At 34.1% G+C, this 72,089-nt stretch overlaps 4 protein-coding genes and 1 long non-coding RNA gene across 5 annotated transcripts in view; all 5 read left to right on the forward strand.

Moving 5' to 3' along the window:
* Positions 1-6,192: 6,192 nt before the first annotated feature.
* On the forward strand, positions 6,193-18,433 carry LOC122276650 (diaminopimelate epimerase, chloroplastic). Its single transcript, XM_043086525.1, has 9 exons — positions 6,193-6,603; positions 6,725-6,892; positions 7,070-7,140; positions 7,354-7,411; positions 8,708-8,887; positions 11,205-11,289; positions 17,466-17,525; positions 17,638-17,711; positions 18,106-18,433. The coding sequence occupies exons 1-9, from the start codon at positions 6,316-6,318 to the stop codon at positions 18,220-18,222; spliced, it is 1,101 nt and encodes a 366-aa protein (XP_042942459.1). The 5' UTR covers positions 6,193-6,315; the 3' UTR covers positions 18,223-18,433.
* Positions 18,434-18,449: 16 nt separating this feature from the next.
* Positions 18,450-19,918, forward strand: LOC122276651. The gene is made up of 2 exons (XR_006228926.1): positions 18,450-18,926; positions 19,104-19,918. It is a non-coding gene; the product is annotated as an uncharacterized LOC122276651 (long non-coding RNA).
* A 3,464-nt stretch (positions 19,919-23,382) lies between these two features.
* Positions 23,383-32,564, forward strand: LOC122277690 (kinesin-like protein KIN-5B). The gene is made up of 24 exons (XM_043087781.1): positions 23,383-23,582; positions 23,976-24,167; positions 24,778-24,907; positions 25,018-25,173; positions 25,258-25,595; positions 25,675-25,813; positions 26,195-26,292; positions 26,388-26,544; positions 26,634-26,703; positions 26,782-26,858; positions 27,107-27,160; positions 27,238-27,318; positions 27,401-27,512; positions 27,611-27,697; positions 27,956-28,131; positions 28,216-28,377; positions 28,463-28,570; positions 28,673-28,831; positions 28,910-28,993; positions 29,087-29,292; positions 31,252-31,353; positions 31,450-31,559; positions 31,629-31,780; positions 32,131-32,564. The coding sequence occupies exons 2-24, from the start codon at positions 23,992-23,994 to the stop codon at positions 32,368-32,370; spliced, it is 3,174 nt and encodes a 1,057-aa protein (XP_042943715.1). The 5' UTR covers positions 23,383-23,582; positions 23,976-23,991; the 3' UTR covers positions 32,371-32,564.
* A 1,835-nt stretch (positions 32,565-34,399) lies between these two features.
* On the forward strand, positions 34,400-35,197 carry LOC122276734 (zinc finger protein ZAT11-like). Its single transcript, XM_043086646.1, has one exon. It carries the CDS (start codon positions 34,534-34,536, stop codon positions 35,059-35,061), a length of 528 nt encoding a protein of 175 aa, XP_042942580.1. The 5' UTR covers positions 34,400-34,533; the 3' UTR covers positions 35,062-35,197.
* Positions 35,198-71,062: 35,865 nt separating this feature from the next.
* The window catches only part of LOC122277064, a 1,227-nt gene continuing 200 nt past the window's right edge, over positions 71,063-72,089 (forward strand). The window contains exons 1-5 of the mRNA XM_043086948.1: positions 71,063-71,075; positions 71,157-71,432; positions 71,554-71,628; positions 71,752-71,826; positions 71,970-72,089. The exon at positions 71,970-72,089 is cut by the window's right edge and continues 200 nt beyond it. Coding sequence (XP_042942882.1) covers positions 71,063-71,075; positions 71,157-71,432; positions 71,554-71,628; positions 71,752-71,826; positions 71,970-72,089 — 559 coding nt within the window. The remainder of the gene's footprint in view (positions 71,076-71,156; positions 71,433-71,553; positions 71,629-71,751; positions 71,827-71,969) is intronic.

The following is a 72,089-nucleotide window of genomic DNA, read 5'->3' on the forward strand; positions in this document are numbered from 1 at the left end:
CAAAATAAAACTAGTTGGTTATGACATAGAAGATTAGGTCATGCCAACATGGAACTTATTTCCAAACTTTCAAAAAATGATCTTGTGAGAGGTTTACCAAAAATAAATTTTCTTAAAGACAAAATTTGTGATGCATGCCAATTTGGTAAACAAACTAAAACTTCTTTTAAAACTAAGAAACATATTTCTACTACTAGACCATTGCAACTGATACACATGGATCTTTTTGGACCAAATAGAGTTGCAAGTCTAGGAGGAAAATATTATGCATTTGTTATTATTAATGATTTCTCTAGATATACTTGGGTCATCTTTTTTTGCTCATAAAGATGAGGCACTTAAGGCCTTTACCATGTTATGTAAGAGAATTCAAAATGAAAAGAGTTATACTATTTCAAGTATCTGAAGTGATAGGGAAAAGAGTTTGTTAATAAAAATATTGAAACATTTTGTGATGAAAATGGTTTTGTGCATAATTTTTCTGCTCCTTGAACTCCTCAACAAAATGGGGTAGTAGAGAGGAAAAATAGATATTTTCAAGAGATGGCAAGAACAATACTCAATGAGAACAACTTGCCTAGTTATTTTTGGGCCGAAGCGGTAAGTACTGCATGTTATGTTATAAATAGAATTATGCTAATGTCGAAGTTAGATAAAACCCCCTATGAGCTTTGGAATGAGAAAAAACCCAACATTTGTTACTTTCATGTATTTGAATGCAAATGTTTTATTTTGAATGACAGGGATAATTTAGGCAAGTTTGATGCAAAATTTGATGAAGGTATCTTTCTCGGGTATTCTACTAATAGTAAAGCTTATAGAATATTCAATAAAAAGACTTTGACTGTACAAGAATTTATGTATGTAATATTTGATGAATCTAATTCTCCACTCTCCAAGAAATCTATTGATGAAGAAACAGGATGTATAAATAACACGGAAAGTCTCAATCTCAACAAAGAGAAAACAATAGAGGAAGTTCAACATGGAGCTATCAGGAAAGATCATCAAAATTTAATACAAGATGCAACCAAACAGTGAAAATTTGTGAAAGATCATCCAGTGGAACAAATTTTGGGAGAACCTTCACGAGGTGTAAGTACTCAATCATCTCTTAGAAATATTTGCAATCATACTGCTCTTCTATCTCAAATTGAACCAAAAAATATTGATGACGCACTTCTTGATAAATCTTGGATTCTAGCTATGCAAGAAGAGTTGAATCAATTTGAAAGAAATGATGTTTGGACACTTGTTCCTAGACCCAAAAATCATACTATTATTGAAACAAAATGGGTTTTTAGAAACAAAAAAGATGAGTCCGGAGTCATTACTAGAAATAAGGCTCGACTTGTAGGCCAAGGTTTTAATCAAGAAGAATGAATCGATTATGATGAGACATATGCACCAGTCCCAAGATTAAAAGCTATTCGAATGCTACTTGCATATGCTTGTTATAAAGATTTCAAACTTTTTCAAATGGATGTTAAAAGTGCTTTCTTAAATGGTTTTATAAATGAAGAGGTATATGTTGAGCAACCTCCAGGTTTTGAAAAGTATATTTCTCCAAATCATGTTTTCAAACTCACAAAAGCACTATATGGACTTAAACAAGCTTCTAGAGCTTGGTACGAGAGACTCATTGGTTTCTTGATTGAAAAAGATTTTTCAAGAGGAAAAATCGACACAACTCTTTTCATTAAATATGAAAATGATGATATTCTTTTGACTCAGATTTATATTGATGATATAATATTCGGTGCTACTAATAAAAATATGTGTCAAGTTTTTGCTAAAACTATGCAGGAAGAATTTGAGATGAGCATGATGGGAGAACTTACATTCTTTCTCGGATTGCAAATTAAGCAAGCAAAAAGTGGGACATTCATCAATCAATCAAAATATATTAAGGAATTACTGAAGAAGTTTGGGATGGAAAATTCTAAGGAAATTGGAACACCAATGAGCCCATCAACTTAACTTGATAAAGATGAATTCGATAAGCCCGTTGACTCGAAGATATATCGAGGTATGATTGGTAGCTTATTATATTTAACAGCCAGTACACCAGATATTATGTTTAGTGTGTGTTTATGTGCACGCTTTCAATTATCTCCAAAACAATCACATTTAATTGCAGTTAAGCGCATTCTTAGATATCTTAGTGGTACAATTAACCTCGAGTTATGGTACCCTAAGCACACATCTTTCGATCTAATCAGCTACACAGATGCAGATTATGCTAGCTGTAAAATAGATCGAAAAAACACTAGTGGAGCATGCCATTTCTTAGGTCATGCACTAGTTTCCTGGTTTAGTAAAAAATAAAATTCTGTTGCATTATCTACTGTTGAGGCAGAATATGTTGTTGCGGATAGTTGTTGTGCTCAAGTTCTCTACATAAAGCAACAACTTGAAGATTTTAAACTCATGTATAATCACATTTCAATCAAATGTGATAATACAAGTGCTATAAATCTTTCAAAGAACCCAATACAACATTCTAGAACTAAGCATATTGAAATAATATATTATTTTTTTCGAGATCATATGCAGAAAGATGATATAGTACTAGAGTTCACAAACACACACGATCAGTTAGCAGATATTTTCACAAAGCATTTATCAGAAGATAGATTATGTATGATCAGAAGAGAAATAGATATGATGCATGCTATGAATATCTCTTAAAAGATAGACCAGAGTCAATAAAAATAGAGATAGATTTTTTAAATACTTTTACATAAACTTGAGATTCTTAGCCTCATGTTTGAAACGCTCATTCTCTTCATACAATATCATGTCATTCTTATCCATGGGAACCGGCAAGCGGAATGAAGAATCTAATAACGATTTCAACTGTTTATTCTTCTGCCAAATAATTCTTTCCCTTGTGTGAGACTCTTGAACAATTCATTGAAGTACAATAATTTGTTCATTGAGCTTTTCAAATTCATAATTTTTGGCTTGTAGCTGCTGAGAAAAAGCAACAATAGAGGAAGAGTAGCGAGTCCCAAGACTCACCAAGTCATAAATAGCATCAGAATCTGACTTATTAATCAGATTATTATTTTCTTACTGCAACATGGCACCAATGACAGCTGCAGAAAGGACAGGAGGTTGAGATGCAGAATGCCTCATGGATGGATCTAGAGAAATGTTAGAAGAATGAATCATTGAGAAAAGAATAGAAGGCTTAAAATGATAATGTTGAAGGAATGCAAATGAGTTATAGAGATAAGAAGAAAACTTGATGCGGATTGAATGAATTTCAGGACTGATTTTATAGAGATAGCATAAAGAACAAGACAAGCTATCATCCAAGTCAAAAAGTAATATATTTTTTCCCGATCAGTGAAAATGACATTTTTTAAAAACTCGGAGCTTTCAATCTCGTTTGTCAACAACATCAGACGATTTTTTCAAATCTCCAGCCGCACTTGTCGGGTCACGGACAGATGAAATTTATTTATTTTTTTAACTATCTACAGTGTCTACTAACGCACCGTTTTCTTCAGGTCCATTTACTTGTTGTAGATCCTTTTTAATGATGCCAAAAGGGGGAGAAGTGTTAGACTAGAACATTAACATTGTTTGAATTACTAAACTTATTATATATGCTTGGAATTATAATTATACTTTTGCTTGAAAAACTAACGCACATTCTCAGGGGGAGCTTAAGTATTAATATAGGTTTAAGGTTCTATCAAGTATTTGTCATCATCAAAAAGGGAGAGATTGTTGAACCCAAGATTTCAAGTTTTGTGTAATTATATATTTACACATGGATTTTGATGATAACAAATGAATTCAAAGAATAAAGAAGTCTCAAGCTCAAGTTGTCTACACAATGGAGTCAAGCACATCAAGAAAACAAGCATGAGCAAGAAGGGAACAAGTTCACATTAAAATTATAGAGTAATGTTGTAAATCTCTTCAAAATTTAAAATTAGGATCAATGCTCAAAATTAATATTTTATCATAAAGCATTAAAATATATTTTCCACATGTGCATGAATATTTTTGAAAATTAAATTTGAAAATTTTGAAAGATGATTGATTGTCATCTTTTACATGTGCATGCCTTGATTAAATGGTTGAATTTTGAAAATATTAAAGATGATTGATTGTCATCTTTCACATGTGCATGTTTTATTTGAATATTTTCAAAAGTGATTGATGTTTTTTTGACTTATGTAAAAGGTAGATGTTTTTGTTTGAAAAATTTGAAAAGTAAAGTATACTCATTTTGTCATATATAAAAAGTAAAAGATTAGCTTTGAATTTTTTTTTTTAAAAGGAAAGTGTGCTCCTTTTGTCATATGCAAAAAGTAAAAGATTAGGTTTGAATTTTTTGAAAAGGAAAGTGTGCTCCTTTTGTCATATGCCAAAAGTAAAAGATTAGGTTTGATTTTTTTGAAAAAGTGAATGATGTTGTCTTTGACATGTGAATTTTTTTAAATTTAAATATGAAGTCTCATATGCCTATAAATAGATCATTTGAGAGTTTCACATTCACAATACCAAGAGCATACAACATTCATTCAAAACTTTCATTCTCTCTTCTCTAAGCATTGAGCCTTAATCCTTGTTCATTTTGATAGATATAGTTCGCTCTGTATTGTTCTTATTTCACTCATTGAGGAGTGTTTTCTGATAACCTACCTACTATCAGCTCTTGTATCAGTAAAAGGGTGTGTATAACCCTTGTGCGTGTAGAAAGTGTTCTACACAGGGAATAGTTAAATCACCACGTGTAAGGTGATTGCAAGTATAGAGGGTGTTCTACACGGATTCTTTATAGCGGTGTTATTCAAAGGTGTAATAGGTTTCTATCTCCACCTGAAGGAGGTTGAATAGTGAATTTGGGGATCCTCAAGGGGTAGCTTGAGGCGAGGACGTAGGCAGTGGGGCCAAACCTCGTTAACATACTGAGTTTGCTTCTCTCTTACCCTTACTCTTTATATTTATTACCGTTTCGTATTTTGTTTATATTTTATATTGTATATTTGATTTATAATTGTTATTTTTTTTAAATACAACTCAATTCACCCCCCTCTTGTGTTAGTCATCTGGGCAACAATGTTCATGAGTCAGTTGTAGTAAAAAATGTAGTGAGGCTTGTGAGATATTCATTGGCTAAATTTGCTAGATGTGAAAATTTTAACATTTTTGTTCTTACCGTATGTCTTTTTTTTTTTTTTTTTTATAGGAAATGCTTCATTGCATTCATTCATAAGCGAAGTTACAACTGTGACTTATTAATACAGGAGAACCAGACTATAAGTCAACTAACGCAACTGCTCAGGAGCTTCCCCGTCAACAAATTTTTTTGTGACGGACATTGTCTAAACTTCTACACCTTCTCTCCTAACAGCAGTTAAAAGAGAAAGCACTCTGTCAAAACAGAGCTAAACGACCTTTCTTCCAAAGAAGAAAATGTTGTATGTAAAAATATGACTAAGTGAGTGGAACTATTTGAGTAGTCATCTTATGAATCATGCCTAAAGTTCCATAGCAGCATACGCATTTCAAGAATCTTGCCAGATGATCACACCATGACTTAACTAATTATTGAAAAAGATACACTATAATTTTGTTGTTAACTCCCTGCTTGGTTTACTAAAACTAAAACTCTTATTATATCTCATCTTAATTAATTATTACAACTTTTTCAAATTCACATACAAAATATAATAAATAATTTAATTTTTTCAAATTTTAATATAAAATTAATATTAAAAAATTATATTATAACAATATTGTATTTATTACTATTCATCTCATCTCATCTCATCTATTTAATCAAATGATGTTTACAATAATTTTAGAACAAATTAGTGTGAATTTGAGTATTTCTTTTATATCTTTTGTCTTTAATCTTTCTAAAAATTAATCTCATTATAAGTATTATATTTTTAATGAAATTAAATTTATTAGTTAATATTTCTATCTTTATGCGCTTATATTATAATTAATTCATGCATATAACTGATTATACCGCTAATTATTATATTAAAAATTATTATAATTAATAACTGGATACCAAATTGGTATAACAGCCATTAGCTATTAACAATGTATTATATTGTATATTGTTGTATTAATTTATATTTTATACAGTCATTGAATATTATTTTGCTCATGGTAGTGACAAACCATCAACATCCAAACAACCCCCTAATGAGAATTAACAGTACCTTCCGGTTTTTCCTGAGGCAGCTCGAAAGTAGCCAGCATCGCTTTACCAAGGGTCCTAGGTCCCGAGAGAGAGGGAGAGAGGGAGACATTCAGAGCACTCGACTCGTCAAAGCAATGACCTTGGCCGCCGCCATCTCTCTGCCTCTCGCTTCCCCTACTGGCCGCTCTCTGGCCTTTACCAATCCACTTCGATCTTCTTCTCCCCCTTCCTCTGTTTTTCCATTGAAATTCCTTGCGAAAGATAGCGCTCGTACATGCCCTTGTTTTCGCATTTCAGCGACTTCGTCCATGAGCGCCCTAGCTCCCGAGAAAGCCTCGCTTCCGACTTCGTTTCTTGACCGAAGAGAGGCTGGCTTCCTTCATTTCGTCAAGTACCACGGCCTCGGCAACGACTTCATCTTGGTAATTTCTCAGTTGTTGGGCTTCAAAAGAAAGAAAAAAGAAGCTCTAATTTGAATCAGAAACTGAACGGCCGTCGTTTTAAATGATATTGATTTTTGGTTTTGTAAGTGAACTGTAATAGGTGGATAATAGGGATTCTTCGGAGCCAAGGATCACTGCGGAACAAGCAGTGAAGTTGTGTGATCGGAACTTTGGGATTGGTGCTGATGGGGTGATATTCGCAATGCCGGGTATTAACGGCACCGATTATACCATGAGGATTTTTAATTCTGATGGTAGCGAGCCAGAGGTAACACTCATTTTTCACAGCACTCAATGTTATGTGCAGAACTTGCTCTGCATTTGTAGGTTTGAATACTCTACATTGAGATGCTTTTCCTAGTAAATTTTTTATGCCTGTGTTCTGTATTCATTGTTCATATGTCACACTTTCGGTGGAATTTTATATGATGTTTTTATTTCCTAGATGTGTGGTAATGGAGTGAGATGCTTTGCCAGATTCATTTCCGAGCTTGAGGATTTGCAGGGAAAGCAAAGGTATAGTTTTGAGTTGATCTTGTATCTGTATTTCTCCTACATAACAATCTTGCCGCACTAGTGCTTAGTAAAGCCACATATCATTGTGTAATTTCTTTTCTTTTCTTCTGTGCGTGTGCATGCGGCTTCTTCATTGTGTAAAGTGTTTCAGTTATTGAATCCATGCCCAGTTTGACTTTGATTAATGATGCCCCTTTCATTATATTACTGCAGCTTCACTGTATACACAGGTGCTGGTCTAATTGTTCCGGAAATTCAAGATGATGGGAAGGTAGATCATTGTGGTCCCTATCTGTTGCAATTTTTCTGATTGCTGTCCTGGGAGGTGCTATTTAGGTGTTAAAAATATGATGCATGCAAAGCTTATGATTAGTCAGGAATATTTTAAATTTACTTCAGCATTAAGCCGGATTCCACATAGCTGGGGGTGGCTCATCATGTTTTGGGGCTTTTTAATATATAGACAATAAGATATATTTTGGTATATAATAACTATTGCTCTTGTATATGTTTCCACTCTCGTGTACTTGGGCTCTTGCCTATCCTTATGATCAATAAAATCTTGTTTACCATTAAAAAAAGGGTACAGAATAATTAAATTTTATCCAAATACCTTATCATAATATAAGATTCATTTGTTATTGTTGACTTGCATCAAGAGCACCATCAACTATAAGGGAAAAAATCTTTACTGTATTTTTTGAATAATTTTAGCTTTTAATTTTTACTGCTAATGTCTCTATCAATTCATTTTGTATGTTATATCCTATATATTAGGTGAAATATGCTATTGCTTTACTGGATTAGATTCCACTACCATTTCATTCAGACTTAAAAACTTTCCATTTTTATCTTGGCAAACATTTCATCATTTCCATGAATGCTAGGTTGTTACAATTCGATGGTAAGGGCCTTGTTCTTGGGGCATGTTCCCCTCAGGTCTAAGGTTATAATCTTGGATGTAAACAATTTCTAGAAGGCACATCCCATCAATGAAAAACTATGATATTTACTTTTTTAAAAAATGCTTTACCTTTTTTATGACCCTTTTTTATTGCTGTTGCAGTTTTCTAATAAAAGTTTTGCCCTCTTTTATCTTAGTTTACCATTTCATGCCTAATTTTTCAGTTTTAAGTTCAGTCCCTCTGTCTTGACGCCCGGTTTGGACACAAAATTCTCCCCAACTCATCTCATCTAATCAATATAACTTTTCTAAATTCCCACACAAAATATAATAAACAATTTAACTTTTTTAAATCCCAAAGCAATAATAATATTCTTACATTATTATATTCAACTTTCAACTTTCATCTCAACTCACTATCCAAACCTCCTTAATCATAGGGCACATATTTCATTGGATTTTTCCTAGGCTTTACTCTTTTTTTCCTTGCTTGGGGGCCTTAAGTAGTGGCCTCAGTTGCCTACCCCTTTGGGTTGCTCCTACTCATAGCATTTATATGACCTTATTTTATATAGAAAATATTCCCACTTATGAACTGATAACCACCTTTATGGTATTTGATGTTTATTTTCAGTTTTTCTAACATTAGTCTTTTCGAGTCAGGTTAAAGTTGATATGGGAGAACCAATACTTAAAGCATCTGATATACCCACAAGATTACCTGCAAATAAAGATCATTCTGTTGTTAAGGCAGAGCTGGATGTAGATGGTGTAACCTGGAATGTGACCTGTGTTAGTATGGGAAATCCTCACTGCGTAATTTTTGGTAGAAAAGGAGGTCAGGTATGAATTGTGGACAGTTAAGAAATACTGTTCTTTTTTGTTCACTTTCAAGTTGGGAGTTTTATGCTATCTTTGCTTTATTTTTGGTATATTGATCGAAATGTAGATAATATATTTTTTGTCACAAGAGTTGAATTAAAGTCCCATGCCAATCTCACACTATCTCTCGTTTTAAGCATTGCATAATCAAGTAATCTGACCACGGTTTTCACCTTTTGGATAAGCTAAAATATATCTAAGCAATTTGGAAAGATTTGACTATGATATGTTGATAAATAAATCAATTAATATTGACTAAGCTGTAACACTCCCTTCCCGTAGGTTAGGAGTGTTAAGTACTTTCATAATTGTGCCTAGTAAAGAGACCCAACTTGATTTAAAAAAAAAAAAAATCTTCTTTTTTTAACGAGTAAAAAATCATCTCATTTATTGAAAGAAATAAACTGAAAAATATACATAAAAACTGTCTTGAAAAAATTTAAATAAAAATTTTTGCATGGCAAGAAAATTTAAAGTTGTTCTTTTGTGTAAAAACACTTTAACTAAGTCTGAAAATCCCTTGAAACATGATCTATGCCTGGCCGTATGCTCATCAGCACTATCTTCTTTACCTGGACATTTTTTTGATTGATTTTTTTACCTGGGCATTTTAAAAACATAAAAGCAAACAAACAACCAAAATGAGTCAAACACTCAATAAGTAGCACATCATACAATAAACATAATAAACATTGGGTTTTCTTGAAAAAACGTGCATACTTAATGCTCGCACATACTAACATAAACATGTAACATGTACTCTACATAACTCATTAAACTTGGCTTTTTGTTTCTTTAATGACCAGCACACCTTAACCCTCATTGTGCAAGGTTGTGCACCGATTCCACTGCCTAAGGCCACAAGGGGGAATTACTTAACTTTTCATAGCATACTATGGTGAACCATGCTTAGGTCCATGGCTTGCACATCCACCCACAACTACATTGGTACCGTGCATCTCTTATTACCATTCTTAAAGCTTCTTTCATAACTTTTTTTTTTTTTTTTTACCATGATGCGTAAAACACACAATAATATTACATTAAAACTCACTTTCATCATATCATAAATTGGTAGGTAAAAAGGGGTTTCAATAAAGGGCCATGCATACATAATACTTTGAAAACATTGTTTACCATACCCATGCTACTTACCTCTTTGCTTCTAGCAATAACAAACGCGTCAATAATCACCTGCTGGAAGTTGCTAAAAGGGATTAGACTTGATGGGTCAAGACAGGTTTTTAGATCTCTTGGAATTGCAGCAACTTTCCTAGGGTTTTCTTTAAAAAAAAAAAAAAAAAAAGTAAGGACCTTGATAAAACAAGGCTGATGGTATTTGCAGCAGTTATCTAGGGTTAGGGATTGGTTTTATGGGAGAATATCATGTGGGGTTACTATAAAACTTTCTAGACTCACAGCAGCCTTTGCTTTTTTGGTTTTCAGGCCATACAGTGCTTTTTATGAGACCTGAAAAACCTACTGAATTCAACTCTCAGTTTGTTTCAAAAACGGGTTCGAAAGAATCCTATTGGCTAGGAGTTATAGGGTAAATATGTTCCTATACTTTGATCTATTTAGGAGTAATAAATGGGGCTGATTTCTATTTCCCCAAATCTGGAACAGCTCAAATCCTATCTCAATAAGTCCTAAAGCAAGCTGCAACACCTATTGGTGTAAGAATTCTTCTAAAACAACCCAAGTGTGGAGTGCCTTCGTCTGAGGGTTTATTGGCACCTAGTCTGGTTCTAACTTATACAAAAAGAGTTGGTTTTCAATTCTAACGAATTTAACAGCCAAAAATCAAATGGGCTTTGGCTAGAAAATACTTGGGCTTATCCATTCATATATGGGCAGCCTAATGGGCTGAACATACTCTATTTTGAATCTATGTCCATAATTTCATATCCAATCCGATCTCCTCAATACTAGATCCTCAAATAATACGGATGAGCTAATGGGCCCAATAAAATAATCTTCCTTCTAGCCTTAACAAAATTGGGCATGTGGTCCAAATTTATAAAATCTTTATCCAAGCCTATATAATTTGGATCTAAATGTTACATAAGCTCTATATGATACGAAAGTCAAGAACTGAATATATGATTATATAATTTCTGTTCTGACATTTGACATTGTCAGATAATAGTTGGGTGTGCTAAATTTTATGGTTCCACTTGATGTAGTCAACCTATTCCTTTGTTGAGATATTGCTTTTTCCCCCATCCATTGCCTCTGCTGATTTTAAATCCTTATCTTTATGCTTTTGATTGAACAGGATTTGCAGGTTGATGAATTGAAGTTAGCTGAAATTGGTCCAAAGTTTGAGCATCATGAGATGTTCCCAGCACGAACTAATACAGGTTAGATTTTGTCAATCCACGGAGATGATTTTGTTTTGTGGCTAGTTTTCCTTCTTTCTTTTTGTTTTCCTCTCTGTTGGTTAAAAATTAATGGATGGATTGGTGTTGGGTAATGGCTGCCAGAAGGCCTGTTAACTTTTCTATGCATCTCAGTTTCAAATTTATGGCCCCATGTTCTCCTAGGACAATAATGCATGGGGTGGTATCTCAATTTCTTAGCTGCTTTGAGATGCACCTGCATTGATACAGAAAATGGTTTTGCTTCATACACCTCAATGAGCTTGCACGGGAAGCTAACACCAAGACACCTCAAAATTTGATTTGAAGTATTATTGTTAGAATTGTTTCCATCGGTCTAGTTATCTTACACAGGACACCTCAAAATATAGATTATATTGTGACTTGTGAAGAAGTGCTAGAATAAATCCTGTTACACACAACATGGTTCATGTAAAACAGACTGTCAATGTTTTTGGACAGGTTTGAAGGCAAGAATAGGACTTTAAACTTTAGGATGGAGTAAAAATTATTAAAATACAAAAATCGCATGACATGTGAAAATACCAAAGTCACACAAGTTGTGCGGCCCCACATGAGTACCCATTAAGTGCGTCTTCCTGAAACATTGTGCGAATCCTGTGATTTGAATGCCAGTCAAGTGGCTCTTCTTGAGAGTTTGTGAGACTTGTCTCGCGATACACACATGACCTTAGCTGGAGCGAACTTGAGATAATTTTGAAATTTTTATTTCTTTTAGAGTTTCATTTTGGTTTGTAGTCTTTATGTTAATCATTTAATCTAAGCCTCATGTTGGCTGAACTTGTTATTTTTCTGATTTAAGTCCATATAATCCTCTTGAGAGAGTTTTCTTTATATTCTCATGATCCAAGGATTGGTTCTTTGAGCTTTATAGAAGAGTTTTGAGATCTTTGTGTTAGTAGAGCTTCTCATTCAGAAAAAAATAAAAATAAAAGATTCAGCTTCTCACTACACCATGCTGCATCAGTGGTGCACCTGGGAAACTACACCAAATCACCTTTTTGATGCAGTTATTTATAATTGTATAGAATTTTGGTGAAATTATTTATATAAGGTAAAATAAAATTCTATTGAGTCAAGTAAATAGGCATAGCCTAGGTATACAAAAAGTATACGAAAGAGAAACCTAGTTACAAGTTAGGAGCTAGAAATGGATACAAGAAAAACATGAAAACTAGCCCCATTGAAGACAATAGCAAATGCCCATAGAAATCAAGTGTGGAAGAAGAAACATCTAAGTTAATTCAAAGAGCGTTTGCGATCTTCAAGTCTCCAACCACTCCTTTCAAGCCAAATGCGCCACACGAGACGTAAAGGAATCATTTTCACACCACAACAATTTGGTGGTTACCCTGGAGGCCTTTCCAACTAGCAAGAAAATCTACCACCCTCCTTAGCATTACCCAGGCAAGTCCTGTCTTGCAAAAAATCTCATCCCATAAAATCTTGCCCACCTCACAATGAAGTAATAAATGATTCACAGTTTCACCATTTTTTTTTAACACATATATCACCAATCCATTATAATAAGCCCATGCTTACTTGAATTGTTCAAGGTTAGGATTTTTGCTAAGGAAGCAGTGCGATCCTATGTTGGTAAAAGAGTTCGTGAGCAAAGTGCAAAGATTCTTAAGTAAAGTTCTTTTTGATCAACGCTGATGGACAACAAAATTAACAAATGATCATCTTTCTCATCAATGCATACCACATCAGTTTACAGGATCTTAAACTTGAGCATCCCATACAACAATGGTGTTTGCCCATAATTTTCTAAATTTTGGTAATTAGTTGATTAGTTGATTCTCATATCACATTAATCTAAAAATTGAGTTAATAGGCTAAATAAATTACTAGTATGCTTTTTAAACCCTTTATTATTGTATTTTGTTGTTTTTTTGTTATCATACATTAATTTTAATAATATTTTTTTTGATAAGTCAAATCTTTTTTTGTAGAGCGCGCACCTGATTGAAGTCAAGCATATATTATTAAAATTACATTTAATTTTAATAATATATGCTTGACTTCAATCAGGTGCGCGCTCTACACCTAGGCTCTAGATGGCATTTGGGCTTAAGTTTGCCTATTGCTTTTACCAACACTAGTCCATCCAGAGAAAGCAACCTTGGGATGCACCCTATTCCTCCATAGGGATCGAACAATGTAACTTCCTATTCTCAGAACTTCTTGTCCACCTAAACATTACCCATAGACGCTCTAAGAAAACAAACACTCCACTGTAAGGAGCCACTAGAGCTGTCCAAAATATCTGTCACCAAGGCCTCTTAATCATAAGCATTCCGGAATAGGGGAGGAAATGCAATCTTGAGGGCCATGTCACCTCACCAAATGTCATGCCAAAATCTGACCCTGGATCCCTCACGAACCACAAATCTGAAAGTGACTTGCAAAAAGAGACGGTTAAAGAGACTCAATTGTATAGAAGCTTGAAACCTAACAATCATATATTTTCTCTTTAGGTGAATTATATCATTGTTAAGTTTTAGGTTAACATTTTATGATTGCTAGGTTTCAAGCTTTTAGGTCAGCTTAATGATATAGTAAAGTGAATTGGTTTTTCAGATCTTGTTTACTTTTAGGAGCCTAGTGCTTTGACCTTTTGGTGCTTGAGTTCTTTGATTCCCTTTTTGTAAATACACAAAAACGCTTGGCACGATTTTTGGATTGTAAGGTGTCCTCCTTGCCTATGAAGTACTTGAGACTTCCTCTGGGCAAAGTTTAAGGCTCAAGCTATTTGGGATGGGGTGGTGGAAAAAATAGAGAGGAAGCTAGCAGGGTGGAAACGGATGTATTTATCAAAAGGGGAGCGCCTCACTCTAATTAAGACTTCTCTAACTAATCTCCCCACATATTTCTTTTCACTCTTTCCTTTGCCTGTAGGTTTGACAACTAGAATTGAGAGATTATTCTAGGCCTTCCTATGGGGCGGTATGGGGGAGGAAATAAAATTTCATTTGATTAATTGGGACAAAGTTTGTTCCCCAATTTTGTATGGCAGCTTAGGAGTCTGCAATTTGAGGACATTCAATAAAGTTTTACTGGGAAAATGGTTATGGAGATTTTACGAGGGGGACACACTTTGGAAGGAAATTATTGTTTCTAGATATGGGAGTGAGTGGGGAGGATGGTGCTCCAATGTAGTGCAGGGGGTATGGTGTGGGTTTATGGAAATTTATTAGACGAGGATGGCAGTGCTTCGAAAGTCATATACAGTTTGTGGTGGGAGAGGGGTCCAGAATCAGGTTTTGGCATGATGTTTGGTGTGGAGAATGTGCTTTGTACTTGGTATTTTCAACACTCTATCATATTGTGGCCAACATTGAGGCTTCTGTGGCAGATATGCGGGTGTTTTCTCATGGTTCTTACCATTGGAATGTCCTTTTTAATAGGGATATTCATGATTGGGAATTGCACGCCATGTCTGATTTTTTAGTTTGCTTTATTCTATGGGAAACACCACGGCTCAGGAGGATAAGGTACGGTGGAGAGCCATTGATAGTAAAAACCATTCAGTCAGGACATACTACAAGATTTTGTTAGGCCAAGGTCATGTTACATATCCATGGAAGAGAATTTGGAGGTCCCCAGTGCCTATTAAAGTAGCCTAGCTTTTTTTGTTTGGACTGCGGCTCTTGGGAAGATCTTGACTACGGATAATTTGAGAAAAAGGGGACTCATTGTGATGGATTGGTGTTATCTGTTTAAAAAGCAAGGAGAATCTGTTGATCACTTACTTTTGCATTGTGAGGTCACAAGGGGGTTTTGCAATGAGATCTTTCGAAGATTGGATATTGCTTGGGTAATGTCCTCGAAAGTTGTGGATTTATCGGCTTGTTGGAAGGAACTTCAAGACTGCCCTCAAGTGGCAGTAATGTGGAAAATGATACCGTTGTATATCATATGGTGCACATGGTCGGAAAGAAATGAGAGATGCTTTGAGGATAGGGAGTGCACGATGGCGGAGCTTCAAAAATGTTTTATGCACACCTTGATGCTTTGGTTCTCAGCTATTGTTCTTGATGGAAACAATGTTCATGATTTTCTTTTCTTAATATATAATTGTATTTAGGTGTTCTTTTGTATGCTTTCTGTATACACGGGCTATGCCTATTTCATTTGAATGAATAAAATTTACTTATAAAAAAAAAAAAACAAAACAAAAACCGGATTTTTTATTCCTTCCACTCTACATGATTGTTTATACAAAAGATGAAACTACCTGTCACAGTGCGACCTTGCAGTCAAAGGGCAGACTTGGTATGAGCATTAGACTCAGACATTTTTTATTCGGTTCTGCACTAAGAGTTTCCTTGATTACATAATACCCAGTTTTGACTGGTGGGCATCTGAAGAGCCCTGCCTTGATGAGGTTCCACTTCATAAAAGATACAAAAGATAATTGTATTGGCTTATTTAGTGATTTGTAAGAAAAAGTAAAGCATCTGCGGAAGTATGTGTAGAAAATAGAAACAATAACAATATGTAGGACAATTGTCTTGCTTCTACACTTCTGGCTGGCAATCGACATCATGTTATTTTCTAGAAAATGATATGATATTTATGATAAATTTTTTGGGTAGTCCACTGTTATTTAAGGCTAGACCTATATGGGATGGGGTGGTGGAGAAAATAGAGAAAAGGTTGGCTGGTTGGAAGCGGGTGTATTGAAAGGGGGTTGTCTTACCCTTATTAAGAGCACCCTTACAAACCTTCCTACGTATTTTTTATCTTTGTTTCTTTTGCCAGTAGGGGTGGGGAATTGGATTGAGAAATTCGTTAGGGCATTCTTTTTTTTTTTTGGCTTGGGGTTGGGGGGGGGGGGGGGGGGGGGAATTCTCTCTAGTTAGATGGAAGACAGTTTGTGCTCCAGTTATACAGGAGGGTTGGGAGTGTGCGACTTAAGAGTTTTTAATAAATCTCTACTGGGAAAATGGTTATGGAGATATTACTAGGAGGGAGGTTCATTGTGAAAGGAAATTATCAACACTAGATATTGAGCTGCTTGGGGTGGTTGGTGCTCCAACAATAGTGAAAGGTGGGGGGGGGGGGGGTATGGTGTGGGTTTATGGAAGTTTATAAGGAGGGGGTGGTCATGTTTTGAAAAACATATTTGATTTTTTGTTGGAGAAGGCAATCGAATCAGTTTTTGGCAGGACGTGTGGTGTGAAGATCATGCAGTGGAAAGAGCTTTTCCGCCTCTTTATCGTATTGATGTTAATAGGGAGGCTTCAGTGGCGGATATGCGGTTATTCTCTCATGGTTCTCATTAGTGGAATATTCTCTTTAATAGGGACTTTCACGATTGGGAATTATCTATTGTATCAGATTTTCTCAGCCTCCTATACTCCATGGGGACTTCTATGGCACAGCGTGATCGTTTGAAGTGGAGGTCTAATAATCACAAGAAATGTACTGTTAAGGCTTACTATAAAATTTTGTCAACACAAGATCATCTTCCATTTCCTTGGAAGAACATTTGGAGGTTTCGTGTGCCTTCCAAAGTAGCCTTTTTTGTATGGAATGCCGCCCTTGGGAAAATCTTGACCACGGATAATTTGAGGAAGAGAGGGTGTGTAAAAAGAATGGAGAATCTGTGGATTACCTCCTACTACACTGTGAGGTTATAAGGGATTTATGGGATGAGATTTTTCAAAGGATTGATGTTGCTTGGGTTATGCCTTCGAGAATAGTGGATTTATTGGGTTGTTGGAGGAAGATGCAAGGTTGTCATCAAGTAGCAGCAATGTAGAAGATGATCCCGCTGTGTATCATGTGATGTATTTGGTTGGAAAGAAATGCACGCTGCTTTGAGGACCAGGAACGCACTATGGTGGAGTTGAAGAACTTTTTTCTCTACACTTTATTGCTTTGGTTTTCTGCTATTGTACTAAATGGGGACAATGTTCATGATTTCCTATATTTAATTCCTCACTTCTAAAATGTTTTTAGGTATTTTTATGTATACTTCCTGTGTACACATGCTATGCCTATTGCATTCAAATTAATAATATTTATCTCTCGAAAAAAAAAAAAAATCTTCAAAGTTATTATTACTGCTACCTCATCATGACATCATTTGATTTGTTAACATGAATACCATTGGACTTGATTGGCAGAATTTGTGCAAGTCTTCTCTCGTTCGCACCTGAAAATGCGTGTCTGGGAACGTGGGGCAGGTTAGTTTTTTCTCCCTTTTATATATCGTGAAATTGACTGTGGCCATGCAATTCACCAAGCCAGCCCATGGTTGTTTGATGGAAAGCTGAATACAATTGCTGTTCATTTTAGGAGCAACGCTAGCATGTGGAACCGGAGCTTGTGCAACCGTTGTTGCAGCAGTTCTTGAAGGTCGTGCTGGAAGGGTAAGAATAGCATTTAACATGAGTGTTCTAGACTGCACACACATGAGAATTGCATAGCTTGTGTATACCCCACAAAAAATCAACTTTTTTGTATCTTTCAATTGCTTGGACAGCGTCATTATCTGGATAATTGTATCATTTCATATTAAGTAATTTTTTTCAAGTGGTTGTCCTATGCTGTTGTAGACACAATCTCTTATTGAACTCTTCATCATGTTTTTCAAAACTTCAGTTTTGAATGCTTTTTCACCATACTTGGTGGGCCTCTTGTTTCATATTCTGCAACTGAAAGGGAATTATTATCTTCTCGTGTTTACCAATCACCACCCACTTTCTCTCTCTTTGCTTTTACTTGTTCTTCCTATGTCTAATCATATGCTTATGTTCAACATAGAACTGCACGGTTGATCTACCTGGAGGGCCATTGGAGATCGAGTGGAGGGAGGAAGACAATCATGTGTACATGACAGGCCCAGCTGAAGTAGCGTTTTATGGATCTGTACCCCTATGATGTGATCTTAATTAAATATTTTCCACCTAGAGCAGACTTGCTGTTTGACAAAATCTTTAGAATTAAAGAGTTTTCCCTCTAGAAGTTGGATTTTACTTTTGCTTTATTTCTAGACTGGTATGAAGAACCTCGAACCCCGCGTGGTAGTGTTCTGTGCCATTGTGTATCGTCAGACTTTATAAGGGATAAGGAAACCTTCTGTAATTTTCTATTTTGTGAGGTAAGAGCACTCACATCCCGTTCTGCATCTCCACCCCATCCTTATAATTTGGGGAAAAATTACCGGTTTGGCTCAAAAATCCTCTCCATCCCGTTCCCCAAAATGGGGATGAAAATTAGGGGTGCTACAGGAGGTCCCCATATTTGAGGACCCACTGTACATCCGCATCGCTCTCTCGCCCCAACCGTTGCCCCTTCCAGCCCGCGTCTTCTTCTCCCCCCCTCTCCCCCTCCCTCGCAACGCAGCACGGCCGGGTGACCCAGATACTATTCCATTTTTCTTCGGATTTTCTCCGCTGCTTGCTTTCGCTTTCCACGGTCTGAAACCTCCCTGTTTGATTTTGCTTTGTGGTTCATGGAGTTTTCCTTCTGAGGTAGGGCCGAAGCTCCTTAAATTCTCACATTTCCTTCTGTTGGGGTTTTTTGTTTGCGGGCTTATCTTTCTGCTAATGCTTAAATCTGACCGAGAACCAGCAAGATCAGAGGTAATGACCATCTGGGTATTTCCGTTTCTTTGATTTTGGTGCTTTTGCTTAGGGTTTTAATTGTTTGTGGTGAGTTCGGATAATGGGTTTTCTGCTGTATATTCTTTTGTTTTGTAACTGTTACTTGTTGGGATAATGAGTTCGGATAATGGTCGTCTCGGTCTTCGTCTTCTACAGTTTCAGTTGCAGATAGATAGAGAGAAGGAAAGGGCAACGGCGCGATCTTGACCGCATATCCTTGGGTTATCTTTCCGATTCGGTTGCAATCGAGGTCTTACGGCCGAGAGCTCTTGATCGAGGTACGTTTCGCGAATATTCATTGGTTGAAGCTCTAAATTTTTTAATAAGAACAAAAACGAAGAGATTAGAAAAAATAGAATCTTGGTTTTTAGAGTTTAGTTCCGTTCTCTTCTTTGTAAATCAACTGATTCAACGCTACTGACTGGCTTGATTGAGTTGGAATTCTTCATTGAATTCTTCATTTGAAATTTAATTCCATTCTTGTACTTCCGTCTTTTTTAGTTTTGGGGATTCAGATTCTATCTCGGAAGTGAGGGTAAGTGAAATTTTCAGTTAAGGTCTGGTATGAATTTCTCAGATGACGGTGCTACAATATTTAGCGATCTTCCTATCCAACTTTGCTTTAATTTATGGTGCTGGTGAAATGGGCTTTGCTCTAATTTTTTCCAACTGTGGTTCCAGTATCATGTCTCGATTTATGGTGAAATGAATCCCTATACACTCCCTGTAAGTGTTTTTTAGGGGGTATGTAAAACAATATCAGTGATAAGTTTTGCAAACTCCTTGGTACAATATCGGGCTTTGTTGCCATCATATCTTGTTTCCTTTACTATGCTTGAAATTGTACCATTCTAAGCCTCAATTATATGTAAATCATGAAATTGTATCATGATAAGACGCAGTAATGCCCGAGATTTGGATTGATTGTAATTTAATTTTTTTATTGTACTTTTGATGATAGTTTCCTGTTATACTTTTGTGCAAGTAAATTGGATGCCATAATTTCAGAAACAATTATAAGTTATGCCAAATTTAATCCACTATTACATGAAAGAAATACGAGGCCACTGTTACCGAGAAAAAAATACGTGAAATTTTATATTCAATACGTGACTTGTTCAAAACCATTAAAAAAACGGATAAAGAATACTAAATAATAAAACATGGCCATCACGTTAGAAAATGCACTAATTAAATAAAAAAAATTATTATTTTTATAATACGAATTTCGGTTTAAAAAATGTTGTATTTGATAGTCAAAACCGTAAAAATTTTTTATAGAAATTGATATTTGAAAAAAAAGATAATAAGACGAAAGAGTTAGTAGTTAAAATTGTAAATGGAAGAGAGAGAAAAAAGTAATAAAAAAAGAATAGAGAAATATTATTTAATAGAATAGAGATAGGGATGGGGAATGGGATGTGGGAGGTTTTTAGAAGATGAATAAAATTTAGGGATAAATTTGAGGAAAGGTGATTTTGAGTTAAATTATAGGGATGAGGATGAGGATCCGGATGAGGATGCTCTAACATGTTCCTTGGAAATGCGTTTTAAATAAATGTATTATATTGTGGGAGATGGTTCCAACTAGCCACATACTGTGCATTTGGAAAGACTAATGAACTTGGCAACATCATGAATTTTTATTTTATTTTATTTTTTCTAAACATTAAGCTTGCACCTTGCACCTTTTGTGTTTCTTATTGAAATTAATTTGACCTCACTATCCCACCAAAAGCTAGATAATATATGATCCGATTCTTCAAATAGAAAATTTTAGTTCAAAACCCCCACCTCATATAAAAATATACTTCAGCATCCTAATCCGAGCCTCGTTGAACCACGCAGCTAGGTATTCTTGATTTGGTGAACAGGTCAAATTATATATAGAGAAAAGAAGCGTTCAAATCCAGCTTTGTTTGACGGAAACAATTTTTTCTTTTCTTTTCTATTTTTTCTCAAATTTCAAATTAAAAAAAAAAAAAAAAGACTAGAAAGGTGAAAAAAATATAAAAGAATAATTAGAAAAAAAAAAAAAAGAATTATAGCTTAAAGGTTAACTTATTTGATTTGGTGCAGAGTTATGTTTGATTGTTGAATCAAATTCAACTTATCTCAAACCAATTATTGACAGGATTTATTATTTTTTAAATATATTATGAAAAAGTTAAATTTATCTCAACCCACTTCATACATTTCAATCTTAAACTCATTTTAATTTAAAAAAGTTAAATCTATCTCAATGAGATTCATTAAATATTATTTTTTATAACTCAATTTAACACATCTCAACATACGAAAGTAGATTAAATTGTAGCAATGAAGTTGACTCTTAGTTTTTTGAACTTTTATTTTACAGGATATGACACTTGACTACTTTCTTCATCTCATCATGCCCCACTGTCCTTGTTCTCAACTTCTCACACACTTTTAATTATACCTATGGAGTGGAGCGTAGTAAGTAATAATATATGGTTAGAGAATGTTTGAACTAAGTTCAGCTTTATTTAAAGAATGGGTCACGTCTCCTTGATTAAACCTTTCCATTTCTCATTTATTGGAGGGCCCCTACTTGTAACACCACACATCCCATTCAGTGTCTTGAATCTTGGATCTTTGATGCCTCTTTCGGTTTTTCATTTTTTATTATTTTCCTTCAAAAACTATAAGAATACCATCTAAGCTAGTCTTAATTTTGAAAATCCACTTAGACCCAACAACAAACTTCCCTAAAAGCAAATCAATCCAATCCCAAGTATGATTCTTAGATAATGTATTAAGTTTCTCTTTCTTTGGAGCCTGCCAAAGAGAGTAGTGGAAGCCTCACGATAAAAGTGAGATTCATGTAAGGCGACTAAGGTATGAAAATAATGAAATTTACGAAGATGTGATGGTTGACATCTTATTTAGCTGAATCTAACTTCTACTACAATTATTGAAAATCTTACACTTTTCATTTGCCATTTGATATTAAAATAAGCGACTTGCTACATTTTTTTATTCTGACTCCTTTTATATCAGATTCTCAAGTCGGTGTATAGAACATATCATTCACATCACATAAATGATAATATTTAAATTTATATCACATAACATAATTTGATTTGAAAGTTAAACTTTAAAATTTAAATCCTATAAATCAAATTTTACAGTTCGAATGATGTGAATGATATACTCTACGTATCGAGTTGGAAATAGAATTCTTGCTTAAATTAACCATCATGATCCGAGCCTCGTCGAGCAGCATTCTTCATTTGGTGCGAAGATAGAACTTGCCATGTATTCTTGATTGGTGCGAAGGTAAAATTATAAGTAAAGAAAAGAAGCATTTAAATCCAGCTTTGTTTGACCATAAATTTTTCTTTTTCTTTTTTATAATTTTTTCTCTCATCTTTTAAATTTAAAAAATATGAAAGGTGAAAAGAATTAAAAATAATAATTAAGAGAGAGAGAGAGAGAGAGAGAGAGAGAGAGAGAGAGAGAGAGAGAGAGTGTAAAAGGGTCTCACTATCATTTTCTAAATTATATTGCAGCAATGATTTTTTTTTTTTTGTACTTAGCAACTTTCTTCGTCTCATCATGCCCATACTTTCCTTGTTATCTCATTCCTTTAATTATATCTATGAAATGCAACATAATAATTAATAATATATGGTTAGAGGACGGTTTAACTAAGTTCATCTTTGTTCAAGTAATGATGACGAATTATTAATAATTAAATTTTCAGATTTCATATTTATTTGTGAGATTGAGGTTTTAATGAAGAGAAGTTTTTGGACATCCCTGCGTCTAATAAGATTTGATTTTGTAATATTTAAAATTTAGAATTTATCTCTCAAATCAAATTATGTTACGTAAGCAGTATATAGTGTCGAGCCTTTAGAATAAAAGTACTTATCTTTTAATATTAAAATATTTATTTTTATTTTTTATTATATGTATGTTTGAGATTGCGGTGAGAAATATAGCTTATAGCTTAAATAAAAAGTTCTATTATTAAAAAATTATTATGTTATATTTGTTTGGAAATAAATTAAAAAATATATTTTTTAAAATAAAAATGATGATTATTTTGATTTTTTAATAATTATGATCATATTCTTAAAAGTTTAAAAATTGTAATTGTCTAAAAATTATATCGGTATTTTTTTCAAACGTATTTTTAATCTTATTTGAAATTAAAAAATATCTTAATATTTAAACCTCAAACTAATTAGTTTTTTTATTAAAAAACTTTTAAAATACCATTTTAATATTTTTTTAAAATTCTTAAAGCAATCCCAAGCGTTTCAAACTTTCAACCAAAATGGCTACAGAGGCTATGCGGCCCATTTGAAAAGTTTGCCCGACGGGCCCACTTTTTGAAAATGCAGAGAATCTTGGCGTGCCTCGGATGGCTATTTCCCCCTCCAAATACCCCAACTAGCCGTTGAGGATTCAAAAGAAACACTTTCTTTTTTAAAACGCCCCAGATTAACGGCACAAAAATAATTTTACGATCTTAGCGAGAGAGAGAGAGAGAGCAGAGAAAAGCAAGAATTGGGAAAGCTCTTTTCGTTTCGCTCTTTCATCAGATTCTCCGTGCAATCTGGGGTTTTGATCAAAATCATTTTTTTTTCCTCGGCGGAACACTCTGTAAGTGGAGTTCCTTCAGTAACTTAGATCTATTTGGAAATTTCTTTCTGTTTGGTTTCTGAGATTGCTAAAATAAATCAAAAGGAAATAAAATCATGTTTTCGAGCCAGAAAAACGAAAAAGAAACCCAAAAACAGGTTCTCAAATGGACCAGGCAAGCAGTTGTCTTAGGCACAGCCACCAAAGGGGAGGGTTAGGGTATTATATTTTGGCGTCACCCATCTATTATTCATATTAAAATGATTCGGTGGTTTTATTCGTGTAATATCTTTTTCGAAGTTCTGTAATCGTAGTGATTTTTTGAACTTTTCTCTGTGAGAGATTGAGATGCTTCACTTTTTTCTATATTAAGTTTTCTGTTTTCTAAGGTAATTTTACTTTCTAATGATTTAGATCCGAATTATTGAAGATGTCACTCACTCCTGATCAATCTAAGAAAGTGGGATCGGGGATGACACCGTCTCCCCATCCTTTTCTTACCCCTCACCCTGAACGGCGGCGTATGGACCCAAGAATGGTAGAATGGAACTCAAACCGTCAGGACAGGGATAAAGAGAGCAATGTTCAAGTTTTGCTAAGATGCAGGTGACTGGTTCAATGTTTTTCGGCTCTCGCCTCTATGCCTGACTATTGGAAAGGGGTCAAATTTTGATGATAGTGTTCTATACCAATTTTAGGCATCTCAATGATGATTATCATTTGCAGGTGTTTCTGTGGATGATTTGAATGGAAGAGAACGAAATTAGTTTTGAAATTTTTGTTTTTAGAATATTGGCATGTCATAGTCTGAAGATTATTAATGACTGATTTCTACAAGGTGAATGATGCTATGAACTAGGATAATTTTGCACATGAAATTTCTTTTTGTTGAAATATGGTTACTAGCATGTGAGACTATCTATTTACTTTTGTGATTCATTGTTTCATTGATGTTCTCTAGCTGCAGGATTGTGCTTAGATTGAGATTTTGGAACTGTGATATAACGTCAAAGAATATATAGTTTGGTTGTGTTTGAAATCGTGTATATTATCTTTCAAGGACTCGATGGCATAGCAAGAAATAAAAGCATTAAACTGGTTAGATAATCTTTGATAAGTTTTCTTGACTATTCTAAATTTTAGTTTAAGATAACTCGAGCATACAAGCATGCATTCTTCACTTAATTTAGAATGATTTCATTTGCTCCAATGCCAGGCCTTTAAGTGATGATGAGCAAAGGTTGAACGTGCCGAGGGTGATATCATGTAATGAACACAAAAGAGAAGTCACTGTTTTGCAAAACGTAGCTAATAAGCAAATAGATAGAGTTTTCACCTTTGACAAGGTATGCTTCTACCTCTATAATGGTTTATGATTGTTTTGCCTCTATGTTTTTGACAGATGATTTCTGTTTATAAATATACACTTCCTTTGCTGTTTTGTAACATATCCTAGGTTTTTGGCCCCAAAGCACAGCAAAGGTCTATATATGACCAGGCAATTTCACCAATTGTTAATGAAGTCCTTGAGGGATTCAACTGCACTGTCTTTGCATATGGGCAGACTGGCACTGGAAAAACATATACAATGGAGGGTGGGATGAGAAACAAGGTACAGATTGGTAATCTAACAACACCATTACATTTTCCAATGTTAACAGAATATCATATCCATTTTTTTTACTGTGATTTACAGGGTGGGGATTTGCCTGCGGAGGCTGGAGTTATTCCAAGGGCAGTTCGTCAAATTTTTGATATGCTGGAGACACAGAATGCTGACTATAGCATGAAGGTGACATTTTTGGAACTGTACAATGAAGAAATAACTGATTTACTGGCTCCCGAAGACAATTCAAGATCAACTGAAGATAGACAAAAGAAACCCATTTCCCTGATGGAGGATGGAAAGGGTTGTGTGGTTATAAGAGGCCTTGAGGAGGTAGCCGTGTACAGTGTGAGTGAAATTTATACTCTCTTGGAACAAGGGGCATCCAAAAGGCGTACTGCAGACACCTTGTTAAACAAGCACAGCAGGTAATTTATTCTTTTGTTATCTCGTCCACCAGGGATAATGGATTTATAACAAACCATAATTTACCCTTTTTTGTTTCAGCCGTTCTCATTCCATCTTTACCATTACTGTCCATGTAAAAGAAGCAACTGTTGGTGATGAGGAGCTAATTAAATGCGGCAAGCTTAATCTTGTTGATTTGGCAGGATCGGAGAATATATCTCGCTCAGGTGCACGAGAGGTATGATAATATTTTACTTGGCAATGAAATCAATTGCTTGTGATATCTAATATTGATAGATAGTCTCCTTTGCAATTATGTAAATCATTAAATCTCTTGCCAGATTAAAACAAGCTTAGAATTTCTGAGTAATCATTTACATTATCTTTCACTAGTATAAATAGCAAGCAACTTTCATAACATTGCTCAAAATATGGCCTACTTTAATAATGGACGTCACAATATGTTTTTCACACACACTTTATTTACTATATATTTTTTTGAAAAAAACAATGGTATGTCCAAAGCTACACAGCATTATATTTTTAGTATCTAAAATTTTCAATTCTACCTTTTGGGTGACCATCAGATTTTGATTAAGTGTTCATGATTTAATTACAGGGTCGGGCAAGAGAAGCAGGGGAGATAAACAAAAGCTTACTCACCCTAGGTCGTGTTATAAATGCACTTGTGGAACATTCTGCTCATATACCTTACAGGTTTGTCTTAATATTTTACGAATTCTTTTTATGTACTGTGTTTCTTATACCTCTTTTCCAATGCATCTTCCATGTTTTCCCAATTTTATTTTCAGGGATAGCAAACTTACCAGGCTGTTAAGAGACTCCTTAGGGGGCAAAACAAAAACTTGCATCATCGCTACAATTTCTCCTTCTGCTCATTGTTTGGAAGAAACTCTAAGCACTTTAGATTACGCCTTCCGTGCCAAAAACATAAAGAACAAGCCTGAGGTCTATAGCACTTATTTTGCCTCCATTTTCTTTTTCTTTTTCTAGACATATTTATGTCTTGGTGCTGATGATGAAGTTCATCTTTTCAGGCCAATCAAAAAATGTCCAAGGCTGTGTTGCTTAAGGAATTGTATTTGGAAATTGAGAGAATGAAACAAGGTCCGAGGATTCGCTGTTTTTATGACTTTCTTGTGCAACAAAAGATTCAAACTCATAGTATCTTTTAAATTGATTCAGATGTTCGAGCAGCAAGGGAAAAGAATGGTGTTTATATTCCGCATGAAAGGTTTGCCCGAGAAGAAGCTGAAAAGAAGGTGGCCATTCAGTTATATATAGATCTTTATTTGAAAACATGTATCGAAACCAATAGGAAGCAACAAGATCCAGTAGATATTCTAAACCTGAATTGATTGGCTCTAAGATATGCAGTCTATATATTATTCTATAATTTGAAATTACAGATTTGGAAGATCCTATGATTCATAGTTGAGGTAACTTGAAGCCTGCATCTGGAAACCATATTCTTTAATCCTATGCAGTTGATTTTTTTGAACACTTGCAGGCGAAGAATGAGAAGATTGAGCAATTGGAGAATGATCTCAACCTCAGCGAAAAAGTATGAGTTGCGTGCTCTTTGATTAATTACATCATTCTCTTACGATGTTATAATTATATTAGTAATCTTTCCTGTAGCAAGTGGATACATTTCGTGAGCTCTATTTAACTGAGCAAGAACAGAAACTGCATTTGGAAAGTGACCTCAAAGAATGCAAGGTATATATAAACTTTTATTTCTTCGTTCTTAGTTTCCTCGGTGCATCTATCTGATTTACCAATTGAAATTTTAATATCTCAGATAAATCTGGAAAACAGTAACAAGTCGTTGCTTGATCTTCAAGAAAACTACCTGTTAGCCATCACAACATTGAAGGAAAAGGAGTTTATCATTTCCAAACTGCTATGCTCAGGTAAGACCACTGAAAGATCAGTGGCAAACTGTTGTGCTTCATGTGGTATATATCTGTTCCATTAACAAAATTCTATGCATTTATCAATGAATAAACAGAAAAATCTTTAGTTGAACGTGCAAAGGAATTGCGCACCAATCTGCAGGATGCAACAGAGGATATATCTTCACTGTTTGCAAAATTAGGTATGTTTATTTTTTGCTTCGACCCACTTTTGTAGTGCCTGTTAATCTATTGCTTTAAAGGTATCTTTCCCTTGTGACTCTTAGTTCTAAAAGTTGAATTTTCTCGAAATTTTTTCTTTGGGATCATAAGTAAACTTTAGCATTCCATAATTAGTGGAAATATATGTGGTTATGATGTAAGAAATATATTATTAAGAAACAATAACTGGATGGGCAATTGTTGATGTGATACTTACATTTTCATGTATTATTCTGCAGAACAGAAAGACAAGATGGAAGCAGAGAACCAGAGCATGGTTTTGAATTTTGGTTCTCAGCTGGATCAGGGCTTAAAAGACCTGCACAGGACCATCCTGGGATCGGTTTCTCAACAACAGCAGCATTTAAGATGCATGGAAGAACATGTCCGCTCATATCTTGCTAGCAAATGTGATGTAAGGAAAGATTGTAGTCACCTCATCTTTTTCTTGTATGGCTTATACCAGTTATCTAATTCATTATTTTATTACTATTGCCAGGTAACACAGGAGCTTGAATTAAGAGTTAAGAAAATGACAGAGACTTATACATCAGGAGCAGCAACCTTGAAGGAGCTTGCCAATACGCTGCAAAGGAAAGCTGCCTCAGACATGGAGCAGATAAATTCTACAATCTCAAAGCAGGCAATGGCAGTTGAGAATGTACGAAGCAAAGAAGATTGTTTGTTTCCCCCCTTTTTTCTCTTCTTTGCGCTTCTGTAGTTAATAAGATTTGTTGTCTTTACAGTTGCTTATAACTTTGGTTTTGGAGGCCAAGGAGGTTATTGGTGACATCCAAAACTCTCTTGATGAACAAAAACAGTTGCTGGCTTTCTCCAGTCAGCAACAGGAGGAGGTAGGATTATAAGTGTGATATTATTTTCTTGATTAAAGAATACTTACTTTGATAATTAAAAATACGATATGTGCTGAGAATATTAATCTTCATGGACCATAGGGGTTACAGCGCAGTTTGGTTTCAGCACAAGTAATTTCAAAGGCAACCATGAGCTTCTTTAATAACATTCACAATCGTGCTTCTAAAGTAATGTCAATACTTGACGAAAACCAAATTGAGAGATCCCACCAATTAATAAACTTTGAGGAGAATTTTAAGGTAAGATAATCCCGAAGTGCACTCCATGTATGACTGGCCTATTGTGATGGCTAATAGAGTTCTACTGCCGTGAAACAGGAGGAGGCTGCTAGAGAAGAAAAACTGGCTTTGGAGAAAATTGCGAGAATATTAGAAACCTTGACATCTAAGAAAACATATATGGTGGGGTTGGTCGTCACTCTTTGTTTTTTGAATGTCACATTGAACAGTTTGCAAGTTTTGCACATATGACAACTTATATGTTATATATATTAGGTCTCAAAGGCATCAAGGAACATCCAGGACTCAAGTATACAAGAGAACACAAGATTGAAGCATGAGATTTCCAAGATGCAGCAAGTTTCAAATGTTGCTAAGGAGGAGTTGACTGAATATGTGGAAAAGGTGGAAAGTCATTTCATGGAAGACACATTCTCAGCCGCTGAGTCCAGGACTGTCATGGAAGATTGTCTTTATGAGTGGTAAGCTTTTTCTTTTTATCTTTATGGCTTCTGTTTTAAATTTCTAAGATACCGAAAAAATGTGGAAATAAATTAAAATAAAAAGGAAATAGTAGACAATAATAACAATGTGCTTTGTTTAGGGATCCCAATGAGAGTAAGAGAAAGAGGATTTGTTGAACTAAATAACTTTTTTCTTTAATATGTTGTTTCCCAGATGACTAACCAAAGATGGAGTGAACTGGGTATTTTAAAAAATTTTAGATATATAAATCAAATGCACAATATGATAAAAATATGGACACAAAAATACCATGCAGTAGTAAATGTAAGGAGCAAGGGTAATAGAAGATATGTAAACTCAGTATTTTATCAAGGTTTAGGCCTACCACTTCGCCTTATTCACTATTTAACCTCCTTTAGATGGAGCTAGAAATCTATTATATACCTTTGAGCAATAATGCCTTAAAGAATTTGTATGAATTGGCTTCTAAACTTATAATCACCTTGCAATTTTTGATTTAGTTGTTTCTTGTCTAGACTCCTACAATCTCACAAGAATTATACACACCTTTTTCACAAAAGCTGAAAATTAATCCTCAATAAGTGAATGAAACAATACAATGCAAAATAAACGAATAAGTGATGAGAATAAGAGAAATACAAACTCAGTATTTTATCGATGCGCAGACTTGCTACCTACATCCCTGCCTCAAGCTACCCCTTGAAACCTTACTTCAAGTGGAGATAGAATTATTCAACTTCTTTCAGATAAAATTGAAACCTTGTGAGTGGTAATTTACTTGTTTCCTTGTGTAGAACTCCTACAACACTTAAAAGGGTTTTACACACCCTGTTACAGTTATACAAAAATTGATAGTGGGTAAGTTATCAAATTACACTCCTTAATGAGTAAATGAAACAATACAATACAACCTATATCTAAATGAACAAGTGATAATACTCTCAATACTAGAAAAGAGAGATTGAGAATTTTTTACGAATGAAATGTTGTAAAACTTGTAATCGTTATCTCCTATAAGATCTCAAATAAGCTATTTATACGCATATGATATATTGAAACAAAATTTTCTTCTTTTTGCACATCTCAAATAGTTTGAAATAAGCTATTTATTCACTTTTCAAATGCACATATGAAAGATTCAAATCGATTTTGTGAATTTTTACAAATATTATTGAGCTTTAAAACTTGTTCAAATTAATAAATACAGAATATTTTAGATCTTCATTGGCAAACTTTTTTTTTTTTTTGATAGGTATTGGCAAACTTATTCATTGCTCATGCTTGATTTGTTTATGTCTTTTTTATCTTCAACCGTTCATCATGTAAACAACTTGAGACTTATTTATACTTGAACTCGTTGGTTATCATCAAAATCAATAACTGGGTAAGCATTTATATGATGCTTGAAACATTGGGGTCAACATGGGTGACTCTTGAGTCCATCAGATATGCAAGCTTCTGCACAAAGCAGCAATTTAAATGAATCATAGAGAGGTTCCTCATTGCGTGTGTAAGAAAGCAAAGTTCAGAAGCATGTATACAGACATGAAGTAGTTTGACAAAAGTCAGGAATTATCTGTCAAGAAACTGAAATTGTGTTCGGTGTTTGCAGAATTAGTGCAATACAAACATTTTTTATGTGATATTGTTAAGTTCAAAATTTATTTCATCGATTATTATATTGCCTTTCAAAACACCTACGATCATATTCCTATTAATGCTGGTCTAGAGTTGAGAGGGTGAATTACTTCAGGTATCCAATGGACAAAGCCCCCTTTAACGATTATATTTGATTCTGTCTTTTTATCTTCTTTATCTTTTTCTTGGCATGGGCAAGGAAGTACAAATCTGTGATTTGTCTTTTGATACTTAAAATATCCTTTATTCTGATTAGTTTCGTGAATAGTCTTCGTTTATGTTACTCATATATGATCGTATATTTTTATGGTATGCAGCTCAAATAGAGTGGATTATTCTGGGAAGCAGTGGGAAAATGCACAGTCGTCCTTAAATAGTCTTAATAAGATTGGTATTTCAGATATTGAGTCTACTATAATGTAAGTTTCCCTGTTCTCCTTGCTTTTAAAATATTACTCCTTTTCATCTCAGTTTTTTCTTATAACATTTGTGTGTGAAATTTATTTTTTTAAAAGGGAAAATATATATGCAAATCATTTTGCACATGAAGAATTTGTGTCTGCGTCGTCCTCGGTAAATGCAGACCTTGATGCTACAGCCTGTGACATTCTTGTAGCTGTTAAAGGTAATAAATTTTTACATATTGATTTAGTTTTCTTTTAGCACTCTTCTCAAATCTAACTGGACTGGGCAGATTCGTTGATCCTGGATCGTGAAAATAAGAAGGAAATAGACTCTATGACAACCTTGTGCTTGGATCAGCTTAAACTGACACAGGAAAAGCACGGTGGAAGTATGTCTAATATCCGTAGCCAAGCAGAAAAGTGCCTCGTAAAAGATTATTTGGTGCGCTCTCTTACCTAGAATTCCCTCATTTCTCCATTACTGGATTGGAAGAGTTGTAGTCAAGATTTTGAAATATTTGAAAGTAATTGATTGCCCCAAGACTTATTTTTATTACTGGTATTGCTCAAGACAGTCAAATGTGAAAATGGTTCTATGAACTGCCTTAATTAGACACTTAAGTTAAACATACGGATAGGGTGCTACAGGATGGTTTTCGATTTGAGTTCCTGCACTTTTGTATAAAAATAGCTGCAAACTCTTGATTTTAGTGATCTTAAAAACAGTGAATACCAAGCACTGGAGACATTTTTGCAGAATTTTAAGTTTGTTATTGGTGTTTCCATGAACAGGTCGATGAGCATACTAGCGCAACACCTAAGAAGCGTGATATAGCAGTGCCAAGTTTGGCATCCATTGAGGAGATGAGAACACCAATCTTTGAAATCGAAAACAAAGATAATAATACTTCAGAGGATGGGTTGAAATGGGCCGTCACTGAAAGCAAGATCCCGCATCTAGCAGCCTCACCTGTGCTTCACAGAACTCCCTTTGCTGATATCAATCGATTTGTACCTTCGAAGACAACATGATGGAAAGCGACAGAAGGAAACTCTCTTTTATTTCAAGATTAACGTGCTCATCATCTGATGAATACGAGTCTAAATATCCTCAAGAGTCAAATGTTTTAGATGAGACAATATGTTTATGCAAGAAATTAAAGCAGGGTAGTGTATGTGTAACGACATCATGTATCTTATCTAGAAGCCGAATAGTTGGTATAAAAGTTGTTGAATAGTCCTAGCCATGCCGAATGTTCTTTTGCCCATGGTATTTCTTTAGCATGTTGAAAGGAATTTTTACTTCAAAAACAACACCTGCTCAAATGCCCATCACTTCATCTAGAAGTTCAAGAATCTGCTGTAATCCTATATCTAGTATGGGATCCACTTAGAGTTTTAGAAAAACTCATTTTTTACTAGTGGATTTCCTAATGACCTATTTGCGTTACCTTATATCTAGAATTACTTTGTTTGGAAATCATTCTCATCACATCCTATGTCACCTTATCTCATTCACAAATATCACTAAAACACAAACATTTTCCATTATAACTTTATTAAACTAATTATTACAACTTTCTCAAACTTTCAAATAAAAAAATAAAAAAATAAAAAATAATTCAACTTTTTCAAAATCTCAAAATAAAAATAATATTAAAAAATAATATTTTTTAATACTATTTTAATTTTATAAATTATTTAACTACTATTCACAAATTATCTTATTCATAAATTTCTATTCTCACCTCATTCTCTAGCATAATCTGCAAAGTAGCATAAAAAAAGCTTTGCGAAAGAACACTTCAAATATGAGAGAACTTCAAAATTTGACTTGTCTGCCAAACTACTAAGGCGAGAGTCTTGATTTCTTTCCCCCCACACCATCTTTGGTTGGTTGCCTGACTTCACCTATGGCGTGCTAAACATGTGTTTGAAGTTTTCCAAAACCAACACCCCAGAAGATGCTCCAACTTGCATGCAATTAAGGTTATGCAGTGTGGTCTATTCTAGGCATCTACCCGTTCTTCTTGAAGGAGCTTGATTAGCAGGTTCTCCTCTTACTAAAAAGCCAAAGTTTCACACTCGGCTCCACGTGAGGCGAAAAGGCATCCAAGCACTCTTCTGCTTGCAGACATGGCTGAGCGTGTCTGAACTGTTATGCGCCGTGTGGAATTATTTTTTGATGCGCCAAACTATAATACCTACCAAAATGACAAAAACAGATGCAAAGTTTACGAAGCAGTTGCGGAACATTCGTTCATCCCGATCCCACAAAAAACACTAAAATAAAACAAAACAATTGAAAGCGAAACATCGTGGAAACAACTTTTGGTCCAACATCTGATCATCTTCTTTTCTTCGTGAGAACGCATGTGCACACGTCGCTCCTGCGCCTTTCTTCCCACACTTTTACTAAGGCATTACCTTCGGAGTCTAATGTTCTTTTAGTATACAAGTTCAAATGTATAAAATTTTATACAAGTATTTTGTAAGTTTTATATAAAAATAAAAAAATAAAAACAAATGTGAATTTTCATTTTTTTTACAGTAAAATTCATTTTTTTTTATAAAAAAATTTGCACAAGACGCGTGGACTTATATATATCATCTCTTAATAATAGAAAAAAGTTTATTTTCATTATCTTAAATTTTGTAATTTTTAATCACACTTAAAAAAATATTCTATTTGAAATAGTTTATATTTTTATCAATTAAATGAGCAACTATTCATTATTACATTAAAAAAATAAAAGAAAAAACAAAGAAAACCTTGGAAGCTTCGTACGTACGTACGAGGATTGCATAACTCGGCTATTTATTTTGTCCCTGAATTGTAAATTAAGAAAAATGGCAGACGCGGCTGGGAGAAAACTGAAAACCTACAGGCTACCGGTAGTACACCACCGTCAAAAACAATTATTGTGAGGGGTATTTTCGTCCTTTTGAGTCAAATATATAGTCCAAGCTGCCTCTTACCCGGAACCCAGCACCGTACTACTTATGCAATGTCTTGCCAGTCAAACAAAACGAAGGTACGTTTCGAATTTAGACCCTCCACTCCCAACATCTTTAAATACCAAACTCGCACCTCCAGCTTTTTCATAAATTTCCTTTCCATTCCATTTACGTTATCAAAACCGATACTTTTCTGACTTCCTACGTTCTAACGTTGAGTACTTCTTGTTTGTTCACATGGCCATGAAGAGAATGAGAGAAGATCATGGAGGCAAATTAGAGAGCTTAGACATTGCGGATTGTCTGATGCTGCTGTCTCATGGCTTCGCAGCAAAGACGACCAAGCCCAAAACATCCTCGAAGGTTGATGTCTTTGAGTGCAAGACTTGTAATCGCCAATTCCCATCGTTTCAAGCTCTGGGTGGCCACCGAGCCAGTCACAAGAGGCCGAGATTAATGGGGCCGGAAGAAGAACAGAGAGATCAAGATGGGAACAAATTGCAGACGTCAGGGAAGAAACCAAAGATGCATGAGTGCTCCATTTGTGGGCTGAAGTTTGCGATGGGGCAGGCTCTGGGTGGTCATATGAGGCGGCACAGGACTCATGATGTCGGCGCAAAAGTGCCGGTGGCGGTGATGAAAAGATCTAATAGCAGTAAGAGGGTTGTCTGCAGCTTGGACTTGAACTTGACACCTTTGGAGAACGATTTGAAGTTGTTATTTGGGAAGATGGCTCCTAAAGTCGATCTTCGTTTGATGATTTGATATCGATGATCTCTAGATTTTCATGTGTAGCCAGATTTTTTTTTTTTTTTTCATTTCATTTTGTTTATATTCATTCATTTATAATTTGATGTACGTATAATATCATTCATGAGTTGATCTTTACAGATTTTGTTAATTGAGTACCTGCTTTTCGATTCTGGTGGGAATTCCTACTGTTACGTTTAGATATTTTATTTTATTTCTCTCTTTCTTTTTATTTTAATTACTAATTAAGCATTATATTAATTAATTGATAATGAAACGTGATAAGGGTTATTTGAAAGCCCCCAACAAAAGCCAATTGTGACTGATAGATCCCATGAACAAAAAAAAAAAAAAAACCCTAAGAAAACGAAATATGGTCCTAATTAATTGATCTTCACGCATCCCCTGACACTAATCATTATTAAACCAAGGGGGAGCTATCTTCGTTAGTCGGTAGTTTTGACACAATTCTACTTGTGGGAAATGAAGCCAAGATTAGAGATTATGATGAGTTGAGTTACAGTACCACTTACGGTTCGTTAAATATAATGAGTGTAAACTAGTCAAGTTCGAGTTAGTAATGGGTGGTCAGATTTTGTTCGGTTAATTTTATTCAAGCACAAGTCGAGCTTTGAACTTTTCATTGAGTTAGATTTTATGTTCATGAACAGGTCATTTCATATTCAAACGAGTTCGAGCTTGTTCATGAACTGCTTCATGTTGATAAAATAGATTACTTATATTGAATTTTATAATTTTTACAACTAAATTTTACTTTTTGCTTAACATATTTATAAGCTTAAATATATATAAATATATATATATATATATATCCATATATCCATGAGTATATTTTTAAATACTGTAATATTGGGAACATGATTTTTGATCTCTAATCTTTGTAAATGTTATGTTGGGAATTTGGACCTCCCAAATTCACCTCCTCTAGGATCTACCCTTTACAGGAGTAACAAGAAAAATAGAGAAATAATAACAACACAAGAAATTTATGTGGAAACTCCAAAACAGAAGAAAAACCACCAGACCCAGAGAATAAATTACACTATGTGAAAAATTATTACAATCACACAATTTTTCTCCTCACCCCAAACACACCCACAAAGCTTTCCCCACTAGCAAAACTTTAACTCACACCTCTTTCCATTTTACAAAGGAAAAATCTTCTTGTCATCCTCACACTTTACACTCCACACTTATTTTAACTTATTTTTTTATTTTTTTATAATAAATATGTAGTGTGTGGATGATAAATAAAATAATTTAATTAGTTTAATAAGAATAAAATGAAATAAAAAATAAAAAAATAAAAAATAATATTTTAATATATAAAGTGTGTGGTGTGGGATGATGTGTAGCATTCCTCTTTTACAAAAATGGACAATAGAGAAATTTAACTAGAGTCAAAAGTTATTAACTAAGCATTTGACTGGTGCATTTAACCATGAGGTTAAACCTCATTTTTATAGACTTGAGGATTTGCTCCTCCTTCACTTCCCACCCATGTGGGACTTAAGTTAAAGGAGCAAAATAGTCAACATGTTAATGTTTAAAACAAGTATTTGTGATGGATTATTTGAAACGAGAATGACTATTTACAATCAAAACAGATTCATTTTGGCAGGATATCGTCATTTTCATATAAAATAACTGACCACAATTAAACAGTTTTCTTGTAGTAATATTAAAAATACTCGATGTCATTATAAATATAGAGATAGTACACTGTTAAAAACAATAAATATGAAGTTGATTGAGTTTATACGAGTTGAGCTGAACTTTTTGGATCATCTCCTGTCCTTTTGTTAGATTTCTTTGTTTGAGAGAATTGTGATTTTCCAACCATTTTTTTTAACTGATGATAGAGCATTGTATATATGCATATATGATATACGCATACGCATACGCATACGCATACGCATGCAATTAGTGTCTATCAAATATTATTTTTCATTTGAAGTTTAATATCTTCAATCTAATTGATTGTCATATACTTAAATTACCATTTTTTAGTTGTAAGCAGGGGAGGAACCAGAATTTTTTTTTTTTTTTTTTTTTTTGAGGGCCAAACTGGCATAAATATAAAAATGTATAAGTTCTTGAAAGTCTCCCTCCATATGAGTACGCATGCATGCATTATCAAATGTATATTTAAATTAAGACTTGAAGTAAAAAAAATTAATATTGTACTCACTCAAAATCGATCAAATAATAAAAAGTCATCAATATTGTTCAACAAATACATGATTATAAGAGCACAAGTAAAGAATAAAAGCTAAGTAAACAAAAATAAACTTCTTTATTGAATGTAAGATTGAATATAGATAGGAATACCCATGTGATCAGAGTTATTGGCTTCACTCCTAATTGTTAATTCAATGATAGCATATATGTTCCTAATAAAAAACCAATCCAAATAAGCTAGCTATAGAGTGGAAGATTTGGAAGGAAAATTGTAAGTAAATAGGGAAGATGTGGTTGTAAATTTACAAAATACCTTGTAAAAAGACAAGAGACCAATATATTTTATTGCATATAATGAAATGTGGAGATAAAAAAAAAAAAAAAAAAAAAAAAATCAATGTGAGATTTTATTATTGGCAAAAAAATAGGTGCAAGTATAAAAAATAAATACCAAGTGAGATTTTGCATTTCTTTTAATAATATAAAAAATTTATTCATCATCTATTTTCTCATCATTTACTTACCACCCCATGATATAGCATTAGATGAGAGGATGATAAAAATTTGGATGATGAATATCATTACTCTAATAAAGTATATTTTTTACTTGAGAAATGTTGCATATAATCACTTTTGCGTACTTCATGTGCACTTTACTGATGTGATTAGCTATATCAATTTTTTTAATACACAATTAATCACATTAGTGGAGTGTACAAGTATACAAAAGTGACTGCACATAAGTTTTTTGTTTTTACTTTATTTTATTTCTAAAAAAAAAAAATTTACTACGTACAAGTAAAGTCGCGTACCAATTTGCGTACCAATACTGATTTCTTTATATTTAAAATTTAAATTAGTACTGTTTTTAATAAAATTTATTTTTTGATTAATTATATTATATTAATATATATATTAGTGTGCAGTTATACTTATAAATAAATTTTTACAAAAAAAAAAAAAAAAAAACTCCAATCCGAGTACTCGATTGAGTAATGATCATGTCATGGTAAACAGCCCCTTATACAAGTTAGGAGAAGATAGGCCAGGATATTTCTATTCGTTTGACCTCAAACTCCAGTACGCTGGAGATCGATCTTTGTTTCCTTCAAACAGGACAATACACTAAATTAACCAGTAGTACATTAATTCTTAGTTAGTTCAACTTCAAATTTCAAACTTCCCAAACATGCCATTCTTTGGTGGCTTCCCATGTGGTTTCCCTCTTTTAACAATCCTAGAAAGAACAGAACAAATTGTTCTGGTCCTGTCCAACACGACATACGTACAGCACGCGCCTAGCTAATCTGTCTTTTGTTGACTGGACCTGACCTCCTTGCAATATTGTTGAACATCAATGTCAATCCTGGTCCAACCATTAATGTCTTCTTCAACACCAACTTTATAACATGCTTTATCAAATTTTTTTTTTTTCTCTATATATATAATAGCAAATCTTTATGTTATATATAGGGAAAAATCAATTTCCATAAGCAGCCTCGTAACCTGACTCTTTAGCAAATAGCAGTGGAATTCACACAGCTTTTGTAAAAAGTAAAAGAATTTTTGGTTGGGTTTAAAAACAAGTCATCCCGTCCAAAACCATGGCTGCAGCCCGAAGATCAGAAAGTGTCACACTACCGAACAAATGACGTGGCGTCACATATGATGGCATGTCATACGAACAAATCTACACGCAACATGCCACATGTCTAAGACATTATATAAAAAGTATCTTTTAAAAACCGGTCATCAATGATCCACATTAACTTTATGAAAATTATTTTTAAAATTTGATAAAAAATATATATTTTTTATAAATTCAAAACCTTCGTATCTATAAATGTATATTAGATTAGTCATTAGATTTATCAAAATAATAATATAATATTATTTATAATGATAATATTTTTAATCTTTTTTTCATATTTTATAATTACAATAACTATATATATTAATAATTTAATTTGATACTTCAATTATTAATTTCTAACTAATTTTTTTTTTCAACCTAATTACTCAACAAACACATTTTAACAACCCTTCTTCTACCTAACAATCACATATATAATAATTTAAGAAACTAACAAACAAATATACAATTTATTCATCCAATAATTATATTATGTTAATATTTCTTCTAACCGATACTCATATCTACATCTATGGCTATGTTGGTAATGCTCGCTTTACTAAATATTGTACAAATTCCTTCTTGATGACATGAAATGCCTTCTCTATCATATTCATGGATAATCCACCCTGTTCAGTAGTAGATTCTATAATTAAAAAACAAAACTTCATTAAATTTAAAAAAAAAAAAAATTTAGTCTTTCTTGTTCCCTAAAATTTTACACCAACCAAAAAGAGCCCATGTTCACTAAACAAAGACTTCCCATAGTTCAATGAATCAAACGAAAAAAATCCAACTCGACCAATAAAAAACTATCTACAATTCATTAAGACAAGAACGAACCCCTCTACTTTTTTTGGATCCTGAACAACCATATCATTAGAGGACCAAAAAGAAAAGAAAAAAAAAAGATAATTCTAAGTCCTTTTCTTTCCCTCCCGTACCAAACAAACAAACTTTCACAAACAAAGCAAGCTAAAGACTTGGCTTTGGTCTTAGAGGCTGGAATTGGCCTGGACCACTGCGATGGAGTAATCCCTAGTGTTCTGCCTTAATTCTAATTTCTGTATGAAGAATCAAATAGATAAAGGTTTTGGTGCAATGCAAAAAACGAAAAAGAGAGAAAGGGGGAGAGAAAACACGCAGGGAGAGAAAATGAGAGAAGGAAACGAAAAAAATGCCATTGGATATTAAACTAGAATAAAATACACTGTTGATGGGTGAACAACAACCTTTCAAATTTGAAGGAAGGCCAACATTTACTGTAGTTCAAAACTTTCCATACATGTCTTTTGCTAATCCAATACAGCTATTTTTTAGATAAATTCATCATAATTTATATTTGGTTAGGCTTTTGATAAAGCCAATGCCAATACTTTTAGAGATTTATGTGACTAAAGTTTTTTTGAATGTGATATATAATTGATAACATGAAAATTTATAGAGAGAGATTTATAACTTTTTATTGGATTTTATGAAAAATGATGGGAGTGGGGCACATACCATGCATCCTGATCATCATGTGATCTAGGAAAAGCACCCATTATTTATTTTTTCAAGATATATATTAATTTCAACTAAGGGGAAATCTTACCAACCTTACCATTGCGATTGCCAATTTAAAAAGATATTTCGGTGCGTTAATGGCAAACATTTCTGCCGTGGGTACGTCACTGTTGGTGGTATAAGTCGGTCCAATTATATTATATCGAAAGTTAGGGGTGCTACCCGCACCATACGGTGCGGGGTAGCCCCCTCCCCGCACCCCGCCCCGCACCATGCGGGGGTGGGGTTTTCCTCCCCACCACCCGCCCCCGCATCCCCGGGGTGGGGTACCCCACCCCGCTAGGCGGGGTGCGGGGCGGATACCCAATCCACCCCGCTTTATTTTCACTTCAAATATTAACTATATTTTATTATTTTAAAAAATTATTTCTAGATCTAAAAGTGATAAAAAATATATGTTTAGATCTAAATTGTAAATTTAAATTTTGTAAATATGACTATAATTTAAAAATTATGTTATTTTTAAATTTACTAATGCATATTTTGTGTAAGTTGTAGTGTAGTAGTTTTTAAACTATATAGTTTTTAAATTTGCTAATGCATAATTTGTGAACAAGTCTAACAAATTATAATATATATATTTATATATACACAATTTGTAAAATATAAATATATATTTATATTTATAAACATATATTTATGTTTTTGTAAATATAAATATTTATGTTTATATATAATATATATATATATAGGTGAGGGCGGGGCAGGGGAAATGCGGGGCGGGGTTGGGCTCTCTCCGCCCCCCGCCCCCGCTAGGGGGACTAGATGCGGGGCGGGGGCCCCCGTCCCGGCCCATACGGGGCGGTGTACCCCGCCCCGTCGTGTGGGGGCGGGGCAAACGGGGGCGGGATAGCGGGGTGCGGGGCCCCGTTGCCCACCCCTATCAAAAGTAATACAGTTATGGTCTCTTGGGCTGTCCAAGGATCAAATCCTAAAGTTTATCCAACTTGTCGCTCGATCGTGATCAGCAGTACTAAGCATTGATTGAAAATGACTCCATTTCTTGTACTGTAAAGTACGTGAACAAGGGAAAGGCTCGGAGAAGTACTCTACCAAAACAAAATAATTAAACAAAAGTCGAAAACTTGAAACATAAAGTACTCTCTCTACGAATGAAGAAAACCATACATTAGAAGATAACATGAAGTCAATTTCAAGGTACGTAGAAGAAAAACTACGCAAGTGTACGTGGAGAAAGCTACATACAATTTCTGAAATATTGAATAATGTTTCTCGCTCATTTGAGGGTTTCGAGCAATCTCAACACCGCATATAAACTTAATTTTGTTCTAATTTAACCATTCAATTTTGTTTTTGTTTTTTAATTAATGATGCATTAAACTAAAACAAAGATACAATGAACTATAGCAGTCTATAGGACTTTTGAGTAATGACAGATACAAGTCTCAATTAATAGATCATAAGTCTCATACAAGTATTTTGTTAAAAAGTAAGTCTCACTAATAAATAATAATTTCTTTTACATTTTTTTTAGGTGGATTCTACTTTTTTTATAAAGACTTGTACGAGTCTTATCTATTTAGAATTTGTACAAATCATTTCTCGGGACTTTTTAGATACACATTAGTAAGTGATAAATATAACAATATAAGTGAGGAAAAATAATAAGATTTATTTATTTATTTATTAAATCACATTCTTCCAAAATAATTTTTGTAATTTTATGTATAAGTATCTTTTTTCACGTATTGCTACTAAAAAGAGGTAATTATATGTCAATGATAAACTAACTAGCTTTGATTTTTTCTGACTAAACTATATATAGCATGAGTTGGGTGTGCAATTACATACCCAATGAACATGGGTCATTAAATATACTCCACCAAAATAATTACAAATTTAAGAAGATATATAATATAATGTGAAATATTTAAATTCTAATTTTCTTGAAAAAAATATAAGATACAAGTAAATGCAGCTATCATGAAATTAATTTACTTGATACAAAAACTAATTTGAATATGATAATTATAAAAAAAGAATTGTGGACGCTACCTATGAACACTCATGTCAACTCTAACATTCAAAAGTGATAGCCCATGCGTGGACTAGGCCCATTAATAATTAGTTGATGCTAGTAACTAATGTTATGTATAGTCGTAACGTATGTAAATATTATATAATCATTTTTTTTTTTTTGATAACCTTGGGTGTCCGGGCCAGCTTATGCGCACCTCGACTAATCCCAATGGGCCTTGAAGTTAATGACCAAGTAAATCCTCCAGTGGCCCTGAGGGGACTCGAACTAGTGACCATTGGGGAGCAAACCCAAGGCCTGACCAATTGAGCTACCCCTCGGGGTTTATATAATCATTTTAAAAAAGAGCTAGTGAGATTTATTACTAGTTTTATTTTTTATTTTTTATGTGAGTCTATATTTATTTACTATTTTTTTAAATGATTGCACGATTTTTACGCACTCACGACTATAAATATCATTTTTTTATATATAATTGAGACGCACACGTATGGAGGCAATAACATTAATACAGACAGCTAATTGTCTATTATACACTGAACAGTAAATTACTACATTTTCATATGTTATAGATATTGATAAATCAAGTACTTGAGCGGAGGAAAACTTGGGTCATAATAATTCTGTCGTTTCCTCCTCCGATCCCCATAATTAATTAGCAGTATATATATATTAATATAATTCCCTTAATTAACTTCCGATCGAGTATGTATGTTATACTTACCTCCTATTCTATAATTTACTAACCAAGCTAGCTAGCTTTTCACTAAGATTATCAATTAAATTAAGCACAGCATCGAAGATTCCTATATATATACACGTATATGTACTGATAATATAAAAACATTTTAGAATAATATATATTATTGCATGACCTGCGCGCGCCACAAACATCATGATGCATTAAGATGTTTATGCATATATTAATTCTTCATTAATGTACTTGTAATTGCATGCACGCGTACGTCCAATGATATGATTCTGAGATAGTTAGAAGTGTCAAAATGTATTATGGTTTGTACCATTAGACTCGGAGGGTTATTTAAAGTCTTATGGTGCAATAACATTTTTTCATATTTTCAAACAAAACGTCTGTTCAAAACTGTAGATATTATTGGATAAAAAGAAATATCTTGAGGTAATTTTCATGAATATTCTTAGGTAAAAATATTTTGAGTTGATTTTTATAGATATTATTAGATAAAAATATCTTAAGTTGATTTTTTGTAGATACTATTAGATAGAATATTATGAGATAATCTTTTATAGATATTTTGGGTAGGAGAAAACTACACTCAACTCTCAACTCCAGCCTCATCTCTTCCATATCTCATCCATAATTATCTCCAGCCACCTCTCCCCACGAAATTATCTTCATTTACACTTTCCATTGAAAGAATATCAAACACTCTCTCAGACAGCTTTTAGGAGGTATTTTGCACGCCAATTTCGAAACTGTTGTAAGTGTTTTATCATAAAGTCGCCTTCATATAAGTTGTTCCTTTTTGAGTCTAGTTTACATGGATATCTTATTTGCCCCATTTGAAAATCATTTGGTCAGTCAAATATTGTATAAACTATAGAAAGGTCATTCTGGGAGGTAAACTGGAGAATATGTTATAGTTTGGAGTTTTTGACCAAGCTAATAGATAGATATTGGTCCGAAATTTTTATGGAGTATTGTTAACATGTATATATGACTATTGGTTGAGGATTTTTGCATGATTAAAGGTTTTGATGAAATATTTTCTTAGATTTAGAAACTTAGAAACTGGAAGAGGAAAAACAGTTTCTGTTTTGAGAAAGTTTAACTCTTTGGTGGTCTAAACCTATTCTAATGACTTTGATAATTTTATTGGAGGATCCTAAACATCTTATATACATTTTATATTATTATTTTGAAGATATTTGATGTTAGTTTCAAAGATATGAAATTTTATGCAAAGAGATATTCAAATAAGCCAAAGTGTGGATATTCTTGGCCAAATTTATGTTTTGGTTAATTTCTAACCATGTGATCTTGAATTAGAAGCTTGTATATGTTTTAGGACATCTTTTTTAAACCATGTAATTGTTTGGTTTGAAGATCATATATTTATAAGTCATAGATCAAGAGATTTATCAAAACTAGTTGAGGAAAAAGTTTCTGTTTTTGGACTAAGTGTAAAACCAAAAACTCCAAATGTTATTTTGTGATTTTGGTGACTTTAGTTTGATGATTTAAAGCATGGTTGATGTTAGGATGATATTATGAATATGTTAGAAGTAAGATTTGATTTTTTGAAATTCTTGGAGATGTTTTGATTTAAGGTCAAAACTTGTGATTCAAGTGCTTGGATCTTTTTACAAAAAAGTTTGGTGTTGATTATTAGCTTTTTCTAAATGGATGTTTTAAGTATGGTTTTGAACTTAGGATTGGAAGATGTTTGTTGCAAAATTTTGGTTTAAGCATGAGTTTTGAAGTTGAAAGGAATTGCAACAAAAATAAAGGAAAATGACCTATGGATGTTTCAACCATAGTGTGTTCTTCATAGTTGTGTTTTGTTTTAAATTTTTCTGAGTTGATATTTAAGTTTAGGACAAAATTTACATGAGGAATGCAAATTTTAGAAACTTTTAGAATTAGTATGCAAAATCCTTAAGTTATGGGTAAAATGGTCATTTTTCCACATGTAGAGAGTAAAATGAAAATTTTACTCTTTAAGTTAGTATTTTCCATATTTCAAATATTTAGTGATTTAATTCTAACTTTTAGAATCACTAATTACAGTTCCTCGTGGTCGCACTTGAAGTTTTATAAGAAAAGCGGAGATCGAGGTAAGTTAGCTTTTAACTTACTAGCAGTCTACTGTGTATGTGTGCTAAGTAAAGGAACTACAATGTATGTATGTATGTTATCATATATGTCATGCCATGCCAAGTTATCACGTAATTGTCTATTATACAGAATTTATTCTGTCATTAATTTTTATCTGTTACATAATATATTCTGTCATGTATTACTATACATTACAAGTATGTCATGTTAAATATGTTGTCTATTATATGTTATGCCATGTTACGAAATGTTTCTATCTCAAGTTGGTCATGTATTTCAAGTTATGTTCAAATCACGTTATGTTACGTCAGGGCTCCAGTCCTTTCATTTTCCAGTCACGTTTCATCTTGAATACATTCAGTTTGTGTAGAATACATGGGGCCACAACAACTGTGGAGTATGTATTTTTCATGTTAAGTCAAGTTTGTATAGAATACATGGGGCCACAACAACTGTGGAGTATGTATTTACACGTAGAATACATGGGGCCACAACAACTGTGGAGTATGTATTTTTCATGTTAAGTCAAGTTTCAGATCAAGTTCATGTCAAGTCAAGTTCAGTTCATGTTTCAATTTAAGTTATGTCAATTATGCTATGTTGTACGCTAAGTTATGCTTTAATTACTTATGAATTTGATTATGCATTTATGCTTTTACTGTCATGCATGCATCATTAGCTTGTGTGGAAGTTTTTTGTTAACTTACTGAGATTTGTAATCAAATCTCACTTTGGTAGTCCTAACTACCATTCCCCCCGAATGGTAGATCTTGTTACAGGACCTGAAGGAGAATCAGGAGCTGTTCAACTAGACACAGTTGACTAAGCGATGGTGCGACGTCAATGTTAATATAGTAGTTAACGTAAATTACTACTTGTACAATGGAGTTGCATCTTTAGTATTTTTTGGATCATAACCATTTTGGACTAGTGTTGTGATCTACTCAATGGGTCTTTATGTATGAAGCATGTTTTAAGCATTTGGGATATTTTCAATTTGGTGCATAGTATTGCTAAAGAAAAAAAATTATCCGCTGCGAATATTGCATAATGTTAGATGCATGTTAGGAACATTGCATCTTATATGTCATAAACGGGGGCAGGTAACCTTATGTTGCATGTCTCGACACTTCAAATATCCGTCCGATCTCAAACGGAATTTGGGGGCGTCACACATATATATAGATATGAAAATTCTATACACCATACTATCATCCAACTTTCATCTCACTAAATAAAATGTGGTACGTACACTTATTATCATTGATTCATCTAATGATGATGAATGTGTCACATCTTATTTAATAGAATGAATATAAATTAAGAGCATATTGTATAGCATTACTGATATAGGTACGACACAACTGCATCTATGATTGGTCTGTCTAATTTCATATATATTATATTGATTATTAATAAAAAATTTATGTGTAGTTATTTTTATATATTTTTTTATATATTTTATAAATATAATTAATTATGTATTAAAAATAAATTAATATAATTAATCACATAAAAAAATATAAAAAATATATAAAAATAATAATATTAATCGACATCAAAATCTAATATTTTGAAGGCTGTGCACGCGTTCGTGCGTTAAAAGATCATAAAGCAATTATGATAACCGCACGACTAAGGGAATGATGACTTATTAAGACACGTACGAGTACTAATTATTCGGAAGGTTCTCGAAAATCGAAAATCGAAAATCGAAATTTGTATTTTCTATATATATTTCCTTTTATTGCACCATATATATATGTTTACATCGCAAAATTACAAATTCATGACTATTATTTTATTAAAAAATAGCTGATCTAATAATTTTGGATACTGTCACGTCATTATAATAGGCCAGATATATAGAAGTAGAATGAGAGTAGTATATTATACACTAATTTCATGTATATCATGTTCAAACTAGTTTTGTAGTTATTCGGTATGGGATAGAATAATCGATTAAGCATATATATATATATATATATATATAATTAAAAAATAGTCTTTTAACAAGAGGGTTTCTGGCTTTATTAAAAGAGTCGTGGTTTAGGCTGCAGGATCGAGCTCTAAACTTAGGCTTGTGCTTAACATTATTCTTGTTGTTAAGTCTTTAAGTCTAGCTATCAATAATTGTTCCTTGAATCTGATTTTCCATTAATTGCTTCCATTATAGGGTAGTTGATCATCTGGACATAAACATAAAGACAGAGCTTCAGAATATTCTTGGTGAAAAACCAGAAAGTGGAGTTAATTTTTTCATAAAAAGAAGGCAGAAAGGGTTTAGCAAGAGAGAAGAAGTTGGGGTTAGGTTAATCAATCAGGGTTAGGCATGATTAATTTGTTGAAATTCCAGAGCGATCACAGCCCGGGCCAATTCAGCACGCACTAGTAATGAGGATATATGGCCATTACACCAGCCAATTGTCTCAACCTCCCTGGCCCAGGACAGAAAAAGCTTTTGGTATTTTAAGACCACAAAAGTATGAAACATATGATTATATATAAAATATGTTTGGAGGATCCGATCTATAGATCATAATTATCTCAATAGGAGAGGGCTCATGATTAAGACGCTTACCTGTAATGATCCATATTACTTTTAAGCTAATCATTATAGGTTGCTTTGGCTTCTCTCTCTCTCTCTCTCTCTCTCTCTCTCTCTCTCTCTCTCTAGTACTAGCTAGTTCCACTTGATCTCATTGCCTAAAGTGTGGCATCCGGTTGTGTTTCAATAACTTTGTAACTAAAGGGTTGGACGGTATTATCACCTAATTATACTTTGGTTCCTTAACACCGCGAGCTGCCATTAGTACTTCATGATGTGACCAGTCGGAGGATGAGTAGTTCTCTCCCTTTCCAGCGGTTCTAATTCTAATCTTGGGAAAATGATTAATTAGTGTTTTTCAACAATGTGTATATTGCTCTCATCTTGTGACATTAACACGTTTATTATTATGTTATTAAAATTACTTATGTAAATATTAATTTTAATTAATATGTTATGTATCTTAATTATCATGAATATAAGTATCACATGTCAGTATTTTAGAAATACCTAATAATTATTTCTAACCTAGATCATAAAAAATTAATTAGTCATGCAATGAGCTTATGAACATATGATTTTAATTTTCCTGTTCCATACATATATATATATATATAGATATAGATAAGGGTTGAATATTAAAGTAGTCCATCTCAAACTTCATTGTCTCTATTTGGATGCCAGGCATATTTTAAATTTTAATCCACCTTAAACTAATCATTGATGGAATTTACTATTTTTTCAACTTCTCATAAAAAAAATTAAATTTATTTCAACCTATTTCATATGTATACATTCATTTTAAATATATGCTAGGCATATCCCAAACATATCAACTCAAACATATGCCAAGCAAATCTCAAACATATGCCATGCATATGTTTAAACATATATTTTGAACTCAAGGTTTCAAACTTCATGTAATTATAAATCTACATATAGATTTTGATGAGAACAAATGAATTCAAAGAATAAAGGAGTTTCAAGCTCAAGTTGTCCACACAATAGAATCAAGCACATCAAAGAACCAAGCATGAGCAAGAAGGAAACAAGTTCACATTGAAGTCATAGAGCAATGTTATAAATCTCTTAAAATTCGAAATTAGGATTAATGCTCAAAATTAATATTTTATCATAAAGCATTAAAATACATTTTCCACATGTGCATGAATATTTTTGAAAATTAAATTTGAAAATTTTGAAAGATGATTGATTGTCATATTTTACATGTGCATGCCTTGATTAAAGGATTGAACTTTGAAAATATTAAAGATGATTGATTGTTATCTTTTACATGTGCATGCCTTGATTAAAGGGTTGAATTTTGAAAATATTAAAGATGATTGATTGTCATCTTTCACATGTGCATGTTTTATTTGAATATTTTCAAAAGTGATTGATACTTTTTTAGACTTATACAAAAGGTAGATGATTTTGTTTGAAAAATTTGAAAAGTAAAGTGTGCTTCTTTTGTCACATACAAAAAGTAAAAGATTATGTTTGAATTTTTTTTGAAAAGGAAAGTGTGCTCATTTTGTCATATCCAAAAAGTAAAAGATTATGTTTGAATTTTTTGAAAAGGAAAGTGTGCTCCTTTTATCATATGCCAAAAGTAAAATATTAGGTTTGATTTTTTTGAAAAAGTGAATGATGTTGTCTTTGATAATTGAAAAAGAAAAACCTTTTATTTGAATTTTTTGAAAAAGTGAATGATGTTGTTTTTGACATGTGAATCTTTTTTAATTTGAATATGAAATCTCATATGCCTATAAATAGATCATTTGAGAGCTTCACATTCACAACACCAAGAGCATACAACATTCATTCAAAGCTTTCATTCTCTCTTCTCTAAGCATTGAGCCTTAATCCTTGTTCATTTCGAGAGATATAGTTTGTGCTGTATTGTTCTTATTTCACTCATTGAGGAGTGTTTTCTAATAACTTACCCACTATCAGCTCTTATATCAGAAAAAGGGTGTGTATAACCCTTGTGCGTGTAGAAAGTATTTTACACGGGGAATAGTTGAATTACCATGTGTAAGGTGATTGCAAGTGTGGAGGGTGTTCTACACGGATCCTTTGTAGCGGTGTTGTTCAAAGGTGTAATAGGTTTCTATCTCCACCTGAAAGAGGTTGAATAGTGAATTTGGGAATCCTCAAGGGGTAGCTTGAGGCGAGGACGTAGGCAGTGGGGCCGAACCTCGTTAACATACTGAGTTTGCTTCTCTCTTACCTTTACTCTTTATATTTATTGTTATTTCATATTTTGTTTATATTTTATATTATATATTTGATTTATAATTGTTATTTTTTTAATACAACTCAATTCACCCCCCCTCTTGTGTTAGTCATCTGGGCAACAATTGGTATCAGAGCTAAGAGCTCTATTATAAGATTAACTATCTTTTGAGTTAAGATCTTATGACTAACATTTCAGCTTCATTTAGTGAAGGTCAATCTAGCAGTCAACCTCCATTCTTTTGTGGAGATAATTACTCATTCTGGAAAGTTAGAATGAGAATATTCCTTTAGGCTCAAGGTCGAGAAATCTGAAAATGTATTGTAAATAGACCTTATATTCCAACAAAAGTAGTTGATGGAGTAAAGGTCGAAAAGGAAGAAGAAGAGTTTGATCGTGAATACGATAGACTTTATACTTTGAATTAACTGCTATGAATTTATTATTTAATACTCTAAATGGAAATGAGTTTAATAAAATAATGACTTGTGCTACGGCAAAAGAAATTTGGGATAACTTGGAAGTTACTTATGAAAGAATTTCGCAAGTCAAGAAATCAAAAATTTATATTCATACTCATGAATATGAAATGTTTAAGATGAATGATGATGAATCTATTTCTAGTATGCACACTCGTTTTACTAACATCATAAACAGCTTGACAGCTCTTGGCAAAGTTTATTCCAAGGTGGAGATAGTAAGAAAAATTCTCAACTCTCTATCAAAACGCTGAGAATCAAAAGTGATAGCGATTCTTGAAGCTAGAGACCTCAAGAAGCTCGAAGTGAATGAACTCATCGGGTCACTTATCACCCATGAGTACACATTGAAAAGAGGAGAAAAAGAAGGAAAGCCAAAGAAGAGCTTGACACTTAAAACTGTTCCTCATGAAAGTGAAAGTGATAAAGATGAGGAAAATGAAGACAAAAATGAAGAAGTTGCAATGATAACAAGAAGAATTCAGAAGTTCTTAAAGAAAAATAAAATTCCTCCGAGGAAATCCTTCAAAAAGTTTTCCAAGAAAGATTCAGGTAAAAATGACACTTTAATTTGTTATAAACGTAATAAGCCTGGTCATATCAAACCAGATTGTCCTCTGCTAAAGAAAGATTGAAACAAGGGCAAGAAAGTAATGAAAGTTATATGGGATGATGATTCAAGTAGATCAGATAGTAAAGCAAGCAATGGAGAATCAGCAAATCTTTGTCTTATAGCTAAAGATGACATTGAGGTAACAAATCTTGATAATATTGAAGATCCTTCATATGAAGAATTGCAAAATGTTTTAGAAGAGATTTATGAGGAATTTGAAAAATTGGGTATCAAATATACTGCTTTGAAAAAGAAAAATTTTTCTTTAACAAATGAAATTGATATTTTAAGAAAAAAAAGTATCATTTTGAAAGATGAAAATCTTGAATTGAATAAGAAGAAAACCGATTTAGAAAATATTGTTGAAAACTTTACGAATGGAAAAAGAAATTTTGAAAAACTTCTTGGTAGTCAAAGATGTGTTTTTGACAAGGCATGCTTAGGATATATGCCAAAACAAAAATACAAACCTTATAATTTTTTTTTGATAATCCTTCTATATCAAAGACCAATAATCAAAATTCTTTTCATAAAAATAATTTTGTCAAAAAAAGATATTATTATAATCATTCAATTCTTCATATATGTCACATGCTATTTGCAATTTCTGTAATAGAAATGGTCATAATTGTCATACTTGTCCTATTAGAAGAAATCATACAATGACTGTTAGGGCCATATGGGTACCTAAAAATCATGTTTCTTCTAATACTAATAAATAAAGGACCCAAAGAACTTGGGTACAAAGAAAAATCATTTTAATTGTTTTTATAGGTATGCATGAAGTCATCCACAAGCAAAAACAAATGATTTTTAGATAGTGGATGTTCAAAACATATGACGGGAGACAAGATTAAGTTCTTTGATCTTAGATCTAAAGAAGAAGGACACGTGACATTTGGAGATAACTCGAAAGGGAAGATCGTGGGAATAGGTAAAATTGGTAATGAATATTCTCTCATAATTGAAGATGTTCTACTTGTTAAAGGTCTAAAACATAATCTTTTGAGCCAAAGTCAATTATGTGATAAAGGATTTACAGTTACTTTCAAAATGGATAAGTGCATTATTTTAAATGATCATGATTGTAATATTTGTTTTATTGCTTTTAAAAACAATAATGTTTATACAATCGATTTTGAAGAAATTACCTCACAAGATGCTATTTGCTTTTCAGTTCAAAATGAAACTAGTTGGTTATGGCATAGAAGATTAGGTCATGCCAACATGGAACTTATTTCCAAACTTTCAAAAAATGATCTTGTGAGAGGTTTACCAAAAACAAATTTTCTTAAAGACAAAATTTGTGATGCATGCCAATTTGGTAAACAAACAAAAACTTCTTTTAAAACTAAGAAACATATTTCCACTACTAGACCATTGCAACTGATACACATGGATCTTTTTGGACTAAATAGAGTTGCAAGTTTAGGAGGAAAATATTATGCATTTGTTATTGTTGATGATTTCTCTAGATATACTTGGGTCATCTTTCTTGCTTATAAAGATGAGACACATAATGCCTTTATCAAGTTATGCAAGAGAATTCAAAATGAAAAGGGCTATACTATTTCAAGTATCCGAAGTGATAGGGGAAAAGAGTTTGTTAATAAAAATATTGAAGCATTTTGTGATGAAAATGGTTTTGTGCATAATTTTTCTGCTACTCGAACTCCTCAACAAAATGAGGTAGTAGAGAGGAAAAATAGATCTCTTCAAGAGATGGAAAGAATAATGCTCAATGAGAACAACTTGCCTAGTTATTTTTGGGCCGAAGAGGTAATTACTGCATGTTATGTTATAAATAGAGTTATGCTAAGGTCTAAGTTAGATAAAACCCCCTATGAGCTTTGGAATGAGAAAAAGTTCAATATTGGTTACTTTCATGTATTTGGATGCAAATGTTTTATTTTGAATGACATGGATAATCTAGACAAGTTTGATGCAAAATCTGATGAAGGTATCTTTCTCGGGTATTCTACTAATAGTAAAGGTTATAGAGTATTCAATAAAAAGACTTAGACTGTACAAGAATCTATACATGTAGTATTTGATGAATCTAATTCTCCACTCTCCAAGAAATCTATTGATGAAGAAACAGGAGGTATAAATAATACGGAAAGTCTCAATCTCAACAAAGAGAAAACAATAGAGGAAGTTCAACATAGAGCCATCAGGAAAGATCATCAAAATTTAATATAAGATGCAACCAAACAGTGAAAATTTGTGAAAGATCATCCAGTAGAACAAATTTTGGGAGAACCTTCACAAGGTGTAAGTACTCGATCATCTCTTAGAAATATTTGCAATCATACTGTTTTTCTATCTCAAATTGAACCCAAAAATATTGATGACGCACTTCTTGATGAATCTTGGATTCTAGCTATGCAAGAAGAGTTGAATCAATTTGAAAGAAATGATGTTTGGACACTTGTTCCTAGACCCAAAAATCATACTATTATTGGAACAAAATTAGTTTTTAGAAACAAGAAAGATGAGTCCGGAGTCATTACTAGAAATAAGGCTCGACTTGTAGCCCAAGGTTTTAATCAAAAAGAAGGAATCGATTATGATGAGACATATGCACCTGTCGCAAGATTAGAAGCTATTCGAATACTACTTGTATATGCTTGTTATAAAGATTTCAAACTTTTTCAAATGGATGTTAAAAGTGCTTTCTTAAATGGTTTTATAAATGAAGAGGTATATGTTGAGCAACCTCCAGGTTTTGAAAATCATATTTCCCCAAATCATGTTTTCAAACTCACAAAAGCACTATATGGAATTAAACAAGCTCCTAGAGCTTGGTACGAGAGACTCAGTGGTTTCTTGATTGAAAAAGGTTTTTCAAGAGGAAAAATCAACACAACTCTTTTCATTAAATATGAAAATGATGATATTATTTTGATTTAGATTTATGTTGATGATATAATATTCGGTGCTACTAATGAAAATATGTGTCAAGTTTTTGCTAAGACTATGCAGGAAGAATTTGAGATGAGCATGATGGGAGAACTTACATTCTTTCTCGGATTGCAAATTAAGCAAGCAAAAAGTGAGACATTCATCAATCAATCAAAATATATTAAGGAATTACTGAAGAAGTTTGGGATGGAAAATGCTAAGGAAATTGGAACACCAATGAGCCTATCAACTAAACTTGATAAAGATGAATCCGGTAAGCCAGTTGACTCGAAGATATATCGAGGTATGATTGGTAGCTTATTATATTTAACAGCCAGTAGACCAGATATTATGTTTAGTGTGTGCTTATGTGCACGCTTTCAATCATCTCCAAAAGAATCACATTTAATTGCAGTTAAGCGCATTCTTAGATATCTTAGTGGTACAATTAACCTAGGGTTATGGTACCCTAAGCACACATCTTTCAATCTAATCAGCTACACAGATGCAGATTATGCTGGCTGTAAAATAGATCGAAAAAGTACTAGTGGAGCATGTCATTTCTTAGGTCATGCACTAGTTTCCTGGTTTAGTAAAAAATAAAATTCTGTTGCACTATCAACTGCTGAGGCAGAATATGTTGCTGCGGGTAGTTGTTGTGCTCAAGTTCTTTACATGAAGCAACAACTTGAAGATTTTAAACTCATGTATAATCACATTCCAATCAAATGTGATAATACAAGTGCTATAAATCTTTCAAAGAACCCAATACAACATTCTAGAACTAAGCATATTGAAATAAGATATCATTTTCTTCGAGATCATGTGCAGAAATGAGATATAGTACTAGAATTCACAAACACACACGATCAGTTAGCAGATATTTTCACAAAACCTTTACCAGAAGATAGATTATGTATGATCAGAAGATAAATAGGTATGATGCATGCTATGAATATCTCTTAAAAGATAGACTAGAGTCAATAAAAATAGAGATAGATTTTTTAAATACTTTTACATAAACTTGAAATTCTTAACCTCATGTTTGAGACGCTCATTCTCTTCATATAATATCATATCATTCTTATCCATGGGAACCGGCAAGCAGAATGAAGAATCTAATAAAGATTTCAACTGTTTATTCTTCTATCGAATGATTCATTCCCTTGTGTGAGACTCTTGAATAATTCGTTGAAGTACAACAATTTGTTCTTTGAGCTTTTCAACTTCATGATTTTTGTCTTGTAGCCGCTGAGAAAAAGCAACAATAGAGGAAGAGTAGCGAGTCCCAAGACTCACCAAGTCATAAATAGCATCAGAATCTAACTTATTAGTCAGATTATTATTTTCCTGCTGCAACATGGCACCAATGGTAGCTGCATAAAGGACAAGAGGTTGAGATGTAGAATGCCTCATGGATGGATTTAGAGAAATGTTAGAAGGAGCCATTGAGAAAAGAATAGAAGGCTTAAAACGAGAATGTTGAAGGAATGCAGATGAGTTATAGAGATGAGAAAAAAACTTGATGCGGATTAGATGAACTTCAGGACTGATTTTATAGAGATAGCATAAAGAATAAGACAAACTATTGTCTCTTCAAATCTTATTTAATCAAAAGAAATACAAGATATGCTGGACACACATTGTCAAAACTTTTCTTACTAAGCCAGCGAGATTAACAGTAGATTGTCCCTATTTTTCTAGTAAATGATGAACTTCTGCTGTTATCTGCCGATGTTGACCTTGTATCTGAACCATTTCTCGTTCCAGCTCCTCTATTCGTGGTTGCAGATCATGAGCATACCAATCTGCAAATTTTTTCAACTCTTGGTTTTCTTGCTTTAGTCTTTTATTCTCACTATCCTTCTTAGCAAGCTTCTGTTGTAATTCAGATATTTGCATGTTAAGATGATCAATCTCACTCACCCTCGCCATTAACCTCCGAGACATGATCGTAACAGAGGCAACATATTCACTACTAAACATTTTTGATTCTGTAATAATCTCAGAATCAGCCTTACTTAAAAAATGGTTCTCTGCTCCTATCATGGTATTGACGGCCTCATGAGAGAAGATTGATGTGTCAAGGGTTCCTGATTCAAGTCTGGAACATTGGGGGAAGAGAATTGCTCAACCATTTTATCGTTGTGGAAAAACAGAACTCAGGTCAAGAAGCGATGTATTTTTTTGGCATCCGATCGATGAAAATGCTCATTTTTTTTTATAGAAACTCAGAGCCTTCAATCACGTTTGTCAACAACATCAAGCGATTGTTTAAATCTCCAGCCGCACTAAATTCATAGAGTTGGGCCTTTAGACTTTGCAGCATTTGTCGGGTCACGGACGGCTCCTTTTTCAACTATCTACAGTGACTATTAAACGCATCGTTTTCTTCAGTCCATTTACTTGCTGCTGATCCTTTTTAATGATGCCAAAAGGGGGAGAAGTTTTAGACTAAAACATTAATATTGTTTAAATTGTTAAACTTGCTATATATGCTTGAATTATATTTATACTTTTGCTTGAAAAACTAACGCATATTTTCAGGGGGAACTTAAGTATTAATACAGATTTCAATTTCTATCAAGTATTTGTCATCATAAAAAAGGGGGAGATTGTTGAACCCAAGGTTTCAAGTTTCATATGATTATAAATCTACATATAGATTTTGATGATAACAAATGAATTCAAAGAATAAAGGAGTTTCAAGCTTAAGTTGTCCACACAATGGAGTCAAGCACATCAAAGAACCAAGCATGGGCAAGAAAGAAATAAGTTCACATTGAAGTCATAGAGCAATGTTGTAAATCTCTTAAAATTCAAAATTAGGATTAATGCTCAAAATTAATATTTTATCATAAAGCATTAAAATACATTTTCCACATGTGCATGAATATTTTTGAAAATTAAATTTGAAAATTTTGAAAGATGATTGATTGTCATATTTTACATGTGCATGCCTTAATTAAAGGGTTGAATTTTGAAAATATTAAAAATGATTGATTGTCATCTTTTACATGTGCATGCCTTGATTAAAGGGTTGAACTTTGAAAATATTAAAGATGATTGATTGTCATCTTTCACATGTGCATGTTTTATTTGAATATTTTCAAAAGTTATTGATGCTTTTTTAGACTTATACAAAAGGTAGATGATTTTGTTTGAAAAATTTGAAAAGTAAAGTGTGCTCCTTTTGTCAGATACAAAAAGTAAAAGATTATGTTTGAATTTTTTTGAAAAGGAAAGTGTGCTCCTTTTGTCATATGCAAAAAGTAAAAAATTAGGTTTGAATTTTTTTAAAAGGAAAGTGTGCTCCTTTTGTCATATGCCAAAAGTAAAATATTAGGTTTGATTTTTTAAAAAAAGTGAATGATGTTGTCTTTGACAATTGAAAAAGAATAACCTTTTATTTGAATTTTTTGAAAAAAATGAATGATATTGTTTTTGACATGTGAATCTTTTTTAATTTGAATATGAAGTCTCATATGCCTATAAATAGATCATTTGAGAGCTTCACATTCACAACACCAAGAGCATACAACATTCATTCAAAACTTTCATTCTCTATTTTCTTAGCATTGAGACTTAATCCTTGTTCATTTTAAGAGATATAGTTTGCGCTGTATTATTCTTATTTCACTCTTTGAGGAGTGTTTTCTAATAACTTACCCACTATCAGCTCTTATATCAGAAAAAGGGTGTGTATAACCCTTGTGCGTGTAGAAAGTATTCTACACGGAGAATAGTTGAATCACCACGTGTAAGGTGATTGCAAGTGTAGAGGGCGTTCTACATAGATCCTTTGTAGCGGTGTTGTTCAAAGGTGTAATAGGTTTCTATCTCCACCTGAAGGAGGTTGAATAGTGAATTTGGGAATCCTCAAGGGGTAGCTTGAGGCGAGGACGTAGGCAGTGAGGCTGAACCTCGTTAACATACTGAGTTTGCTTCTCTCTTACCTTTACTCTTTATATTTATTGTTATTTCATATTTTGTTTATATTTTATATTATATATTTAATTTATAATTATTATTTTTTTAATACAACTCAATTCATCCCCCCTCTTGTGTTAGTCATCTGGGCAACATATTTCAACATATTTATATTCAAATAATATCTCAATAAGACTTATAAACTACTATTATTTACCGATCAACTCAAATCATTTAAAATCACCTCAGTACCTTAAAGCAGCCTAAACTTCATTTTGTAAGTAAAAGAACTCATTTAACAACATTCATCTATGATCACCCCTACTGCAGAGTAAAACGCCCCCAGCTTGACCTTTGAGTGAAGAATGCAATACAGCACACTTCAATTTTTTATTTTTATTATTTATAGAAAACATCTCATTAAAATGAGAAAGTTACAAACAATTATCAAGCTAATTGGCTTGTGAGAAATAAAATCTGGAAAACTATCCTGCCACATGACCATGGATTCAACATAGCAGCACACCTCATTTTTGTGGCTACGCTATGTGTTTTATTTTTGGTGCTTTGGCTAGCCAGCTTCTTCGATCAACTCGGCAGTCCAAAGATTTTTTTAACTTATCATTAGTTCAACACCTTCAAATGGAACATTCATGTAAATACTTAATTTACTAATTATAAGCGTATTGATAAAATGATAATAGAATTTTTATTACAAAATACGAGGATATCTGATTATTATTCAAAAGTAATTGGCTATTTACCCTCTCCACGATGCATGACATCGATCGGCCATGCACTCCATCTTTGACTTTCATAAATGTTGGTCATCCATAGCATTTTGACTAATCCTCGTGAGTACCGTATCGTGGTTGGACTCAGCACGATGCAGGCAATGTAGAAATGATAGAATTACAACAAGAATAATGCACTTGCTTTACAACAATGCACTTGCTTTACAACAATGATATGAACAGGTGCACCTGTATGATGTTTCAAATCTGAAGATTAGCAAGGTGGTAAGATGGCATCCTCCTCCGTTTGATTTTCTAAAATTGAACATTGATGGGGTCACTTTTCCTGAACATTCACTACAAGAAAATAGGCCTAAAGCAGCAATTTTGAAACCGCTGCAAATAAAACCGCTGCAAATAATAGTTATAAGTAGCGATTACAAACACGCCGGTGTTATTTTACATTAAGCTCACGCGTGGGCCTAATGTCAATATTTGTGCCGATTATTAAACTAAAAGCAACGATTTATGTCACTGCAATTAGAAAAATAATGTCCCGGCGTGGGTCCCTACTTCGCAATAAGCCCGCGCGCGAAAATTAGGCAAGTTTTATTTTCCCCCCTCTTCTATTTTCCTCCTTCACCGTCTCGACTCCCACAGTACCCAAGCCGATTTTCATTTTCCTTCCTTTGCCATTTTCAGCTACCTGCAAATCCACCCACCCGAACTCAATGCCATTTTTGCCTACCTGCGAATCCACCCACCCGAACCATTTAATCCACTCAAAATTTGAGAGTGTGTGGTTTGGCCTTCCGCTGTTCGTATGACCCATTATCGTTCCCGAGAGCATACGAAACCCATTTGGTCTGCCTCCATCTTAGGTTAGCTTGTGACTGGGCACGGGCATTCCACCATCGTCATCGGAAAATCTCTGGGTTCAAAGCTTGGGACTCTGTTTCGTGAACCACAGGTATTTTATTGGGAAATATCCCCACTCGTTGGTTTCGAAAAAATGTGCATTTTTGGCTTGTAGAACAAATTTTTGGGATACTGATTGTGAAAGCTTGTCCGGCGTTGACGTATACTGCAGAGTTTTACTGATTTTTGGGGTTAAGGGCGAAAGGGATGCTTCCTGATTGACACCAGATTTCATTTTCCCCCTCTGAGAGAAATATATATATATATGATAGTTATAAATGGTTGTAGGCATCGAGTAACTTGCCCTGTATACGTCCTTAGTTGCTCTGGTTGTCTTCCTCAGCTACATTAAATTAATCAACTTCTAGTTACATCACTAATATTGACTACGATTATTTGTTGAAAATAATAAATTGGAAGCTACCCGAGGCAGGTATTGTGGATAGATAGTGGTACTTTTTTTTTAATCCAAACATGTTGATGGATGATTGAATCAATGGATGTTAGTATGATTAGTTTATTTCTTTTCCAATGATTAAGTTGCCTACCATCGAAAGAAACTTGCCCAAAATCTCTGCTTATTGGGAAAATTAGTACATTAAGAGAGGATTAACTCCTAAAAAATTATGCTGGGAACAATAACATAATAGGCAAGTAAGTTAACTGGTTGGGTTTCTCTCTCTCTCCTCACATGACCATGGAGATTTCTTTAGGCCCTCATAACCATCATTAGTTAATTTAACCTGCTGTTGGGTTGATTTTATGCATAGGACGTGACATGCTGTTGATTTTATGATTTTATTACTTCTGTATGAAACATTGCTATTATTAGTTAATTTAACCTAATATGTTTTTATAATTATATCCTTGTTTAACTAATAATAAATATTATGATGCAGTATTAAGTTAAAAATTTGAACTGAACAAGGATGAAAATTCTTAAATGTTTATTTTTATAACATATTAGATCAGCTTCATTATCAACTTACTTCATCAAAAGACAGATTGTATGCTTCTTTTCACTACTACAGTCTTTTGGTGTCTTCGATTGGGTTATGAGTGTAATGGATCAAATTGACAATTTGATTCCAATGTTTCCAGTATACTAGTAGAAGAGTCATATTTATTTATTGGTCGTTAATGTTGTTTTGATGGAGATTCTATTTAATTGGTGATTCATATCATATTTATTTATTTTAAAGCTTATTGAATTTGATTCATATCATGTTTTGCATTATCTTAATAATTGAAGTTTGAATGATTAATCATTAGGTGATCTCAAAATGCATATCATGGTGTAAATACATTCAGCCAAATGATAGAATAAAAGAACTAATAGTTTTGAATTCCAAAACTACTTAATGATTAAACATTTAAGTCTCAATTATAATGCCACTAAAACGTCATAAAACCTATAAATCTCAAACTATTTCACTATTATTTATAAATTATTCACTATTATTCTCGTTATTATTTACAATTAATTGAAGATACTCTGTATCAGAATGAAGCCTATAAATGTAAAGGTATTGAACAGAGTGCTGAGTTTTAGGCCGAGTCGAGATGTTTGTATGACGTGGAAAGCCATATGCAAGTGGTTGGATTAAGATAGGAGCATTGCTTTTTCTGGCTTCCCTTTTGATTCTTAGGAGTTGACAAGGCCATGAACCTGAACCCATTCTGGTGCTCAAAACTGCCAAAGGGGTCCCAGAGATGGAAACTAAGCATAGAAATGTTAATCCCCACTTTATACATTTTTAATTCTTGAAGCTTAGGGCACATTTTCTGATAGAAAGTGTTGAAAACTTGGGCTCTTCTTATGTGTCACCTAGGATTTTTATCCGAGTTTTCAGACTCAAAGGGGAAGGGAAATACATACATAATGTGGGAATTACAAGAATAAACCTAAACTAAATGATGAAAAATTTCATCACTAGGGGTGCAGGAAGCTGTTTGACCACTCCCATTCTCCTATCAATGAATCATTTCTGCTGTGCAAACAGTTTTGGTTCACTAAAGACTGTTAGGCAATCTTATGATTGTGTTTTCTTATATTTAGTTCTGAATATTTTCTCATCCATCCCCCAACAAGGCCTGATTCTCCAATAAATATTAGAGGCCATATCAACCATTCTCCAACTATGGTTTTTAATTGCCGTATTTTAGCAGAAGTTGAGAAAGAACAGGTGTGGCAACAGGGTTTTTGAACTGTGTGATGATGCATCATATATGACAGAACCTTTGCTCCCAATGGTTACCAAAGAGTCAAAGACAACCATGCGCTGTAATATGGCTTGAATTCTTGACCTTCTACACAAGAATAGACATGTATGACATATACAGATAATCCGGTTGCTCTTTTCACCTAGCCTATTTAGCGCAGTAACTGGCTCTGGAATAAATTGATGGCCTCCGGCTGCGTTCATGCAAAATCTCTACTAATAGGCCGTGTTATGCCCATATGAATGGAGTCATATATGCGCCCTGGATTAGGAAGAAATTAGCTAATTAAGTCTCCAACACTTTCAATTGATAGTGATCATGATAATGATTATGGTATCCATTTTATTCCCCTAAAATAAAGAAAGCAAGGAAAAGTTGCAGCATCTTATCCTTGGGAATATTCTGATCCCATAAAGTACTGTCCCCACTAAAAAATACAAAGGCTGCAGGCCAGATTCTAATCCCATAAGTTTCAAAATAAATCATTAGAGAATAATAATAAATCATACAATTAATTTATTTTGTAATTGGTTGATATATAGTTTCAATATTTCATTAATAATATATATTTTTTATTCACATGATTCCACTGAAAAGTCTGAAGATAACAAAAAACTTTCAGTCAGTACGTACTAGGTATTTATTCTTTCATCTACTTGCATGGGGTGCATGTGGCTCCTTGTGTCACTAATATAAGTCATTGAATCTGTCACGAACTTTTAGACAGCTTTGTGGATTCTTATTAATTAATTGAGATCTTCTCTAATTTCTTGACCGAATTAGAAGGTCCAATGCAACGAGAAATAGATACAACATTAAATGCTCATGTGGGATTCACGCTTCTATTCCCATAGCGCTAAACATTGTAAGGTCCACATGTTATGTCTATTTCTCTCCACAATTTAATCATTCAATTTGATCGGACAAGTGAAGAGGATTTTATACGAATCCCTTCGAATGTGAAAAAACTCATAACCCTGCGTATGGAGTGGAAAGGATTGATTTATTGACATCAAGACATTCTTCCTTCATTCTTGATATATAACAACATGTTCTTCTGGTGGTGGAAGTAAGTCTGGTTCGTTGAATGAGAGCCCCATAGACAAAGATATCCTACTCGGGGTCCTAGGATGGTATGCTGAGATCCTTTTTCCCTTGCCATCATAAATAATAGCATCTTCCTCGTCTGGTACTTTACATTGTTCCCTTAATAAGATAGTCTTCATCCAAACAGAGTCTTCCATCTTCAACTGCTCTTTCCTCTGACGATTTTCCTCCCTTCTTGCCAATGACAAGCTTTCTGTTGATGTTGAGCATGCAAAATCTGAGATTTGCTTAAATATATGGCATGATGTTGTTACTGTTGCTCATTTTTTCATAACTTGTGGTCTGTAACTTACTTTACTTATTAAGGCATTTTTGCTTAGCTGCCGTCCTTATGGCTTTTTTTATTTTCTATCTAAAGATTCCTGTTGAAGTTGTTAGTTGTTATTTTCAGCAATGGGTGCTTCTCAGAGTGGTTAAGGAGATCTCAAGAGAAGCATTCAAGTGTACTCTGTCAACAGTGTTCAGCATTTGTACTGTATAATTTGATTTGAAGAAACCACTTTCTCACAATATTGCGGAGGTAGGCATAAGAGCTTTGGGTTATATGGATAAGATGTTTAGTCTAGCAAATGTGCATTGGAGTTATTATAAATGTGTTATTTTGGTCGAATAGCATCCTTTTGTTGTTTACTCTGTTTATGCATTTGTCAGTGGAATAGCATCCATTTGTGGAGAGATACAAGAACAGTGACGCTCTACAAGGACTTTAATGGTAATTACAAAACAAAGTTGATCTGGGTTAATTTACTGTTTATAAATTGAAGAACTTCTCACTTCTTAGTAAAAAACATGAAGTGTGTGTTTGGTTTGATATATGTTTATATAGTAGCATTTAGGGAAACCTCCCTCACTGATATTTTCCTAGGGTCCAGAGTTCTCACACAGGATGGAGGGAATTGGGAAAGCAAAATATAATATACTTTATTACAGTTTGGTTTAACCAATCACATATAAGTATAGTAGTACCCGTTTATTTGAGGTAGTACTTGTTTATAGAGTATAGTTTAAATTTAGTACACGTGTATACTGAGCAGTATCTGTTTGGTAAAAGTTGGAAGTCTCATCTTTGGTCTCACTTTCCCTCCAAACAAGTAGCTAGATCGAGTTCAGGGGCTTTTGCCTTTTGGAGCTTTTTGCTAAAAAACAAAATGAAAGGATAGCCTAACATTTAACTAAATTCACTCCAATGAGTATACAATGCCATTGAGAGCAAGGGGATTACTTCATTGATTCAGTAGCCCGAGTAGTTGGTCATGGCTGTAAATCCAAGAGTTTTCAAGGCTTTGGAAGCTATGAGTATTGTAGGAATTTCTGAATTAATTGGTCATAACAGATCTAAAGCTACTATAGAAACTGTATGGTAAAAATTGAGAAATATTTGAAGAAAGTAATTATCAGACACTTGTAGATGCTGTAATGGAGCCTAACAGAAAAATAGTAAACTGAACTAATATGGGATTGACATGCAGTAATTAATTGCATGTCATGTAAAACTCTGATAATTATGAAAAGAAGGCTCTCAAGATTTCAGGTCATGGAATCTTCATGGAGCAATATAGAACCATGTGGTTCTATAGGCAGAAATGTGTCTAGTTGCCAAATGACCCAGCACTCATTCCCCACAAAGGGAAGGACCCTGTTTCAGATGTAGTCTATAGAAATGTCACTCTCCTCTTGGGCAACCTAATTAATAATTAGGTTGCATGAATAATTATATAAATTAATGGGAATAAGTCTCATTTTGAGTGGATTACATAAGAATGTTTTGTCTGATCCAGAATTAATTGTTATTAGTGTTCTTTGTTTTGCTTTGAATTGATGCAATGAGCTACTTAGACCGTGCCTATGATAGAGGTAGGGCATACAGCTTCGGAATGTCGTATGTAAGAGAGGTTGACATGTAGGATGCCACATGTCAACCTCTCCTTCTTCTGCCATTCCATCTCACCATTTTGTATTATATTGTTATCATCTAAATTGACCACCTAGCCATCATCAACTTCACCAATATCATTCTAGTTAGCTAGACTGACTATCTAGCTATCAACATCCCTGTTCAACACCACTACCCTTTTCCAATCACACCTTGCACATTCTCATGCAACCGGGGTCAGAATTTAGTTAAATTGGAAAATTTAAGTTAAACCCAGTTTTAGTTGCTGCTGCTAGAGATCAACATCCAGTTACTTGTCAGCGATTGTGATATCTTGCTAATTACTTTTATGGAAAAAACTGAGCCCACCAAGGACCCCCCCAAAACCATTTCTTAATTATGAAAATAGGGGAATATTATGCTATTGAAACGGTGTCCAAGTGAATCAAGTGAGGTCTATTAACTTTTTCTGTATCTTTTTGCCCAAATGAAATTAAAAACTTACAAATATGTTTTGTCTGTCTTAATCTTCCCCTGCCTTTTCGCTCTGCTGCTATATGTGGTTTTAAGCACTTGCAAAGGAAAACTCATAACTAATTATACAAAATCTATGAATCTCTTACAAGTGTGATAATGAACTGGCCAGAAAACTGATTTGTTGTGCACTTTTTACACCTTAGCGTCTCCCCATTAATCCATCCGAGTTTACCACGATAACTTAAGAAGCGGTTCAGCACTATGAAGAGTACAATACTTGATCCTAACATCAGAACACTAAATGGCTGAACAGAAATTGTCTAAGTAACTCATTAAAAGTGAACTGGTATCACCCTAACTTCTTCAATGGCTTTGATAAAACTTTGGATTAGTCTTTTTTTTTCATTAAGCATGTAATTTTATTAAGTCACCAATCACCAGGGAGCAAATTTCTGCATCATTCCTCCAGTGAAGAAGTATAATTTTTTTCCTAAACTGATTCATTTTCAGTGATTGTATGAAGCTGTACAATGATTGTTATGTATGCTATGGCAGATACCATCATTGAAGTTTCAGTTTCTCTAGGCATTAAGCTTTTTTTTTTTTGTGTTACATTCAAGGAATTATGTTGACTGTATTCTATTTCCCCCAGTTATCTCTATACATTTACCAACTGGCCTTAGGATCATGTCAATTTAGTTAACATGAGTTATAGTTGATCTGCTTTGAAAATTGCTCCAACCTTGAATGTTTATAGAAGACTTTTGTTACCTGCCATCCCAAGTAGATACCATTCTTGTTTGTTCAGTAACTTTGCATCAATTGACAAACAGTTCTTATTAGATAAAAACTGATGCATTCTATCATTTTTCAGCAAGATACACTCGATTTAACGTGTAATATTTATGATAAAAAGAGGTTATAATTCCTAGACATGTATAGAAAAGAACCTGGCCTCCTAACCAAGTCATGGATGCCAAAGCAGCAATGACTTTTTTTGATTTGCTTTGTACACCATTAATCAGTAGTAACTCTATTGAAACACACACATCAATAAATTTCAGATTATACAAGGTTTCTTACTTTTTACATAATTATACGTAGCAAGATTCAACAACCATGAGAAAACATAGTGCCAGAGAAACCTTCCCATCAACAACCTTCCCATAAAACCTACCTAGCAGAACTTTTGTCTGTATCTCGCAGCCATTTGGTACACCAAATGGGCACTTTTGTTCATAAAGGTGCATTCGAAAAATATATATAAAATTCAAAAATCTTGCTGCACATTACATCATCATGATTCAGCACCATCATCATGCAATCACAGCCCATGAATAGTCAAAACATTTCATTGGCTGATTCTTTATTAGTTTGGGGAGATGCAAACATGACCTATGCCAAATATTGTGAATAAATGGGGAATTACCATTTATAATTAATTGACATTTGAAAACAGACCAAGTTTGAAATATTCTATAAGCATCAGCTATCCAACAAAAGGTATTATGAGTGCTCCAAATGGGTACTACCATCTCAACTGTAATACATCATATTAAGCATTGAAAAATGTGGTATTTTCCCCCTGTGTAATCTTCCTCGTGCTCCACATGCCTGTTACTTCTTCGCCCTACCTTGTGTTTATTATAACTTCAATATCAAAACCACTCATGCAGTTTTCTTTTTATTAGATGGACAAAAGTTGGATGAGTTTAGGTGATAGACTTCTATCACCTGCTTACGCTGAAGGGGTTAACAGTTTCCTTACAATGGCACGAACTCATTCCATGGGAAGTGATCGCATTCGGTGTCCGTGTCGTATATGCTGTAATAACCTCTTCTTGCCTATATTTGAGGTGGAGTCGCACTTGTTCATTAAAGGGATAGATCCAACTTACACTCATTGGATATTTCATGGGGAGGAGGAAACACTCCCCATCATTGACGATGATGTTGATCCCAGAGTTGAAAGTTGAGACGTGTACATTGATGACATGGACCGTATGTTCGATGACATACGGGCAGCCACATTCGGAGATGCTCCTGAAGATAACACAACGTCACCAACTCACTCAGCAATACCACAATCCTCCCCATCCACTACTTTCGACCAACTATTAGAGGATGCCCAACGTCCTCTTTTTGATGGCTGCACAAAATTCTCAAAGCTCTCATTCGTAGTGAAGTTGTTACACATTAAAACACTTGGTGGGTGATCAATCAAGTCTTTTGATATGCTTCTAAGCCTTTTGCGGTCAGCCTTTCCTAATGCTGAATTGCCACAATCATATGAGGAGGCAAGGACATTGGAGCGCGGTTTGGGTTTCACGTACCACAAAATTCATGCATGCCCTAATGACTGCATCTTATTTTGGAAGGAAAATGCTAATCTTAATGAGTGCCCTATCTGTAAGGCTTCACGATGGATGCCAAATACACACGGCTCACGAGTAATCCCTCAAAAAGTGCTTCAGCATTTTCCTTTGAAGCCAAGATTGCAGCGTCTCTTTGTGTCAAGCAAGATGGCAGGTGACATGAGATGGCATAAGGAGTAGCGGGTCACCGATGATACTAGTATGAGACATCCTGCTGACTCTGAAACCTGGAAGACATTTGATCAAGCTAACCCCAGATTTGCTAGGGATGCTCGCAATGTTAGGCTCGAGTTGGCAAGCGACGGATTTAATCTCTTCAACAATCTGGCTAAACCTTATAGCATTTGGCCAGTGATTCTTGTCCCGTATAACTTACCACCGTGGTTATGCATGAAAGACATATTCTTCATGACATCCCTCATTATCCCTGGCCCAAAATCACCAGGGAATGACATTGATGTTTATTTGCAACCGTTAATTGATGAGTTACTTGAACTTTGGGAACATGGGGTACCTACATTTGATGCATCTACTAAGGAAATGTTCATGTTACATGCTGCCTTATTGTGGACAATCAACGACTTTCCCGCATATGGAAATCTATCTGGGTGGTCAACAAAAGGGAAACTGGCATGTCCATCTTGCAATGAAAGTACAGATTCCAACTGGCTGAAATATGGCAGAAAACATTGTTATATGGGACATCGACGTCTCTTACCGACAGATCACATGTGGCGAACGAGAAAAGCCTTGTTCAATGGTAAAGAAGATCTTCGTATGCCACCAACTATGGTTGAAGGAGTGGATCTTTTAACTCAATTACAAATGCTTGGAGATATTCACTTTGAAAAATCTCGTAGGAAGAGAAAACGCACTGCGGAAGAGTTGAACTGGACAAAGAAAAGCATCTTTTTCAAACTACCTTATTGGTCAACTTTGCGGCTTAGACATAATCTAGATATTATGCATATTGAGAAGAATATTTCCGAGAACATATTGGGCACTCTTATGAACATTCCCGGCAAGACAAAAGATAACGCTAATTCCCGGCGTGACTTAGAGATCTTGGGCTTCAGAAAGGAATTGCATTTGAAACGTGAAGGTGAACGTGTTACAATGCCACATGCATCATACACATTACATGGAGATGAAAGGAATAAATTCTGTGAGTGGCTTGCTGAGGTTAAATTTCCAGATGGGTTCGCTGCCAATATCACGCATTGTGTATCTATACGTGATTCCAAAATCTCTGGGCTAAAAAGCCATGACCATCATGTTTTTTGGCAAACACTACTTCCTATTACTGTGGGGGGGGGGGGGGGGGGGGGGGTTCTTAAAGAGGGATATTGCATTGGCTTTGACTGAACTTAGTAGTTTTTTCAAAGAGTTGTGCGCCCAAACATTAGATGTGAATCGCCTATCAAAGCTTCAAGTTGATATCGTCACCATTTTATGCAAACTGGAGATGATATTCCCTCCATCTTTTTTCGATGTTATGGTCCACCTAGCTGTACACTTACCCCGTGAGGCCATTCTTGGAGGTCCAGTTCAATATCGATGGATGTACCCGTTTGAAAAGTACCTGGGCAAATTCAAGCGGTATGTTAAGAATAAAGCACGTCCAGAAGGTTCAATAGCGGAAGCTTGGGTTCACATCGAGTGTTTGACATTTTGCTCCATGTATCTCCAAAATGTTGAGACGAAGTTTAATCGAGCAGATCGCAACATTGATAGTGTAGAAGAGGAGACTATAGATGGGTTCAAAATTTTCAACCAGAAACTTCGTCCCTTGGGTATGGCTAATAATGTGCAATTCGAAGTTGAACTCCATACAGCAGCCATTTGGTACGTGCTAAACAATTGTATTGAGATTGGACCGTATTTAGAGTAAGCAATCATTACTTCCTTCGTGCTTTCTCCAAACAACCTACTACCATTCGATTTATAAAATTACGTCACTGACAATTTCTTATTTGCCATCATTTTCTTCCTCAACAAATGCAGGGAACACTACGACAAATGCAGGGTGTCAAACCCAAATTCTGTAGATCGCATGCACCAAACCGAGTTTCCAATTTGGTTCAAGCAACGTGTAAGTTAGCTTGCTAGTTATCTACTTTGTGTAATTATACCTGTCAGTGATATGACAATATCACTGACACTATAAGTTCATGATAACCATCTTGATATTCATGTAGGTTTTGGACCAGCGTAACAACAATCCACTTGATGTGTCTCAAGATTTGTATGCGTTAGCTTGCGGTCCTGACCGTTGGGTTGCATTATATGCTGCCTGCATTATAAATGGTAAACGGTTCCATACGAAGTCTCGTGAAATTCGCCGGCGTTCACAAAATTCTAGGGTATTGGTAACTGGTGACGAAGCTACTGATGGTATAAACTTCTATGGTGTTATCAATGATGTAGTGGAGCTACACTACATGGGAGGTCGTAGAGTGTACTTGTTCAGCTGTGATTGGTTTGATGTTGGTGATAAGAAACGGGGGGTACGAGTAGACGATCATTTAACTAGTGTCAATATGAATAGGACGTGGTATAAGGACGAACCATATGTGTTGGCATGCCAGGCTTCCCAGTGTTTTTACATTAGGGATATCAGGGCGAAAGGGAACTGGTATGTTGTGCAGAAGTACAATAATAGGAATGTGTATGATATTCCTCCAGTGCAGAGGGTTTTAGATAGTAATGATGGCAAATCAAGTGACGATGATGCCTATCAAGAGAATGAGTCCCCATATGACTATCCACTTTTGCATTGTGATGCATGTCCAGTGTTAACTCCACTTAGTAGGAATGATATAGAACCTACCCATATTGATGCACGAGACTGCGTGGACCCGGGTGGTCCAACCAGAAATTCACCAGATTTTATTGATGATGGCATGGTTTCATCTGGTTCTGGAGATGCTTATGGTGATTGGGAAGACTCAGATGAGGAGGACCCATCCACCGAGGAAGAGTCTAACTCAGAATAATCAACTGCCAACATATTGATATTAGGTGAATTCTCAATGTTTTACCATATGAATACCCTAATATTTTGAATTCTCAAGGTTGTTCCATCGGCCGCCAATTTGTTATAAGCATGCACTTGCATTTGACTTGATATTGTCACAACCCGAGCAACAACAATAAATTTAATGTTAGGGTACTGAATTTTCGATACTCGACAAGTCTTATTAGTTTAATGAGGTTATATTATTGGAGTGTGAGATTATATTTGTTCACTACACAGGGATAGATTGATAATTGTTTTCTATTATTCCATCTCAGGTCGGGCGAATGAGTGACAACTGGGGATAGTGTTCTTAAAAAACTAACGCAATCCCATCTCAACATTAGGCGTTAACGAGGAGCATGAACGGCCGAGGTACATATTCTGACATGCTTTGGCATATAAAATATGCTCTAGATATGATCCTAACACAAATGAAATGTTGCTTAAATGCAGGCGAGGTAGTGGGAGCTAGTGGCCGCGGTCGATCCAGAGGCCGAGCATTCCGTGGTAGAAGATTGGTGCCTTATTCATGCCGAGCTCGGCGGCCTCGGGGTGCTCAGATTAGTTCATACCATTCACCAGAAGACGTGGATGAGGCCAGCTCAGATGACTCTACCCAACCCCCAAGCCATCCATGGGAGCCACCGTGTGCGGCCACAACACTGGTGGCCGAGCCTGACAGTGTCACCTCACCCATTATCAGGCCGGAGCCTGATAGAGTTCAAATCGGTATAGAAAAAATAGTGTCTATTTTATATTACCATTTGAAATAAACATATTTTGGTCTTGGCATATATTTGTAAATTCCATCAGAACCTCACTTTCCTAATACTGTTATTATTTCATACAGGTGTGAATGCCTCCACGGAGCCTAACAGAGTGCCGTCACCCAATCTAGAGGCAGAGCCTGCTAGAGTTCAAACTAGTATAGTCCACATTCAAGCATCTTTTTTTCACATATTGAATATACATATCATGGTGGTTACAATAGGAATGCTGCATTAAACTAAAAGTAACTAGATTGACATATTGTTATTATGTCATATAGGTGTGGACATCCCCACAGAGCCTAACTTAGTGACCTCACCCAATATAGAGGCAGAGCCTGCTAGTTGCCAAATCGGTATGGTTCATATATGTGTGACATAAAAAATATAAAATATATATATATATATATATATATATATGTTACATGGTGTTACAATAAAGTTAATAATAATACATTAGCCTCCTAACCATATATTATTATTTTTTATGTATATACAGGTGAGGACATCCCCACGGAGCCTGTAGTGAATCAGGCGCAGAGGAGACGTAGACGTGGGCCAGCCAAGTGTACTGAATTTGAGAAATTGCGAAAACATGGAAAGGTGCTGTTGAAGATAA

The sequence above is a fragment of the Carya illinoinensis genome, chromosome 9 (assembly GCF_018687715.1).
Source record: "Carya illinoinensis cultivar Pawnee chromosome 9, C.illinoinensisPawnee_v1, whole genome shotgun sequence".
Taxonomy (NCBI): Eukaryota; Viridiplantae; Streptophyta; class Magnoliopsida; order Fagales; family Juglandaceae; genus Carya; species Carya illinoinensis.

What these genes read in the sequence shown, in the direction of transcription:
- LOC122276650 (XM_043086525.1), top strand. Translation starts at nt 6,316, where the DNA reads ATGACCTTGGCCGCCGCCATCTCTCTGCCTCTCGCTTCCCCTACTGGC. An exon ending in CTGATGGTAGCGAGCCAGAG is followed by an intron (nt 6,893 to 7,069) that starts GTAACACTCATT and finishes TTTATTTCCTAG; the next exon opens with ATGTGTGGTAATGGAGTGAG. An exon ending in TGTCTGGGAACGTGGGGCAG is followed by an intron (nt 17,526 to 17,637) that starts GTTAGTTTTTTC and finishes TGTTCATTTTAG; the next exon opens with GAGCAACGCTAGCATGTGGA.
- LOC122277690 (XM_043087781.1), top strand. Translation starts at nt 23,992, where the DNA reads ATGTCACTCACTCCTGATCAATCTAAGAAAGTGGGATCGGGGATGACA. An exon ending in CAAGTTTTGCTAAGATGCAG is followed by an intron (nt 24,168 to 24,777) that starts GTGACTGGTTCA and finishes CTCCAATGCCAG; the next exon opens with GCCTTTAAGTGATGATGAGC. An exon ending in AATTGAGAGAATGAAACAAG is followed by an intron (nt 26,704 to 26,781) that starts GTCCGAGGATTC and finishes AAATTGATTCAG; the next exon opens with ATGTTCGAGCAGCAAGGGAA.
- LOC122276734 (XM_043086646.1), top strand. Translation starts at nt 34,534, where the DNA reads ATGGCCATGAAGAGAATGAGAGAAGATCATGGAGGCAAATTAGAGAGC.